This window comes from Pholis gunnellus, assembly GCF_910591455.1.
Source record: "Pholis gunnellus genome assembly, chromosome: 11".
NCBI lineage: Eukaryota > Metazoa > Chordata > Actinopteri > Perciformes > Pholidae > Pholis > Pholis gunnellus.
This window is the reverse complement of record NC_136538.1, coordinates 6,307,842-6,372,044: the sequence shown is the minus strand read 5'-3', so window position 1 is coordinate 6,372,044 and position 64,203 is coordinate 6,307,842. Positions and strand designations below refer to the sequence as shown.

The 64,203-nt window shown below is 45.1% G+C and overlaps 2 protein-coding genes and 1 pseudogene across 3 annotated transcripts in view; all 3 read right to left on the bottom strand.

Moving 5' to 3' along the window:
* The window catches only part of LOC306703534, a 4,717-nt pseudogene extending 3,171 nt beyond the window's left edge, over positions 1 to 1,546 (bottom strand). Inside the window, exons 1-3 of the transcript in view lie at positions 1,511 to 1,546; positions 163 to 768; positions 5 to 45 (exon numbers count right to left, since the gene is read on the bottom strand). The product of the transcript in view is annotated as an uncharacterized misc_RNA (transcript). The remainder of the gene's footprint in view (positions 1 to 4; positions 46 to 162; positions 769 to 1,510) is intronic.
* A 4,072-nt stretch (positions 1,547 to 5,618) lies between these two features.
* kndc1 (kinase non-catalytic C-lobe domain containing 1) lies at positions 5,619 to 38,045 on the bottom strand (the record flags this gene model as incomplete). Its single annotated transcript, XM_079168457.1, is given in 32 exon segments — positions 5,619 to 5,847; positions 8,476 to 8,633; positions 9,118 to 9,177; positions 9,518 to 9,640; positions 11,065 to 11,218; positions 12,150 to 12,232; positions 12,407 to 12,613; positions 12,785 to 12,940; positions 13,041 to 13,188; positions 13,375 to 13,485; positions 15,804 to 15,988; positions 16,091 to 16,185; position 16,266; positions 16,269 to 16,364; positions 17,290 to 17,648; positions 18,904 to 19,166; positions 20,398 to 20,536; positions 20,695 to 21,413; positions 22,345 to 22,540; positions 22,859 to 22,946; positions 23,128 to 23,205; positions 24,576 to 24,734; positions 24,833 to 24,894; positions 25,027 to 25,098; positions 25,238 to 25,352; positions 26,242 to 26,862; positions 27,677 to 27,810; positions 27,912 to 28,029; positions 29,596 to 29,742; positions 31,582 to 31,640; positions 34,453 to 34,651; positions 37,941 to 38,045. Coding segments are annotated over 32 exon segments (5,439 nt in total).
* Positions 38,046 to 56,662: 18,617 nt separating this feature from the next.
* adgra1b (adhesion G protein-coupled receptor A1b) overlaps positions 56,663 to 64,203 on the bottom strand; it is a gene marked incomplete at its 3' end in the record, with an annotated part of 137,689 nt that continues 130,148 nt past the window's right edge. Inside the window, exons 18-19 of the mRNA XM_079168841.1 lie at positions 58,220 to 58,315; positions 56,663 to 58,097 (exon numbers count right to left, since the gene is read on the bottom strand). Of these exons, the coding sequence (XP_079024967.1) occupies positions 56,663 to 58,097; positions 58,220 to 58,315 (1,531 nt within the window). The remainder of the gene's footprint in view (positions 58,098 to 58,219; positions 58,316 to 64,203) is intronic.

Below are 64,203 nucleotides of genomic sequence, written 5' to 3'. Positions count from 1 at the left end.
CCGCCTCGCTCTCGTACCCGGAGGAATAACCGTTCATTTCTGAAGCTGGAGAGATAAAAGAACTCTGGTTACGAACTGTGCTTGCGTGGTAAAAGACCTTTGGTTTAAAAGTTAGGAGTTGGTTTAAAAGTTAGGAGTTGTAGGCTGCTATTAAGTACTTACTCGGAGAGGCGCAGCTTGTCGGATGAAAAGGTGAGCAAAGGCTGGAGTCCTGCCCGCTGCTCTCCACTCGCTCCGCGTGCTCGACTGGCTTCAATGCTTTGGGTTTCGGCTGCAGGTAACCCTTGCCAAAAGTCGGCGGGCGCGGCTGCACCATGCAGGGCATGTGGGGCCTACAGGTCGGCGCGGTATCCACGCCAGCTCCGTGGTCCTCGGTCGGTGCGCTGTGGAGATGGCTCTGGGCCAGCCAGTCCACGGAAAAGTATTTCACCATGTTCGCAGTGCTGCTCAGTGACCTGCACAGTCACCAGATGTCAGAGGGAGTGTGTGTGGTTGCAAACCCACACTCGGCCGGGGGCCAGCTTTTATAGCGCCCTGGCCCCTTGGCTGTCAATTTGCATATGTAGAGGCCCTTGTTAACGCCCGATCGATCCCGATGATTAGGGGTTAATGGCTCGTTATTGAAGTCTTTACATATCCTGTGAGTGTGTGAAGACCTGGCGCCGCCGAGTCTGTGAGAACCCTCCTGAGCTCATACATTTGTCCGCCCCGACTGAAACCGGGGGGCTCTGCAGAAACAGCTGTATCTGCTGCAGAGGTGGAGACGCGCTTTCATGTTTTTCATACAGTAGCGCCGGAGCAAAGGTGTCAGAATAACCAGTCTTCTTAGTGGTCTCACTTCAGACAATACAGGTTAACTTGTCCATGACTGATCTAATGTCTCTGGTAATCTCCATGTGAGTGGACGGAAAGCATCCAGAGACGTCGGGTGGGAAGAAGTACAGGCCATGCCATTTCATTTCGAGGTGCTCTACTAGATTATCCATTTTATGCTCATGTACTTCTATTTTACCACATTTCAGGAGCTAATTTTGTACTCCACCATATTCATTTCACAACAATAATTAGTCAATTAGTCAAGATTTTAGACACAAGGACGTGAAATATTGTTCTCGCCAAGTACAACAAGTACAGCTTATTATTACAATTAGTACAAATGTTGTGACTTGTGATGAAGTATTTTACATAGTGTGGTTATTTCTAACAGAAATAATGAATACTTCTTCCACAGCTGACTTATCTATGTTGTGTGTGTGTGTGTGTGTGTGTGTGGGTGGGGGGGGGGGGGGGGGGGGGGGTATTTAAGGAGTGGCTCCAGATTGGAGCACTTAATCCTAATAATAGTGATCCCTGCATTACACAAGGGGACTTGATCTGTGGTAAATGATGCTCAGCTCTTCTGTTGTACTTCTGTACTATATCAAAATGGGGTGAAAGGGGGGCGAGTCCCTCTGGATGGTTTTCGTATTGACATGCCTTTGATACCCCGGTGAGCGCTGGCGCCGGCTACCCGCGAGCCAGCGTTTGGCACAGGCGCTTCAAACATTACGAATCAAAGGCATTACAGTAGCAACACAATTACGGCTGATTGTCGGACCGTTCACATGTAAATATGCCAAAACAAGCTGCGAGGAAGCTGGGGTGGTGGTGGTGGTGGTGGTGGGGGGGGGGTTTCAGTGAGCGCAAACAAGCCCGCAACAGGACGCGGTAATCCCTAAATTGGCTCACATACCAATGGCTGCAGACATTGAGAGATATTAACAATGCATTAGTTGAAATATACACTTTTTTCCATCGGCTTTGGGTGTGATCTGTGAAGTGTCACCACGCTGGCTGGCGGGATAACATCGTGTCTGTTCGGGGCCACATGAACCGGTGGGACGGCCCGTCCGATTTTGTGAGATCTCCGCGTGCGGCAGCTTCTGGGGACATTGGCGCTAAACTGATCGTTTAGTTGTGCGACAAAAGCAGATAAGAGGCAGGGGCCTGGTCGTCTCCTCTATCGGCGATCTGTCGCGGCTGAGGCTGGAGTCCCCTTGGCCCCTCTGGAGCTCTTTATCTCTGACGCTTTGAAGATGAGCCCCGATGCCGTTAGATAACAATACCAAAAACAACACAAAAAAAGCCACCCGGGACGTCGCCTTCACACTGCGCCGATTTCCTCGGCTCTGCCTGCGTGGGCTCTCTCTTTCTGTCCCCACAGGGGAAAGGGCCTGGCAGAAGAGACTGTATTCTAATTTCGACAGGGTCACTAAAGCCTGGATTAAAATAAATAATTAAATAAATCAATTAGTTGTATTTTATCTAACTAAATCAAATCAAATCATTTGGGAAGTTGTGGTGTCTTCACGGGACCCATTTCAGGTTATTCATGAACATTTCCTGGAGACCCCAGTGGTTGAGTCAGTCCTTTATTTAAAGTAAAAATACCGCCCTCCAGAAATATCCATTATAAGTCAAATTCCTGCATATGGTTTGATTTGCTTATACTTTTAAAAACACTCATTGGTCCCTGTCAGCTTTGTATTCTTATTTACTATATTATTGCATCATAATTACACTGTATAAAGGTGTAAGCAGCCTTTATTGCAGTGCTTCGCTTATGACGTGCTTGCAGGTTTTGTTAAGTAACTATACAGCCGTCAGATAAATGTAAATAGTACAATGTGGCCCTCTTGAATGATGTGAAACAGACAGTGTCATGGAATGGAAACCTTCAAGTGAAGTGCAAGCAGCTCAAAGTTGTACCTAAGTACAGCTGAGTAAATCTGCACGGTTACATTCCACCACTGACACTTGTTATTATGAGAACTGCATGTAAATATGATTTTGAGTTGATCATGTTTCAGAAGTCTTTACATACAGGAGACAATTCTGTTTGGGGCCTCAGAGACCTAAGCCAGTGTTAGAGTTTAGGCAGCCCCACCCATCCCAAATCACAAATAAGCCCGTTTTGATTTGTGTTATTGGAGTTTTATAACAGTGTGTTCCCAAGAGATCGAACTAATTGACCCCAAACACACGCAATATCACTATAGGATGAAATACTGTACATTTATTGACTGTTTGACACACAGCCTGTAACGTACATACTCCCCTTCATCAGATGTGCAAGCCCAAACATTAAGGAAGTAAAAGCCGAGGTCAGCACAATAAGGACGGTGATAAATTGTCCTTCTGGTCAGGTGGCTGAAAATAAAATGTAACCACTACGCCACAGCAAATCGTCCAGTGATAATTAAGAGGAGAAAAATGCCAGAAAGCACACTGAAAGTTCACTATATGCAGCTTTAACTCCCAACGTGAGGAGAGCTGCTCGCACCACATTTCACATCCCCAGACAGCTGTAACGGCGCTGTAACCGGCCACGCTTTGTCACGGATATTGTCCGACAGTAACGCGCTTTGGCAAGAGGTGGCTTATAAAATCTCATTTATTTGGCTGAATTAGGCAAATCTTCATGGCACGTCACATTCCATCTCCATGGTGTGCTTCAGGGAGGGAAGGGGGAGAGGGAGAGAGAGAGCGAGAGAGAGAGAGAGAGAGAGAGAATAAAAAAGTAGACAACATCATTCCTCAAATGACATTTTGCACACTGCCATCTCATTACGTTCCATCACTTTCTCTGTAACGGTACGGTGTTGTCATGACAGACGCATAGCTTTTGCCCTGCGCGACACGTTTATTGATAATAAATGCAATCACGTCACATTGTTTGAATGGGATTCATATTTAGATATTAATTTACCAATCTAGTCGTATAAATCTCATTTTTCTTATCAAAGAGAAACTACACTTTGTATTGTTACTAAAATATATGATCAATAAACACTTTAAATCAAATACATTCTGAATTGTTTTGTCTCGTTTCCTACAAGTCAGACACACACGTTGCAGCAACATCAAATATTTCATAGTTTGACATGGCTGGGTTCACCTGCTGGGGGGCCTCGGGTAAAAATTAGCTGCTGGGCCCCTATTTACCCCCAAATCTGTCACCTTTCTGTGAAATGTGCACACTATTTCCCTGCTGGAATGACACACTTTCCCAGGTTTGCTGTGTCATATGATTAAATATAATTTGATCTAGAAATGTGCACCTCTTAATAAGTACAGTATCATTTTGAAATAATAAACGTCCAGAAACTATATCTTGACACAAGATCATTGTTGAGGACAGGGCCTCGGGATTCGGTTACACGGCTGCTGTATTCTCTGTCAGAACTGGTTGTCGAATGGTTGAACAGCTTTGAGATTTTTTGGGGGGTGCTGCTTATTTCCATAACTCTGTCAAACATGCAAATCCGACATTCCACTCCTCACTTCACACAGTAATTGGCCAGGTGTGCAGAGTTGAGAGAAGGAGCCAGTGTTTGAACTCCTCTTTCTATATCTCTGTTTTTCATTATTTACACAACTGTCAAATCACACTTTCTGTGCGTATTTAAACGATTGCAACGCTACGAATGCAACAGTGTGAAAGTGTGTCGCAGTTATCCTCGCATTTAAACAATCATCGTGCCTTGCACGTTTCTGTGATGGCAGGCTTTTCAATCTGGTTCCAGTGTGGCAGCTTTAATATTTTTTTTTTCCTCCAATGTGGTCAGACAAAGTGCCGTAGGAACCAGTTCTTCTGTAGCATTACCCAGCCCTAAGGGTCTACAGCCGCGCTAGCAAAATGCTAACGACAGCATGCTAACAGGCTCACAATGACAATGCAAACACATACATACAGACATAATGTTCACCATCTTAGTTTAGCCTGTTAGCACGCTAATATTTGCTAACTAGCATTAAAAAGTAGGTACGGCCAAAGTCAAAATCAATAGCGGCCGAAAAGATCACCGGGGTTGTTACAATTCATCCTGTGTGAGACACCATTCAAATGTCATGGCAATCCATCCGATAGTTCTCGAGACATCTAACTGACAATCGCAAATGTGAACCTCCATTGTCACGCGAGAGGAAGAGTCCGGGGACGTCTTAGGGGGTCCGATGAATTTTCATACAAACTTTCATAGCAGCCCATGCAATAGTTGTTCAGATATTTCCGTCCGGGCCAAAGCGAAGACATTGCCGGCCCTAGACCGACAGCTAGAAAAGCAGGATTCTGTGCTTTAGAGTTACACAGTGGCCCTGTGAATATTGGGGGCCCGTGGATGGTCTCAGGCCGTGGTGCAGGTGCCCACTTTGCTATGTTGGTAATCCAGCCTTGATGTAGGACACACAGTCTGCATTGGTGCCATGTTCGGTCCACGTATGAGGCTTTAACAGTTCAATTACAGGATCAATCGTGAATAATGATTAAAAATGTCAGTATATATAAATGCTTTTTGTGGAAAGAAATCGCTAATATTAACCTAGGTAAACTATCTGTGTAATCTTAAGAGTGCGAGTTATACATTAAGTAAACTGATTCACTGACTTTAGTTAAGGGGCCTTTGACAGATAGCGAACATGAGACAAAGTTTTCCAGTTCACAAGCCTCTGCTGCCAGGACAACAGAGGCGTCGGCGGGTCGTGGCTTGGGCCTGGCGCCTCAGTCTGGGCTCAGACACGAGGTGATGACCCGGTGGTGGTGACTCGCTCTGGGCTCTGAGATGTCGTCGGGTCGGGGCTCATTGGAAAGTGGCCTTAACCCTCCTCAGCTTGTCCTGGATCCTCCGCGTTTGTCGCTCGCTGGTCTGCTGGAAGCTGGTGTCGTTGTCGGCAGCCAAGAGGTGGATGTCAGAGGTGGCGAGCCGGGCGATGCGGCGCCGAAGGTAGTCCTGCAGCTCCCGGTCCGGGCTGTAAGGGTACACGGCCTCCTGGAAGGCGTGGACCTGACTCACAACCTTTGCTATGCTCCTTTGGATCCGAGGACGGACGGGGCGAGAGCACGGGGCGGCACAAAATGGGAATAAAGAGCAGAAGGAAAAGTGAAAACATGAAAAGCTTTTCTATCTAGGTGCATATCATACCTATGTTTCCTTCCTGGCAGCGGCATGTTTTTTTTGTCTGTGACCTGATTTGGAGAGAGCGGGGATAACCCCGGGTCCACAGCAACCAGCTGCGGCTCTGCCTCCTCCTGCTAGATCTCCTGACCCCAGCATCTGGCTACAGCCAGTCGCCTCTCAGCATCTGGCCCGAAACCTCTTTTCCAATCAAACCGCATCCCACGGGCGCCATCTGGCGCAACACCGGCACCCCAACTAGCAACCCAAATCCAACAGCTGTGCCATTACCATCCAACCGCCACTTGTTGTGACCTCAGCATCTGGTCGGCCATATTGGACCGGAGGAGAAGGACACGGGGAAAATGTGTCCTCGTAGCGAGTTGGCCGACTTTGTCATAGACGGATTCTCGGAATGTGGTGGGAGAGTTAATGACACTAACTGTTAGTATATTGTGCCACTGGATGGGACAGGCAGCAGGCTAATTTCACTGGCTGTTTGTCCATTTCACCAATGTCACACCTCTGACGAAAACAAATGAGTGCAAATTGCAGCATGCGGTTAAATCATGGTGGTAATGTAAAGAGGACTGGGCTTTTTATAAAAAAAAATCGATTGCTACAAGCAGTAGGCAGCGGCGTTACCGCGAGTCATTTTATTAGATTTGCCTTAGTCCCCCGACTCTACAGTCTGTTCACATACGACCGTGTTGCCAAATATAATAACAGCAGAGGGAAACTCGCTGATGGCACCACAGGGAGCGGTGCGTTAAATGACAGAGAGGACACCCGTCATAGGAAGGAGGTGGGCGACATATGCACAGTGTGCGGCGTCAAGACAACAACCTCTCCCACAATGTTGAGAAAGCAAAAAGGAGATCATTGTTGATTGTTCAGCCACCAGTTTACATCAATGTGAAGTTGTAAATTAAATCAGATTTGTATGCATTCAGATCTCACACTCTCGCTCCTGGCGTTGATTCATAAAGCTTCCTCGTATAAAAGAGTTGCTCCTAGTGACGGAATTCTTAGACAATTCTTCGAATTATGATGTTTTTCTAATAGTTTCCCCTCATAGTTAATAAGACACGGTCCTGGTGAGCAGAGGAGAAAATGGTAGAAAGGCAAGAAAGGTAGGAGATATATTCTGCAAACGCTGAATATATTGCTGATAATTACGCCTATTGATTCGTCAGACCTAGTTAAGTGGTCAACCTCACCTCCTCACCAGGCCTAACGGTTTTTTTCTAACGTGTATTTACATATGATATAACAGAACATGTTATATTGTGTAGCAATAAAAGCACGTGGCCGTCCAATATTTCTCTCTCCAAAACATGGATTGCACTGTTGCGACTCATTTGATTTTCCACGTGGTTAAAATGTTGCACTGGGAAGACTTTTCATAACAAACGAATTGAACTTTATTAGGGAGAACGTTTTTTTTATGATCCAACCAAAATCTTTTGCACGTTCGTTTCATGGAAGGTTCATTTTCATACCATCAAATGTCTGCATGAGGTTCAATAAATCAGACAGAAACATCGGTCCAGTGTTCCCTGACACAAACGTATTTTTCCAATAACTGACTATACTATCAACAATATGTATGTTGAAGCGTAACAATTAGCTGTCTGCATGTGGAGCTGACACAGTTTATTCTCTCAGTATTAAGAAAGAAGTGATGTACAGTGAGCCGGTCATCGGGTCTTTAATCACTTTGAACAGGGTTCATTTCGCAATAACGTCCCGCTCGCTGTGCGTCTTCCCTCTTATTGCACGGCTCCTTACTCAATCAATCAATCATTTCACACACGTCAACCAATCATGTTGCCGTTTACATCCACGTCTGTCTTAAATGTCATCACCTCATCATTTTATCCTATTAGACATTTGTGTGGAATTGTCATAGGTGCCATATACTTTTTCGTATGTTATGGTCGAAAATGTCTTTTGTGAGGTCAACTAAGATCTAATCAGTTCATCCTTGAGTCCAAGTGAACGTTCGTGCAGAAGAAATTCCCTCAAGATATTCCTGAGACGGACGACAGACAACCCGAAAACATAACGCCTCAGGTCACAGCTATCGCTGGCGCCGAGGCAGGAAAATGATCTTATTGCTTCCTCTAAAAAAAATGAGTCCTCTTGCTGCTGCTTGCATAGCAACAGTCTGTTATTCATACAAACAGAGCCTAGACTGCAGTAATAGACTAATCACAATCAAGTATTCAACAAATCTGTGTTATAAATGGATGAAGTTGTTTACTGTAACCACGTGTCCCGTTAGCAGCCAGATCAGAGGGACTACAGTAAAAGTGAGTCATCACAGTGCCAAGTTAAGGATCAGTGCCGTCATCATTATTCTATCATTATTTGCGCTAGATTCGGTGGCGTAAGGCCGTACCAACACCTCATAAATGCGGATGCGTGTTCCCAACGATAGGATTTTGCAGTAGGCTGCGTGAACTGATCAGCAATGAAACTCTTTCAGTTCAACGGGCGACAGCAGCTTGTTACAGAGCGAGCGATGATTTCCCCTCACCTGAGCTTGGTCCACTTGTAAGCTCCGGTAGTGAGGGTGAAGGCTCCGATCTCCAGCTGCTGGACGTGCATGGCCAGGATGTGCGCCGACGGCAGCGTGGGCCTCCTCCTCGTGTGCTCTCCCCCCATCAGACACAGGTCGTCGCTCTTCAGAAACACCTGAGGAGAGAGCAATTCATCCGCACAGTAGATAAATGAGCTCTTACTGGGATGGAGCGTTTTGAAAGAAATGTCCAATTAAGTCTCAGGCGCTTGACATCGGTAACAAGCGTGGCCGGCGTAGCGGTGCGCTGCCATAGAAAGACTCAAGAGGGGTTTTTTCCGACAAATTCAACCGCTTTACATTTCAAAGCCGAGAGAGAGCATACGCAATTCTCTTTATTGCAGCTTGGCAGGAGAGTTGCCAAGCGAGTGATGCGTGTTGTTCGATGCATCAGGTTCTTTTGGCGGTAACTTTCAGATGCAGAGCCAGCTGTGAGCTCTCGGCACACAGGCGAGTAGCTCCAAGCTGTTTTTCTATTGATTTGTTTGCCCTGCAGCCCAGTTTCACAATATGTGACCAGCCTGGCATTCAGTTACAAACAACATGCGTGTGTGCTTGCTCAAAACGCACTTACACACACATACACACATACACACACACCTGCACAGCTCGTAGCTCCTCCAGGATCTCGCACACCTTGGAAGACAGATGTTTCCAAGCCTGTTGGCAAGAAGGGAGGACGTTTTATTTAGTACCGTAGCTCCAAAAGGAAGACTAATTATACCCTGGCTTCAATGCAACACAAGAGTCAATGAACATGACCCGGGGAAATATGAAAACGTGTTCTATATTCTTGACACTGGTGTCTCTTAATTGTGGGTTTTTAAAATTGCCACGTCTTATTTGAATGCGTCAAGGCAACTTTCTCATTTGTGAAACTAATTAAATACCACCCAATTCTATCACAAGCTGAAGAAAACATGTTAGCTGCAGGGCATGTGACTTACTACAGAAAACTCCCGAGCGTGTGTGAGGAGGAATTCATGAGACGCAGCCTTACTGGTAATTGCCTGACAATCACGTTCTCCAGACCTCCGAGGACCTGCATGGCGGTGGCAAAGTTCCTGGATTCGTAGCAGTGTTTTCCTATCCACAGATACTTGGTCAGCAAAGCAACTTGTGTCTGCAAAGGGAGGAGAGCTTGCAATGAGAAAGACAAAAATGCCGAACGAGGCAAAATGCAAAAATCGAGGAGGGTCTTCACAGCCAGTATGCTTAATGCCGCATAATGAAGCGTGTCCACTGTGGGAAAAGAAGAAAAATAGTGTGCACAGAACATCGCAAACAGGTTAAAATGTCTTCAAATGTCAATTGCATCGGAGATGTTAAATGGCGGATGCAGTTTAAGTTAAAACCCTGAAAGCATTCAACGCGTCTTCTGAAGTAACACGAGTGTCATCGCTAAAAGAATTTGAGCTTTTCATGGAAAGTTTAAGCCCTGTAAGCAGCTGAAATTGTCAGCCAGTGTGTGAGCGATTGAGGGTAGCTGAACGTTCAGTCAAAGTGTGAAAGATGAAAGCAGTTGAACTGTCATTCAAGGGGTCAAGGCCTTTGCTTAACACTGTATTTTTCCTCCTAAAATTGCCGCACGTTGAAAGAAATAAACGCGACTCACGTTGCGTCAATCAGTTTACACACAAACCTTCGTCCACCTTTAAAGTTTTGGGAACAGATTGGATTTTCGGGCACTTTTCTTTTTGCATCCGTCGAAAAGCTTTCAGAGAGTTGTTCGACCACTCGAAGCCACCGTGCATGCAAATCATCCAAAATGGCATCTGGTAAGCAGATTCACTTTGTGTATCGCTATACATACGGGTGACTGAAGAACAGCCTGGAATTGGGGATGACAGCAAAACAAAAGATGTGCGAAAGTTTAGACAGTAGTGGTCGTCCTCTAGGCAGCTAAACGATATATAGCTCCTTGCTAATGTCATTCAGTCATTAGCCCCATTTAGGACGAGCGCTTTCCGTTCTGTCTCCTGTTGCACATTTTTCGAAAACAAAGACAATAATAAAACCCATCGGACTCAGCGTGCAGGGTCTCGGAGCGTAACGATTGTTATCGGGTGACGGATTAAGAAACCATACCAGAACTACGGGCTTGGTGCGCAAAGGCCTTCAGAGGTGAAAGCAGTTGAATTATCAGCTTGTCAGTCAGCACTTCAAGTAGTTAAACTGTCCGTCGAAGCGTGAAAGATGAAAGCAGTTGGAATTGAAGGGAAGCTGAAGCACCAGAGATAAACGTTGAAGTACAATGTAAATAGTTGAAGTGTCAGCTGGAGTATCTGAGTTTCTCAGCTTTTTTGTGAGACAAAGGAAAGCCTATGACATCCTACATCTAATGAAGAACTGCTCCAGGGTTTATATGTTTGTGTTCCTCTATGAAGCCTTCAACCATGAGACTGGAGAAGCACCAGAAAGCACATAATGGGGGAAAAGTCTGTGGCTGACATGAGAGTCCGTGTCCCATGATGAGAAATCAAAGCAAGAGGCTGCCTTTCATTTTTTATGAACCCCGTTGCTTTCATGAGTTCTGTCTCCTCTCACCTTGACGGAGTCACAGATGACTATTTCAGCAGAGATCCAGTTCGCAACACTGTCAGCATATGTGAGCAGCTGCTGGAGGTAGCTGTCTGATGGCGTCGCCTCACATTCAAGTGGACTGCTGCCCTCTGCTGGCGGGATATGCTGAGACACGTTCCTGGTGGAGGGGGGGGGGAGGACAGTAATACATTGATGAGTTCATTAACTACCAGACACTTTTATAATTGATTAGTTGTTTTAGTCTAGCAAAAGTGGCAAATTCTGAAATGTGAGGTATGCTTCTTTTCTCTTTTTTATGTCTTTGGGTTTTGAATTGAGGGTTAAAAAAAAACAAAAACATATGGAGATGTCACCATAGGCTCTAGGAGAGAGTAAGGTTTTTTTTCACATTCCCTTTTTAACTTTTTAAAGTCCCAGAGGACGCCGGCATCTTTGTCCGACAGTGCTGAACTCTCAGAGGCTGGAGCGTGTTAAATGTGAATGTGAAGGAGGTTAACTAAAACAGCAGAATAAAAAACAACAATATTACTCACAAATTACTCTATTTGACTAACTACAAAGTGAAATACCTTTCACCAAATGTATTTCTTTAGATTGATTTAAGAATAAAATAGATTTTTAACTGTTTATTCTGTATATTTGAAGATTGCATCTGAGGGCAGAGGTCTTTTTTTAAGATAAAGATTATTTTGTCAGCTCCTGGCAACAGAACGAAGCACAGTAGCCTCACGTGGGGCATCTTCTTAAATGTTAATAAGTAATATTCATTACCAAGAGCCTTTAAACTGCTATCTACGGCTGCTATTTGCCTACCACTGTCTCCCATTCATTATACTGTGTATGCTCAGCAGACGCTGCCGCAGATACATGAGAACAGTTCACTGTCACACACGTTACCATGTCAACAGGACCTCGTCTACTGGGCAGAATGGGAGAAAAAAAAAGAGGAAGAAATCAGAGAAACATGAAGAATGTGAACGCTTCCACTCAGGACACGAGGGCTCGGGGAATAGAAAGGATGTGAATCAAATGCTGTGGCCTTCACAGTTTACTCTACTAAGTGTGTAATGCTGGAACATTGCACTCACTTGTTTGGGGTCGAGACCTTGTCCCCGACTCCTTGTATTCTGGACTTGAGAAAATGAACCGGATGACATCCTTGGAACATCCCCTACAAAACAAGATGTAGAACTCTTGTAGTAATAACGTAGTAATTGGGTCAGGAGTTGACTGTTTTCATCAGGGTCTCGCTATGCATTCCTAAAGGCATGCCTCCCTCTAGTGGGAAAAGAGAGACGGCAACGAATAGTGTGCCGGTTGTGGGGGTCGAACCCCGTGCACCGACCTGCTGCAGCAGGGTGAGCTGCTGGGTTACGTGCTGCGCCCCGTTTTCGTTCCGGCTGAAGGGGAGTCGCTCCTCACTTTGCAGGCAGACGCCGGGGAGGTCGTCCGCCGGGGAGCCGTAGCGAGGCACGGGCAGGGCGGCGGCGATGGAGAAGGCCCTGTCTTTGGGCAGGGACGCAGAGGACTCCACCGCTCTGGAGAACCTCCACTGCAGAGTTGGAAAAAAGAGATTTGACGAGACCGGACGCATGCTCTGACTCATGTAAACACATGAATATAAGGTTTCATACAGGGTGCTCTTGTTCAACAGTAGACATTCGTACTTAAAATACAGTTCCCAAACAAAGCATAGCGTAACTCGTCACCGTGTGAGACTGACCTTTCTCACAAGATCCTCAGTAGACGAATGCACACACATCGAATCCTCATCTTCCTCAAAGCTGACCAGGCTTCCTCGTCCTTGGATCCAAGTCGTACAAGGGAGGCTGCGGAGAGCGGCAAGAAGGGCCTCCCCTCGGCTGTCTACGGGAATCACCTGTGGGACACACACACACACACACACACACACACACAGTTTGTCACGGAACAAGTCGTCTCCGTAAAGTGCAGAGCAAACTGCATGCTTATGTGTCTACCTCAGCATTAAGGAAGTTTTCTAACGTATCCACAAGGCTGGACTTTGGTGTGAAGTCCACCTGTTTACAGTCTGTTATCCAGAACTGGAGCAGGTCCAAACTGCGATGGAGGATCTTTACACAGTCTCCCGACATGTCTGGACCTTGTCTGCCAGGGAAAACAAACATTATGCTCATGCAAGCGGTGCAAGACGTTACATACTGTGTGCTATTGGGCATTGCCGTTTGTAGTTTACAGGAGAGGCCTGACTGGAGATGCACCTGTTTTTTTGTTAGTATGCTGTACTGTGCATAGTCGTTTCTATGTGTTCGTGTGTTACTGGGTGTGCAGTACCTTGCAGCACAGATGAATTTATCCATTATGAACTGCAGCAACTCCTCGGGAGTGCAGAGGAAACGATAGGTGTACAGGAACTGCTGGATGAAGCCCTCCATGGCAGCGTTTCTGTGACGAAGGAGCACAGCGACACGGAATTAAGCTCAGAGAGCAACACGGCTCACAAGATTCAAAGATTTGAGACAGAATGTGAAGAGGTTACAGTGTTGACGTCATGTCAAAGACGTCTATGTATTTGCGTCGCAGAGATTCTACTGAAATGAGCGCGCTAAACAGCTAGCCCAGCTAGCACAAGTCCTAGATTTCACTCTTTAATCCAATAAACAGTGTGCACAAACTGTACAGTCCGGCTAGGGGCAGAGTAAACACACAGATGAATGAAAAAAATAGACTAAATAGATTACACTGATGGCTGTAAATTGAAATAGTATGGACCCAGCAGGTGAAATGCTGCCCTCTACTTGTTTTGGAGCATGTGGCCAGATCTTAGACGGTCACTTTTCAATAACATCTAGCATTGATCATTCCACTGTAAATCAAGGATTATAGTAACACAAGAATGAACAAGGAATTGTTTTTTCTATATAGTTCCTCATCCTAGTCAACCTAAATGTTTTTAGCATATTCCCTCAACTCCTTCCAGAGGAACCCTTCCAGCGCTCTCAGACCATGTGGGGAGATGTTACTCCTCCCCGGGGCTTCTTCACCAGGTGCCCTGATGCTCCCTCTTTCAGTTGCGTCATACCAAAAGCCCCCAACAATCCCAACATTAGTGTTGTAGCGGGTGTCATGTGAGCTGCCAGACAAATGGGTATTCATTCAAGATCCCAAAAAGTCAGCGCTTCCTCAACCACACACCCAAGTGTTCACAGAATAGAACTTATTATTTCCTACTTCATCCAGCCAAACATAAACTAGGACTCAATTGGTTATCATGCTTTCAATAATAATTACAATAATGTAAAAAACAAATCAAATATGTCGGAGAGGCACTTTCAAATGACCATGTCCAATGTGAAATTTAAAAAAAAACTTATTTCTGTCTTTACTACAAAGACCAGTGTCCTTTGCTACATTATCTTTGATCGATGATCACTTCTGTCCTCTTTTTAGGAGAATTATCTGTTAATTAAAAAAGGTGAGTTGGGGGGCTTTTATCAGCCCTGAGTAGTACCTGAAGTATTCCCTGTTGATGCAGTTTCCCGTGGCAACAGATACAAAGCAGATGCTCGGGAGCAGCAGTGATCGTGTTCGTTTCTTCCCACAGAAATTGAACTCCTGTCAGTTAAATGATTTGGTTATTGAAAGAGAAGCGCTTGTGCTAATCCTGGCCTTAAAACATGTTGATGTGGTACACCTGTGGTTGTTTGCACTGACCACAACCCACTGACCTTCCTGAACTCGTTGCAGTGTTGTAACCACAGGCCAATCAGGTGGTCACTCGTTTCTGCAGTCTTACCGTCTAGATATTCGTTATGTTATCGTGCAACATCTTTTTTCTCACGCCACACTCACTCAGCACTCATGCAGACACACACCTACGCCAACGGTTTTACCGGTAATCACATCCCAACGTTTTCCTAGTTGATTTGAGGTTTGTTACCATCGTCTTTATTTAAACAAATGACTTATTAGTCGCCTTCAGCCTGCGTCTCCCTCCCTTTTGTCTCCAGAGCCAAAGTCGTGACAACGAACCCTAACGTCAAGGATCTTCTTCAGTTTCTTGTTGTTAATTCGGCAGCTGTCTGAGCCAAGTCTTTGTGAAATCGCTTTGTTGGACAAATCAAAAGCAGTAGGGAAGATAGACAATGGAACATGGAAAAACGCTTTGAGAGACCCTAATGGGCGACTAGAGAAAAGCAACGGCTGGCACGTTTCAAATTAAAACCCCCATCATCATCATCATCATCATCATCATCATCATCATCATCATCGTGGTGGAAGCCTCACAGGTTTCCATAAATGGCGGTTCCAGCTGGACCGTGGTCGGGCCTCCTGCCATGGCCCTGATGACACCCACCGCTACTATCATTACTATTATCATCATTAGTCACATTACTATTACTGATACCATTACAGCCTTTCTTATCATTATTATTCTATCACATCCACTGCTGCTGTTATTATTAGTAGTCGTAATTTTCCCATCATTTTTCTGCTCACTACTCTCATTATGTCATATACAACGAATGTGTTGTAACTCTGTTATGCTGTTTATTCTGCACACTTGACATCTATTTCTGTCCATCCTGGGAGAGAGATCCCTCCTCTGTTGCTCTCCCTCAGCTTTATTCCTTTTTTTTTATCCCCGTTAACGGATTTCTTTGGTAGTTTTTTAGTAGTTTAAGGAGTTTCTCCTTTACCGATGTGAGGGTCCCGGGACAGAGGATGTCGCGCATATGTACAGATTGTAAAATCAATGATACCTGGCATAGAGGTAAGCCATGAGGCCCAGAGGAGACCCAGCTTGCAGAGTGCTCTTCCCTTTGCTGGTACCAAAGCTCAGGACAGACGAGTCCTCAGAGGACTGGTAGTCCAAAGATCCAGGTCCACAGACAGCCAAAGCAGACAGTAACGAAACCTCCAAACCCCACTGGTCCACACTCAGAATCTGCAGAAATGCAAGAAATGACATCAGAGGACAGGAGAGCCAAGTTGTTGTTGAAGTGAATGAGAAAGAGTCGTGTTGGGAACGGTAGTACTTTGTAAGTACCTCAAGGTATTTCTTCACACAATCTAAGAAGACCACTTTGGATCGGAGCTCCTCAAGCTGGGACTTGAGTTTGGACAGCATCAGTTTGTTGTCACCTTTGGGTGACACATACAGTGTTTTAGAGATCACACGCGTGCCATTTATCCGTACGCCGGCAGTGTCATGACATGGATACCCAACCTTTGTTTTTCCTCTCTTGTTGAATCAGCTTCTGGAAGAAATTTCTGGTCTTCTTCAGATTCCTTGTTTCGATCATCAGCTGCTGCTGCAGTTCCTGGAAATCACGCAAAAAAATCACACAAACAAAGCCTTAAAATAACCCCACAAGCCTTTCACTGGAAAAAGCCTTTTTCAGCGGTTTCCAGCGCAGCATTTCTGTTTTCCCTGTTTTTTCTTCTCTCTTGGCCGTGGCAACATCAGAACACAAAAGCTCTTTTGAAGTGAAATGAGTGGGAAGTCGCAGCAGCGCGACTCTTAATGTAGTGTTATTAGTCGTTACACAAAGCCTCTGAAGAAGCGGCGCTGCCATCAAAGTGTACACAACATTAATATTCTTATTCAACATTATTATACTACGGCAAGTTCCTTTGCCGAGGGGCTAAGTTCAGCACATTCATATTCAGATCCAGTGTGGAGAGAACAATATGCCAATTATCTTTAGGTCTCCCACGTGTCCCAGTCCCATTCACCCCGAAGCCTTGACCGTGCCCCACTTCATTACAGATAGGAACATAATTCCTGCACTTATTCATAAAAGCCGACCATGTGAAAGGGCTGAAGGAGTGTGAAGCTGCGCTCAATAAGCCCGAGGATGAAACGTGAAGGACAAAATGCACAAAGAACGGAAATGAAACCACTGAATCGCAGCGTAGCATTTTCAATCTGCAGTTCATAAACATAAAGTAATGAAACACAAAGACACAACGTCTTGATGGAAATATACCAATCATTTTCTCTCCTTTTTGCTGTTGTTGACAACCTGTTTTGTCTCTCCTTTTTAAAAAGCATCAATTGCATTAATACAAACAACTCTCCCACCTTTTACTGCATCATGCTTTAACAAGACTTAATGATATGCATTTCACTGTGTTGATGTAATAGAATCTGATGAATGAATAATGCAGGCTGCTGTTAGTTCAAACACACAGGGTTAAGGTCAGACATGACTCACTGGCAGTACGCTCCACAGGTCTACCCACCTGTGTTTTCACATCCAGACACGGCGCTCCCATGTGCTGCCCCAGAGTCACTGCGTACTGGATCACCTCCGGGCCAAAGCACTCTTCCCCAAAGAAGGCCAAGGCCCAGGCCGGGCCCAAGCTGAGGCCCGGCCCCTCCGCTCGGGATCCGGGCGAGACGAGTCGCTCCGACACCAGAGAGTCGCTGTCCTCCATGTCCTCCGAGCAGTCGGGGCTCATCTGCTCGTCGCGGGCCCCCGTGCGCCCTTCCTCCCTCCCCGACAGGAACTCCGCTTCAGAGGGGCTTTCATCGCTGCCCCCCGCTGATCCGTGCTCTCCTCCCTCCATGGCCGTCGCCTCCGAACTGTCGGTGCTCACGCCTCGACCCGTAAAACAAGGAGAGTGGAGAGAGAGGGAGAGGGAGGGAGGGGGAAGAGAAGAGAAAGAGACTGAATCACATGGAGATGAAAAAAAACAAATAAACTGGATGTGTGAAGAAAAAAAAAAGTCACAGATCCAGAGGTGGTGCTGGGGGCATTTGCTGCTAACCCTGTCATGGGTGCACAATGCGCCGCCTGTTTAAATGTTGAACTATCACCATCTCTTGATCTCGAGTATCGTGTAAGAGCCGCGATTGTGATCCAGACCACATGTCTACCTCAGTTCAATAGCCCAACAAAAGCAGATGTGAGGGTGTGTTTGCTGAATGTTGCCGGCCACCAAATGAGTCCCCGAGGAGGAAAAAGGAATCTGAAGAGTGAGCTCGCCTGCCTTGGACTCTCATGAATGCACTTCAATCTTAAGAACAGCATCCAACAGCCAGTCACAGCTCTCATTCAGTCTGCAGCCAAAATTAAGAGGAATGTAACAACACATCACAGATGGTCTGGGGTTCAATTGTATTTATTGAAATCTGGAACCAGTTTTCAATCGACTTATCACATGCAAACTCTCCGAAATCCCTTAATGAACCTATTTAGGTAGTTTGCTTCAGGAAGAGAGACTTTCTTAGTAAAACGTTTCTATTTAACTCAATCCAGCAGTAATTAAGTGTGTTAACCATAATCTGTGATCTGAGGGACTTGAGAAAGGAGAATGAAACCAGAGGAAGATATTGTAGTTTGTTTCCTATCTGACAGCTTTAGTTACCAAACATTGTACAGATAAAGATTTGTGGATTCAATTTACACATGGATGCTGTATAATTAGGTACTATATATTATGTTTTATTTGTTATATATGTTATATTTATATAACAGTAGAACACTCACAGGGACCATTTTTCTGCACTTTAAACACTTTTAATTGAAGTATATCTTACTAATAATACAGACAGTGGCGGACTTTTAGTCTTTTTGTATATAATACTGCAGTGCAGTTAAAAACCTGCTTTCAACAATTTAGTTTTACAAAGAATATAAACAAAGTCATCTTTAAGTGTTGAACTCAAGTCTTTCCACATAGATCTCATATTTCGTATTGCACTACTATTCACTGCTAGATGAACTAATCTGTGTATTTCATAAACTTGGAACTGGAAACAGATCCCGACAGATACACACTGGAACTTAAATAGACTTGCTCTTTTGCCAAAGCAACAACATATATATTGAGTGTCTAAGTCTATATCCATACCTTGAAAGATGCAGCGGTGACTCTCCTCCGATCTTAAATCGAAACCTTGGAGAGCAGCCTCCTCTCCTCCATGACGGGGCAGGGCCTCGGTTCCCTCCAGCCAACAGCCCACAGCAGCAGGACTGGACGCGTGAACGTTCCCATTCAGGTCGAGATGACCGCGCAGGCAGACCTCTCTCTCCCCTCCCCAGGCGGTGGCTGCCAAGGGTGGAGTGAGGGCTGCCCTTTTCACAGCCTTTGATGGAGGCTGCTCATTAGAGCTGCTGCAGGAGAGAGACAACACACACACACACACACACACACACAGCGAGTTCAAAGTAAGCCACGATTAGCACTTATGTAATGAACCATGGCAATCATATGCAATAGAGTGTGTGATTTTAAAAAGTTCACAGGTCAATCTGGAAGATGGCGCGCCAGCAGCGGTTCCTGACTTAAAGTGAAAACACAGCAGAACGCATCGCAACAACCCACCACACAAGGAGGCCGACCAAAGACTCATTTCAAACATCTCGCAGATCACATGCACTTTGCAGCAACCACAGCAATCGATCAGCGAAATGTAATTGCAGCGGGACAGGACGGCGTCCGCTCCGTCTCTCTCTCGACAAGAGAGAGGCTATACAGTCCTCCCTCCGTCCCCTCAGGGGGAAGTGGAGCGCTGGAAAGAACACCCGTCCACAGCAGAGCCCTGCGAGCGAGAGCGTCTATTTTCTAGGCTGTGATGTCTCCCGACCGCGGCGGATTAAAGGGGTCGCTCCGCATATTGCCCCGAGCGTAAGAGCATGGGCGACGGCTGGATGAAAAGACGTCTGTGTGAACTGACGTCCCCCCCCCCTAAGCATATCAGTAACAACGCAGAAGAGGCTTTACATTCATCTTCAATGTTTGCCACACATCCTCATCCTCCCCAGCACTAACAAACGCGCTTCATATCAGTTACCATAGCCACCGTTTAATAAGCTGCGGGCTTTAAGTTTATGTATGAAGTGCTGATTGTATAAACACTCATTTGAATGCAATGTATGGGTGTGCAGAGGAGGAGGAGGACAGGTCACTGTGAGCTGGGCCTGGATCATTCTATTCTTCAGAAACCACATAGGAATACTTTCTTTTATCTGACCACAAGCAGCCACATTTGGGCATTCCCCTGTTTGGACGGAAGCCCCGGCTAATTTATTGTTAACAAGATATCCTTTTTTTAATTTAGAGCGATTATTCTGACACCAAAAGATTGGATTCATTAGCCAACCCCTGAAGAACAGTCCTTCATTTTAAGGATTAAAAACTGATGCATGATAATAATAAAATGAATATATTCCAGAATCTGAACTGCTCTGTGGACGGTTGAGTCATTAAACTGAATGGAACTTTTCACATCGAGTGTTGATACTGGAACTATAGCAGAAGCAGTGCTGTTTTTATGATTCAAGGAGTAACGGTCTTGTCTTTAAGATGCCTAAATGTCAAATAAGTGTCTGAAGTCCTACTCACGGTGCGGACGGGCTGTAGTTAACCAGGCAGTGCAGCACACGCAGCAGGTCGTCTTCCCAGTACAGGTCGCTGAACCTCTCCTTCACAACACTGGCAAACGTGTGGTACTGGAAGTCCTTCAGAGAGAAGATGCACTCGCCTCAGAAAAAAAGAGAAAAAAAACGGATTTTCTAAATGATTACGTTCTCATAACTAAAGGCAAGGATGATGAAGTGGGTCATTGTTTTGTCGTTTCTTTGAAGAATGGCTGGAGTGAAGGATTGCGCAGACTTTTAAACTGCATTTAAAGATACATACCCATGGCTATGTCCTCGTGTCCATTGTCCAAATGCCCATCAAGTGAAAACTCTCCGCTGAGCAGCTCGATTACCTCCCGCAGGGCAGGGTGGACATTCGGGGAGATGGACGCTGAAGGAGGCTGGTTCTCACCCTGTGTCCCTGGATTAGTTTGTCCATTGCCAGCTCTGGGCACACTGCGCTCCAGGGGGCTGTCAGAAATGATGGAGCTGCCATTGAAATGGGATGATGGTGGGCCGCACTCCCGGGGTCCGGGCCTCACGGGCGCATTCAGACAGTTGATGAATGGGCCGTCAGCGCTCTCTGGACCTGTGATTAGTCCCTGCAAAGGCTGCGGCACGAGGGAGAGATTTATATCCAACCCGAGGAGAGACTCGGGAGCCCTGACCTGCACAGGCACTAAGGAAAGACGTCCCGTTGTGGGATCCTGACGGAAAAGGTAATTGTTGAAAACACCACGGCCACCGAGGTCAGCGGATAACGGCGGAGGAAGAGAGACTTCAAGACAGGAAAAGTCGGGGAGAGTGGAAATAGAGTTGACCGGCAACCTGTCGCCGGAGGTTGTAGTTATGACCGTCTGATGAACAGGCAACTCCTGAGCATGTAGATCAGGTTCGGTCTGTGCAGGGCATGGGTAGTCAGAGTGAACGTGTGGAGGGAAGTCGAGGCCCCTTTCCTCCATGTGTTCACTGCTTTTTGTCCTGTAAAATGAACAATCCCTAATAAGCTTCATCCTTTTAAAGCTGTGCAGTACTTTCTGAAGGTATCAGTGTTACTGCTCTTTCTTCTTTTAATTTCTTCTTTTTTAATCTTTTCAATTTTCTTTCCTATAAATTCTGCTTCAAAATTTGAAGAAACAGGCTTATTCCCTTTTTTTGCTGAGGTTTATGAGGAGCCTGATACCACTCTCAGAAGTTAGTCAGTAGCCAAATAGCTTAGCTTAGCATAAAGACGCCACCAATCTGCGTTTTTTATGGGGCATAATGTGCTGGATTATTTCTCGACACAGTGACTTGCTGGAGTCACGTCGTCACTGTGAGATTGTCAGGAAAAAGCAAACAAAGGCTAAAGGATGTCAGCGATGCTCCCAGGACCGAGTTTGGCGTTGTGGCAAAACTTAGAATTGCAGGATCACGTGACACACACACACTGGCCCACAAAGACAATAATGACATACGGAGCAGCTATACAACAATGAAAATGTTTTTTTCAGAGCATTACAAGCAGCACAAAGGTGCTCTTTGTAGAATCAGAATATAATACATTCAGTCGTATAATGAATTATTTCATGCTGTTCATGAGCGTGTGGAGCCAGCAGGAAGTCAGATGGCTCAGATATAGTCCATCAAATATGTCCTTGAAAAGACACAAGTTGTCTCTTTTTACATTTATGTTTTTTTTTATTTAAACCTTTGTACAGAGACAGGCTAGCTGTTTCCTCCCGTTTCCAGTCTTTGTGCTAAGCTAAGCTAACAGTCTTCTCGTTTAACTCTCAACAAGAAAGCAAAAGCATATAGCCAAAATGTCTATTGCATTGAATTTTTATTAAATTCATTTTAACTAGAAAATAGCTTTTTAAAACAGATACATCACTAATATAAAAACAAATTATAATAGTGATAATAGATGTCATTTTCTTGAACATCCTACCCTTCAATGGCAGCCCCACGGTCCTGGCTCTCCTCCTCCTCCGAGTCCCCTTCATTTGTCAGGATGATGGGGGTGAAGTGTGTGGCGGTGGAAGTGAAGGCCTCTGGGAGTTGGAGTTCCTTGCTGACTGGATAGCTGTGGGGAACAGGGCCAGTCACAGGAGCCAGTCGGCTCTCAGTGGCCATGGGCACAAAGCCTACACACAGTTACAACAACGCCAGATACAATATCAGTGATATTGTCTCATGCAGTGAGAATTACACAGAATGTGGAAATATTAAAAAGGAGAAAGAGCTGCTGGTTTGGCATGATTCCAGTTGAACCAATGCTCACTTATTTCCTGCATCTTCTTCTTCATCATTTGTAAAGACAGAAACAAATTGACGGTGCCTCTTGCCAGCAAGATTCAAAGGGTCTTCCTAATGTTTGGCACATATAGTGTGTGATATACTGCACATTTCAAGGTAAACTACATTGCATGAGGGTCATCCATACCAAAGTAAAGATGTCCTACCGCTGTTTCGTGCAGACTCTTCATCACATGAGCTTTGTTGAGTGTCAGTTGCACTGAAGTCATCTGCATCGCCGGATTTTGAGGCTGGCTGAAAGAAAATAAGACTCTGTTTCGTTACAATGTAGAGAGACCCCACGAGAAAGAAACGGGACGGACATCGAGAGGATGATCACGAAGAAACAGACTGACCCCGGCGTTGAGGTTTGAATACAATAAATAAACACAAAGGGTGTAAATTCATCTGTGGGGAGAAACAAAGGGACGTTTACCGGGTGAACTCTGCTGATGAGGTCGTTCCACACAGCCTCAGCATTTGTCCCTCGACATGATAAGTAGTCACGACAGCTCTGGAACCGCAGGAAAACAAATGTAGCATCAGTACGGGACACTTCCGCTCACAATCACACACACACACACACACACACACACACACACACACACACACACACACACCAACAATGCCAGAATTAATTTGTGCCCTAAAATACTGACAGCATATAAATTAAAGCTAAATCTGTTGTTTTTTTTAAGGAGTCCTTTGTTGACAAAATGGAAGAGCACTTTTACAAATTGGATTCTCTATATTTAAATCACTCCTGAGTTTCCTTCCAACAGGATGCGTCTCTTTAGAAAGGTGCTCCTCTCTGAAGTTGTGCACGTTGATATGCAGAGAAATCAAACCAGGCTTTCTTTACAGAGAACTTTTCCTTCAATGAAATGCAGTTCAAAGTGCTTTTCACTGCGAGACATAAAAGGCAGAACGGCAAAATAAAATAGGGCAGCATTACACAAGCAACCGGTAAAAGCAGAAAACAAATCAATAGAAATGAAAAGTAAAGTAAAAATGATTAAGAATCCAAATCAGTTTATTCTAAAATGTGCTTTTACTGGGTGCTAAAGCCCAATCACAGGAAATGATGAATAAACATGACATTCTCCGCACAGTTAACACGAGACTAAGGCTCTACAGCCATGCTAGCATGTTCAATGTCTCATACAATGTGAGCATGTCAACGTGCTGACATCTATGTATGAAGTCCTGCAATGGGCATCAACTAGTACGAGTAAATCTGACTCAGACAACCAGTGCTATACTGTAAAAGAGAACTGTAAAAATGTATTTCAAAAGAGTCAATATCCCTCTGCTTCCGCTTCCCTCTATAAATGTCAGCAGTTCCACGCACACCTCATACTCAAACACCGTTTGAGTATGAGGCACAACTGGGAGGAGATGCTTCTGTTTAAACTGTCAGCCTGTTTGTTCTCCACCAGGTTTTTGTATGTTTTGTAATAAAACCATGAATAAACAAGGCAGAAATGTTCATCGCAGCCAGAACTTAAACTTAAAGCAGATGACGGAGAGGTGCACGTATTACACTGCATGAACTGTATCTGAAAATTGTGTGTGTGTGTGTGTGTGTGTGTGTGTGAGACAGAAAACTCTTTTAATATTTAAATAAACTGTTAACATACAGTGGTGGATGAAGCACTCAGATATTTTACTTGAGTAAAAGTAGCAATACTACGGCGTAAAAATGATCTGTTATACATACATTCAATAACTGTCAGTAAATGTCGTAGCAGTTGTCAAGTATTCTGTTTCTACTCAATATGTATCAATATTGTTCAATGATTAAGACATTATTAATGTAAATAATGCATTAAAAAAACATCACAGCAGAAAGCATAATCACAGACTCAAAATAACAAAGAATACTTTTTGAGCCATGACGATGGTAGGCCTCTCGATGGGCGTCCTCTTTGCCATCTCCAGCAGCAGCCTCTTCAGTTTGCGAGGCATCGCCAGTTTTTGATGAGGCGATAAACTGAACTTGGCTGCAGCCCAGAGAATAGCAGCGACCCCGTAGACACACACCTGAGCAAGACAGAGAAGAACAGAGGAGGGCAAAACCTAAAAGCAGAGCACATGATTGGCGAGAGTTGGTTTTAAAAGATAAATTGAGGCACACGAACCTTCTCAGTCACAATTCCATGCTCTTGATATTCTGGAGCAAGATAAAAGGCATCTCGGGATCCTGCAGAGAACACAGAGCGTCAGTAAACACTGCTGCCTTATACATACTTGGGTAAAGAGTGCATTTTCTGACAAGATCTATTTTGCATGTAAACAGCTAAATACCAATACAAAGATATGAATATGAACATACCCATGTTTTTAGGTTTCAGGAAAAGCACTTCTCCCTCGCAGCCCACATGCAGTGTGTCCAGGCATAGATAGGCTAATAATACAGAGAGAAATCAGCTGCACGGCACAATTGCGGGGCACAAAATTCAAGCCACGCCACATATCATTTGCATAATTGTGTAACTCTCCTTCAGGCTAGCCCAAGGTTTAATGAACAAAGTGGTTCAAATCACCTGGAAAGTCGATGTAGGTCTGCAGTGAGGACAGGCAGGTGTAACACAGAGCCCAGAGCTCATTGACCGTCAGCCTCCGTCCACACCGAGACAGTAACTCTCTCAGAGAGATCCACTGGAGAGAAAACAAAGAACAAGTCTGAATTTAAAAGAGGAATATGTTAACACTTAGGAGCTTCAGCTGATCCCCAGGTCGGCCCAAGTAGCTGAAACTGCAGTAATCCCAAAATCTATTTTTGAGGGTTCAAATCTACATCGCCTTTTGAAGATTGTTTTGGTCTGTTACTGTGGTTTACCTACGTGAATACTCTGACTCTATGAGACTTCTGGAAAAAAACAATATATATATATATATATATATATATATATATATATACACATACATACATAATTCATTACTATATAGATCATAATTTTTGTAAATGTAAAGAAGCTAAGCAGACCTCAGCGTCATGTCTCATGGCAAACCTATTTAAGACGGCGTGAAGTATCTTGAATAAAATGTGTTGGGCTGACGTTAGCTAATTAGCAAAAAAAAGGTGTGTTTGAAAAGTTAAAGTTCATTCCTGACTTTGGAAATAGGTAGACAAATACAAGTAGTCATGTTAAAGGTGCTAACTTCCAAATTCAGAGCGTATCTATGATCGAGGGACTGCCTCCACACAGCTCTAAACATGGCGTCAGCTGAGCCAGTGGCTAGCAGCTAAGGGCGCTAACAGCGCTAACAGCACTAACAGCGCTAACCAAGGTAACAGTGCTGACTGAGCTAACAGCATTTACCTAAGGGGAAACCCTTAGCGCTACGCTAATTTAGCTTCTCAAGCTACTTCTCATAGCTTCGCTTTAGAGGAGATACCATGTTTAATAAAATCCAGTTCGGACCAACACCCCCACAGCAAGAACCTTTTCATGTTTCTATCGCCTCCTATTTACAGACAGACAACTCTTTAGTGGGCCTCCATAACCGCACCAAACATGACTGCGAGAAACAATCGCTGTCTAACCTCGTCCTGAGATTCTTCGTTGAGGCACAGCATGCTTTTGGTCATGTAGTTATTGGGAATATAGAGGCTGTGGTTCAATGAGCTCTGGTCCTCAGACGGGTCCTGTTCCATTTCCAGCTCCTGACAGGAAGCGCAGGAAGATGCTGAATCCTGTGTGCCGTCCTTAGATTCGCACTCTTGCCACCCTTGGATCTGTGTTTCCCCTCCGCACAACGTCTCTGCAGCGTCCTCGTACCCTCGTGACATTTGGTTCCCACAATCTTCGGTGCTGCTGTGTGGGTAAGACTCACAGGACCGGCCCCGGTCGAGTCTTTGAAGCCTGCTGCTCCACATGGACGTGCAGCCCAAGTGCTCGTCCGCTCCTATCTCCGTGAGATCGGACACGGGTATGCTGATATCTCCGTGGGTCGGCGGGGACAGACAAGGGGGGTTGTTGGAGTCTGGGACGGAGCAGGAGCGGTTCAGAGCCCCCCTCACCCTGTTCGGCCTCTGCTGGGCTCTCCTCCTCACTGGGGAGCTGTTGTGGGACCTGCAGTCCAAGTCGTCGGCCAAGATCATGCCGTCTCCTTCACAGCTGTCCATATCCTCCGCCCAGAGAGAGGAATCCCAGCCGCCGCACACCTGCAGATTGAGTTGGTATAATAAAGTCATTTGTTTGGGCTATTTGTGGGAATAATCCTGGTGATACTGCAAAAAGCATATATGCTCGGGGCTTTATCAAAACACTGTGAAAGCGGAGCACCACAAGAGCACAGTGCAGCACACACACAGGTATCTTGTCGTTCATCTTACTAATTAACTTTGCAGATACTTCACAAATACTTCGATAAAGTGAAGTATTTTGTGGATACTTGGTACCCCATCACCCGGAGACTAGATAAACTTTATTGATTCTTCACATTATGATCAATGGGTTTTTCTATTTGTCTGTAAATGTCTTTCTACTCCAACGCACAGACATTAATCCACTGATTGATATTATCTAATGTAGTCTAACAAACGAGACCGAGTTGACCAGCTCACACTACAGCACTTTACGAAACCCAGTCAGAAAGTGACCGCCCACGTGACCAGTTAGCTTGACTGCCAGTTATGTTTCACATTGCATTACAGTGAAGTAAGAGCCTGAAAATAGAGCAATCCGAGAATCGACTTTTGAATCGAGTATCGATTCGGAATCGAATCGTGAAACCAAGAATCGTGAAGCGAATCGTGGGATTCCCAAAGATTCCAAACATCTAGTGGCCCGGATGGCTTCAAATAGCAGATGCGTCATGTTGTCGTGCTTTTTTAAATTTATTTGACAATTTTTCAGAGAAAATGAAATATCACAAACAGGTGTGCGCTCTTGATAAATTCTGTCTGCTGCTGGCATCCTTAAATGATCTCTTCTTTGACAGCAGCAGTTTCCCTAAAGCCAGTGACTGTAACATACCTGCTGCCTGGACAGACCATTAACAGAGCTGCCAGCACACAGGTCTTTGGCATTTTCATCCGAGCTCGGTGTTTTAAGCAGACATCTGGGTTTGGGATGCTGCCATCTTGCCTCCCAGGAGCCGTCTTGTCCATCTGTGGATGACACAAAGACGGCAATTAGCACCGGGGGAAATCACAGCGGAGACGCGTACGTTGAGATGATAAAAAAAATGTAAATTTTTTTAAAAAAGGACCTTGAAAGGTTGATACTGATTCGATGGAGAGAACCCGTCGCCCAACAGAAGACAGTTTCCGGCACACAGCTGCAGGGGAGGTATGAGACAGCCTTGCTTCAGCCAGACAGAGGACGTCCTGTGGGAGTATTACACGTGTCGGTTTGTACTAGAAATGATTATGTTCTACACGCAGACAAATCTGTCTTGCTTTAAGAAAATGATGGGATGTCCACTGGATTATTCACCTATTTATTGCCATGATGAGTTATTATTTTCTATAGATATTGTGTTGGTCACAGTGCATTATTTCACAGTTTTTCACAGCATTTGTTACAGGATATTTCTGGATATGCATGCAGTTTTCTTTCTTTCTTTCTTTATTCTGCATACTGCATGAAACCCCTTAAACTTGTATGAGGTGCCTTTTGCTGATTCTGCGTGTGCGTATGAATATACCGTACATCCAGGCTTGTATTTCGTTCCACGAAATGCCTGACGAAGGTCGCTTGTCGAAAATGTTGCTATTCAACAACTCGATCACAAGTGTAATCAGTGTGCAAGAGCTGTCACGTATTCTCCTACACACATTTCAATAATAAAGAAAGACGAGTGCGCTCTGTGAAACCTGTAACGCGCTTCCCAAATGCACCACTCTGCTGACGTAAATGATGTCAGACGTTATGAACCACAAATATAATTTCCTTTTAAGTCACAACATTTCAAGTCACGTAACAATCTGGTGCTCTTAAATCTGTGCAAATGAGTTCATCTAATAGTCATAAATCAATGCTGCAGCCAGAATTACAGTAAACACACGTGTGATTCTACTTGTGACTGTAAAGGCGCGGTGATGCTGCCGTGCTGTACTGGGATATATTCTCTGGTCTTGTTGTGTAAGAACATTACCGTTCATCTCTTTGGGTCCTGAATCGGACTCTAAACGTAAATGAATTCCTTATATTTGCCAGACCTAAGCATCTGGGGAGTTCATGCGTTCTGTCGTGTGTGTGTCTGTCTGTCCACTGATCTCACTACTGGACCAATCTGCCTGATACTTTTTTCGCATATTTTTAACTGTATGCTCAAGGACCGCTCGTGGTTGCGGTGATTTACACTTTTTAAATAACATCTTTTTATTTGACTCTTTCATACCGTCATTGACTGCTGACTTCTCACTCTTTTTCAGCGGCAACGACTGCTTCAGTAGCAAAAGTCCCTTTTGTCGTGGCTCAAAAACTGACATCCACAGAAAAATGTGGTTTCATTGTGAACTGGAACATCTGCAGATTAATTCCATCCCCGGTATGTTATGATCCATTAAACTCAGGCGCGACGCAAGATGAAAAAAATCCCTGTTTGTTGTTATCTTGATTGTAAGGGAGCCAAGAGGGACACCTGACTGTGATTCAACTGTTCTTTGTTTTGGGACGGGAGAGGGAGACACCTGGTGGAGATCTGTTGTTTTTGTGTTCCACTAAATGTAAAAAAACAACAACCATGCAATCCCACTTGACATTAATCTAATTTAAAGCTTAACTACACACTCGCAATGACTTTATTTCAGACACTTTACTTCTTTTTCTTAACTGGATACCATGACAACACGACTGCTGGAGTGAGATCTGGGATTATCCGACCCCTTTTCACACCTTTCTATGAATCATTCTGGCAGTTAAGAACAGTCAGCAGGGTTGCCGGGTACCTGCAGGAGAGGCCTGTCCTCGGGCTTCTCCTCCTGCATCTGCTCCAGCAGCTTCTGGATTTCTTCCCCCAGCTCGGCCTCCAGCTCTGGCTCGATGACAAAGTTCAGTGCTGCAGAGAGCGTGGAGCCCAACGAGTAAACATGGCCCTGCAGCCGGGGATAAAAGGAGGAGAAAACACCATCATCATCATCATCATCATCATCATCATCATCAGGAAGCAGCTGCAGCTGTGATCTTACAGTAAGTACTATTTTCTATAGAAAACGTTGAGAAGATACAGGATCTTGTTGCCATGTTGGGCGGTAATGGTCCCGTGTTTGTCCATACTCGGGACAGAGCTTTTTGTTTTGCTTTGCTACACTGACAGTGGATATTATGGTCAGCTCTAAGGCGGCGGCGGATTTACACCAGGTGCTTCTGAGTTCACGTCTCGGACGTCGCCGTCACTCCCAACAATTGAAGCGGACTGCACCCGTACTTATGTGGTAAACACACATATGCAAGGGCGGATCCCAGTGTGGGTCCCCAAAAATAGAAGCGCAAATACTCGGCCGAAGGCCTTTCGCTCCTGTTTTTGCTTACATCGCTGCTTTGGCCGTGAGTAATATCTGCCTTCAGAAAAACACATTTGAGAAAAACGTGTGAAAGAAGAGGATGTTCCTGTGTTTCGACAGATGGCAAAATTAGAATGCACGATTTATTTTTAAAATGTTGTTGCATAAGTCAGCTGTGAATGTATTCATGTAACGGTGGGAACAGTGACGCCGCTTACTGATGCTGCATGCGCCACAGAATGCCGTCGCATCAGAAGCAGCAAAGAGACTTATTTCTAGACTGCTCCTTTCATCCAGCAGACACAGATGCATCGCAAAGCACCTAGAGATGAATGTAAAGGTGACCGTGGTCCACTCTGGACTACTGAAGGAGCATGAATTATAATTTTGAATTATAGTCCTCGATGAAGAATGCGTACTCATCCTACGAGTATATTTGATCGCCTCGCAGTTACATGCCTCCACCAACCAGTCATGTTGCCTGTTTACATCCATGTCTGTCCAAAATGTCATCCGTCCATCATGTTATCCTCTTAGAGAATTGTGTAACATTTTCATAATGTGTTTTGGATGTTTTGTGCCAAATTTTAAGATATATTCCCTCAGGTTGTCCCTGAGCTATCACTAGAATAGGACAGACGGACAAAAAGGACCCAGTGAGAGATTTGCAGCAGCAGAGACGATTTATACACATTGTACTACACAGGCACACTCACACATGGAGCTGAACGTATATTCCGCCTCATGATGTATGTCAATACACAGATCCACTAGAGGAATTCAGGTTTCAGTACCTCACTCACAAAAGTTACAACGAGGTCCTTTCTAGTCTCTCACAAGATACAAATGAGTGAGAATAATTCTGTTTATTTCAACTGAGGTCTTATTATTGCATCGTGGCCTAACGTTGGTATGTTCAGATACGTTGAACTGAAAACTCATCCGCTCAGACTGCTTCTTGACCCATAAAATAACATGGAAAAACGATTTCTTTATAACCTCTAAATGTAGCACTTGAAGCAGTTCAGCACAGCTGCTGAGGTTGAAAAGTTGTGCGTGCACAACTACAGTAGGTCAATTCTTCTGTAATTAAAATTCCCCCATGTAAAAACAAACCTGACAAGCATTAATTACAGAAAGAGAGAGAGAGAGAGAGTAATAATTAGACCTGATCTAAAATCAGAGGTGGAAGAAGTTACTGTTTTAAGTGGCAAACCGTGCATGATTGAGTGCTGCCTCCACCTTATTCCACATTACCAGACAGAGGTGAGCTCGTAGCTGAGTGTTTGCTGGCGTACGTGGTGAATTTCTCTCTCTCAGCTAAACATCGCCACGGTGCCTGTGACTGCGTGGTTGCATACTGTCCCATGGGGAGAATGTGTGCAGCTGTGACCGGGTTCAAATCTATGAGCAGATCTGGCCTCTCCTCACCTCGAACGTGCTGCCCGTGTTGTCGAATTCAGGAGGCACAAATGAGCCTTCTGGATCATCTGCAAGGATCAAAACATGGCAATTAATCAGCACCATTAAAGACGTCAGAAGAGCATGCAGCGTGTCATCGAAAAGGGTCCACGTCGGTTCTGTGCCGTGACCCGTTCTCGCTCAGCCTCCACCGCAGTGAGATGCAAATGCAGAGGGATGCGCTGAACCACAACAAGTCCAGTGAGCTGGTGCCGCAGTTTCCCCCTCATTTGACTAATTCACACGTCAGAGATAATCCCTGACGAACAAGATCCTCCTCAAATAGGCCACCGCTCAGACCGGCTACAGGGAGGACACACAGACGCACAAAAACACCACCACTGACATGCACCCCGTCGGCTGGACTTACAGGACGAGAGAGGAAGAGAAGCACGTGGAGACAGAGGGAGAGAGAGACAGAGTTAGAGGGAGACAGAGTTAGAGGAAGAGAAGGAGAGGAGGAAGGGGAGTAAAGTGGGTCATGACAGATCTGGGTTTGTATGCTGGAGGTATGATGTCTCCTCCCAGGTGTTGAGAGGCCGATCTCCTTTCCTCCTCTCCTCCGTAGCCTTTTTCTTCGTCTGTTTCTTTCCTCTCCAATCCTTACAATTCCTCTCCTCTTTTCTTCCCTTCTTCCCTCTACTCTCCTCTTTTCCTTACTTGCTTGTTTTATTTCCTCTCTCCTTCTCTTTCCCTTCTTGCTCTCTCACCTCCTATTTTCTTTCCTTTACTATTGCGTTCTCCCCTTTTTCATTTCCATTATTCGCCCCTCATTTTTAACTTCCTCCCCTACTTTGCCTTTTCATTTCGTCTCCTCTTTTTTTCTCTTTCCTTTTTTCCTTTACTCTCCTATCCTTCCCTGTCTATTGCTCTCCTCTCCTCTTCCCTTTCATTCCTCTCCTCTCTTTTCCTCTCCCCTTTTCCATTTCCTTTCACTAGCTGTCCCTACTTTTCCTTTCCTCTCGCTACCACCTTGGCACCTTCCTTCCATTCATTTTCTTTCCTTTGTCCTTCCCTTTCTCCTACTCTTTCCTGTCCATTATCTTTCCTATCCTCTTCTCTCCTCACCTCTTTCCTTTCCTCCCAACTTTTGTTTTCTTTCCCCTCCTTATCCATAACCTCTCCCCCGTCCATGCTCTTTCCATCTCCTCTCCTCTCCAAAAGGTCAACAGTTCAAACAAACAAGAAGGAGAAAAGGACAGACAGGAGGAGAAAAGGAGGACAAGATACTTCAACATGTAGTGAGGAAGCACTGTGACACGGTGAAATGAGCAGTGACTAAGCAAAGAAGAAGGAAAAGGACAGCCGTTATCAGTGACTCAGTTGCCTCCGGGGTGATGGAGAGAGCTCCGTGAGTCATGTTTGCCTACTAGCACAACAGGTAGCGTGAGCTGAGCAGTAATACTGATTCAACACACTTTCCTTAATGGGCTGATCACATTACCCACACGGCACAGAGACCGTTTTATCAAAGAAAGTGGAAGCTGCTCGCGATGCTAAACCTCCGCACTTTTTCTCGGTCATCATTGTGCGAAAATCATCGGAGGACGTTTTGTTACTTTGCTGCTGTGGCTGCAGTTTTAATTAGCTGAAATGAACCCTATTGATGAGTCGTTGTGGCAACGGCCCCGCTCACTGAGATTCATCACCACAGTCCCTCAAGGTCACTCTATTGTGCCCGTTTGTGTGCACGAACGCGCGGGATCGCGCGCGTTGGCTTGAAATGTCATGACTGATGCACAAAGAGCTCAATAAAGTGAAATTAATGAGGAAAACTGTGCTGGGCCACGGAAGGCGGAGAACGTGGTGTTTTGATTAATGATATCGAGATGCACCGTGTAACGTGGGCGCCGCATGTGGTTTCTCTTTCCATTCACAACGATGAGTCACAGTCCGCTCCGATAAAGCATGAACACAAATGAAGCTGCGAAGGGTTTTAGCCGACAGAGTCACCGAAGTACCTCTCCGAAGTGTCTCGATCACTAATGGAGATTTGTGTGGATGCAACATTTTAAAAGGGAAGTGTGTGTGTGAGCGCAGGTTGCCTGCTGATAGGCTAATCAAGCCGTTACCACAACAACGATCCCCCTGGCAACTCTGACACTGTTGATTTGATCAATGCTCATCAATTATTATTTGCCATCGGGGCATGGAATAAGTGTGTGCCACAGTGTGCTGGTGTTGGTGATGAGACACAGAGCGAATGAGAGGCGAAACGTGGAGATAGGAAGGATAAATGGAGAGGAGAGGAGAGGAGAGGAGAGGAGAGGAGAGGAGAGGAGAGGAGAGGAGAGGAGGGATTATAATTCATTGGATGTCGCGGGGCCTCACAGCACTGTGAAGCAGAACTACGTTGTCTGAGCAAATCAGAGCGGACCTCAGCAAAGCCCCCAGAGATCCAGTGAGACACTGATGTATTTTCAAGCAGGAATTTGCTCCTTGAAAGTGATACAGATCAGGGCATCAGATCTCTGAAGAGAAAAAAATAAATAAATAAAAAAGAGGCCTCCTCTTTGGGCTAAACAGAGCTGAAGCTGCAGTTAGGGGCCAACTTTGCATTAAAACTCTGCAATGCAGTTCTGATCGAATCTGTTCTGTCTTGTGGTTTCTAAATGTTCCGGCATGAGGAGATATCTGTGCCATGAAAATACGAATATTGAAAAAATCACACGTCACCAGTCAGCTTGATCAGTAGCATGACAGAAGTCATACCCAGAATATGATGATAAGCTAAATATCATGCAAAGAAAAGGTGCAAATCAAAGGGTATACAATGTCCGGAAAGTGGTTTCATTTTTGCACAAACACATAAATGACAGCGTGTCCGTGCTGACGACTCACCGCTGAGCTGCTCCATGAAGCACACATTCCCGTGGGCGTTGAAGGCCAGCGTGTCTGGTGTGATGCACAAGGTGTGGAAGAGGTGGGAGGGTCGGATGCTCTGCAGCGCCAGGACGCACTCTGCACACACCGCCCACACCTCCTCCTCAGACAGACAGCTGTCCCGCAGGGACAGGATGTCTGCCAGAGACACGTTCTCCTGAGGACAGAATACACACACAAGAATGTCCAGGTAAGCTCACAGAAACACGTGGTTCAATCATAGACTGTATACAAGAAGTGGATGTAGTCGCCGGGACGTCGCTCATTGGGTTGTGGACAGCCGTTTTTGAAGCCTTGAGTTTGGAATTTCGGCCGTCGCCATCTTGGTTTTTTGCAACCAGTAAACAGAAGTGACCATATTTGGACTGCAGAGGCGTGACGCTGTGGCAGAGACCTGTCAATCATAAGGTAGCCACGCCCTAAAGCATACCCTGCTTTATGGTCTATTTGACTCTAAATAGACCATAAAGCTAAACTAAATGAACATCATGCTGTATTGAAGAAGACTTGAAACTAGAGATTGAGACCATAAACTCATGTTTACAATGTTTACTGAGGTAATAAATCAAGAGAGAAGTAGAGTCATTTTCTCATAGACTTCTATACAATCAGACTTCTTCCTGCAACCAGAGGAGTCGCCCCCTGATGGACATTAGAAAGAATGCAGGTTTAAGGCCCTTAATTCATTCACCTCATGGACTTCACTTTTCAGAACCAGAGTTTGCCTTCAAGGTTCAATACTTGTGTGAGGGCAAATGTTAATGAGGATTTCTTTTCTATTAGCTTGTAGCTATTTAAGACAGAAGGAGGCAGACGGCACCACCTAATTAGGGCTTTACTTACAAACTAGAAACTTCCAAGTCATGTCTGGCCAGCCGCTTAAATATTGTACTACTTTAGAAGGTCATTCAATGTGGCGAGGTTTCTCTGCAGAGCATTTCATACTTTTTAATGCCCAGCAACAGAGACGAGAAGGCAGGCGGTTCCCGTTCCCCTCCACTCCATGAGCACCTCAAACACACCACCAAACAAGAGTTTTTCAAAACAGTCCCTGCTTTCTGCTGCGCTTCAGTCAGCCAACTCACATGGAACGGATTCATTAAAATGTAAATACAGTGTGTGCAGAGTTAAAGTTTGCCGTTAAGGCTCTGGCCTCATCACTCTCTGCAGCACAGAGGGGCGTTGGAGACAGATAACGGAGTCCCACCTAAAGCCCGGAGAAACTAGATCCTACACGTGGATGCTGGGGCGGAGATGGAGACTACAGTTAAAACGCAATGTTATCAGTAGTAGCAGCAGCAGCGTGCCGGCTTATACGGAGTGCCGTCTTGCAAAGATACAAATAGGGAGATAAGGAAGCCAAATGGGAATGTCTGTATTGGGCTAATCCTGTGAATTAAAGGTGCCCTGTGGAGACTTCATATCAACAAAAGTTATGTTTACATTCAATATTACTCATCACAAAAGCATTGTGCATATCCACGAGGTCTAACAAATGTGCTCAATGCATTTGCTCCGTCGCAAAACATTTGCAAAGCTAATCTTATTGTATTTTACCATGACACCCCATGGTTTGTGGACTGCCGTTTCGAAGTCTCAAAGTTAGTATTTTGGCCGTCGTCATCTGGAGCCATGTACGCAACAACCTGTTCACCCTGCTGACGTCCGCCAAGCGATACGGGGAAGATCTGCTGCTGCACCACCAGACATCAGAGCAGCTTCTGTCCTCAGGCTCAAGGAGACGCCTCAACTCATCCTCCACAAAAACATACTTTTTCCTCATGTGGCATAAAGGGACTTCAACTGCATTTCGTTATGCAACCCTGTTTTGTACAATGACAATAAATGAACCTTGAAAGGGTCTCAACAATAGTCCTGAAACAGTGCCGGCATTTTGATACTGAATTGCTACTTCAGTAGCAAGGGTATTTGATACACAAAGTACATGGCAACCTGTAACACACACACACACACACACACACACACACTTTTTAAGCCATGGAGTGAATCCACACACAACCCGCATGCCATGAACACACAGCATCGTCTGTGATCCACTATTACCAAGTGGCCCCATTTATCCTGGCAGACGCGGTGATCTCAGAGATTCCACGCGGCATCCGGCATAATGCCGCGGTCTGATCACGACAGGATCCTCTGTTCCGTTGAGCGAGTGAACACAAAAGCTGGCCTTGACGCAGACAGATGGCTGGAAGAAGGGAGTGTGGGGGGGGGGGGGCATCACAAAGACACAACTGTCAAACACTATAATCATAACCATGAACTTCTTTCTTCTTCCATGGCATTATTTATGTCCATCTCTCAACGGGGACTTATATCTGTACTCTTAGCTGTCTGTCCGTTTTGCTCTCTGGCTCTCTTGTGGCTGCAGGAGAGTTGTGAACAAAGCATATTGAGGTGATCTAGTGGGGTAAAGCACGATTACAGGGCAGAAAAGTGCCACTACAAGCAGCAGCAGCAGCCCCATAAATAGAAGTTTCCCTTGAGAACAGTGCAGAGGAAAGCTGGAAGTCTCCCCCCCCCCCCCCCCAAGTTAAATATGCTGTCCTATATAAGTTTGCGCCTGAGCTCCGGGGTTCTGAAGTCCCTTACACTTTCAAAAGTACATTTACTCCCGCACAGTTGAGTATACGTATAATTCGCTTGAGTAAATCCATTTTATGTTACTTAATGCTTCAACTTGTTTTTAGCTTGCGGCACTTTTCAAAAGATGCGATCTCTGGTTTGGGGCCCCTTGTCACATTTCAGATGTTAACGAGGGGTTGAGTGGTACGTGGTTCAATAGCTGTTCATGGCTAACATGGCTACAGCGATCCAATATTTCACCAACAGGCTAAGATTCAGTTCAAAGCCCAAAGAATGAATGCAATTGTACGCAGCAGAACTCTGTTTTTTCATCTTCTCTACTGCAATAATCATCTCAGGGGCCCCGTAGATTCATCTGGAGACCCTTCAGAGGGGTCCCACCCCTACAGGGAACAACAACACTAAACCACTTAACGGAATACAGTTACTAAAGTAGGCCTACTTTTACTAAATACATTTTTGCTTATACTTCTGTACTTTGACTCAGGTAGACTTTCAAAAACAGGACTTTTGCTTCATTTAAGGGTGTGAACACTTCTTCAGCCACATAGGAAGAAGTTACACATAAAATATGAAGAAGAATGCAGCATCGGTGTCATTGCCACCTGGTGAAGACACGGGGCATGGACTCACAACTTATAAGTCTTCAAGTGCTAATTTTATATAATTAAATAATGTTATTTAAACCCTCTGCAGTTTGAATACGTAGGCTGTCATTGTTTCTAAAGGGGGGGGGGGACCTCATCAGTGGGTCATTTATTAAAAATCATGTAATCTAATCAACCAATAAATCCCCAAAATGCGTTAAAACATTCATGTGAAAAAAAAATGTGCCTCACCTCATCCTCCAGCAGTGGAGGCAGATGCTCCAGGTCATAACACCCGTCTCTTTCCTCAGCTTTCCCCAAGTATGTGAGCCCCGCATCGCGCCCCGAAGTCTCCATTGCGGACACTTTGGGTTCCCTCACGCAGCAAAGCGAACGTCGGCCCAGACACCGTTGTCTCCAGTCGACCCAGATAGCATTTCCCTGAGCTCTCTGTGTACAGCGAGCTCACCGCAAACCGGGGTGCACTAGCCTACTTGCTTGCTGCAGTCGACGGTCAAACTGCGGGGACACTCAGGGTCCAAAAGCGACGCCGGAGAAAACGGGGGATGCACAGCAATGCGCCTGAGTCGACCGGGAGAAGGCGGTGGCGGTGGCGGTGGGTGCTGGTCGGCGTTTTGAGGCTGTCATCACTACTACACCTCCACGGAAACAGACGACAACACCGAAGGGGGGGATCACGAGCTGCAGCTCCGTGGATCCTCCCCTCCCCGTGGAGGAGCCCGGTGCTGGCAGAGCGGAGAGTGTTGCTGCCCGCATGCTACAGTTGGCTCCACGCCTCCGCGCACAGTGCAGTTTGAGTGAGTGACTCATATTCAACACTTGAGTCCTTTATTTTCGCTTTTTATTTATTGGTTTATTTGGTTAGGCACAGTGCACATGAATTAAACAGTCCTGTAAATGCGCCATGAGTTAGCCAAGAGGCTATTTTTTCATCTGTAGTTCCAAGGCAGATGTTACAAAGTCAACCTAAAAACAGAATATAAGATTACATTTACAAAGTTATGCATTATTTACACTTGCAGAAACAATACAAATAGAGAGAATATTAATATAAGTGGAAACATCATTCAGACTCACTCATACACTCACTACAAACATACAGAAGCACAGCACAATAAAGCATGCAGAGTATGTGAAATATATAAGTCAGTCTGACACAACAAAACAACTATAAGAGACGGGGGTTGGTTGAGGACAGCTGACAGGTTGAGGACAGTAAGGAGCAGGTCGTTCTAGTGTTGATAGAGCTGGGTACTAACTAACCATTTATTTGAATGAGCTTTAAATGAACTGGATGTGTCTAGTTCTCTAATGGTCACTGGGATGGAGTTCCAGTCTAGTGCAGCTTTGACAGAAAATGCAGACAGACTGACTGAAAGCACTTTCCCTGAGTGGGATCATTCAATCCCCTCATGCTGCACCTCTTGTGAGCCGATATGCATTTGTTCTTGTGACAACAAACTTTTTTAGCGGAGGAGAGGTCAAGCCATATATAATCTTGTACACATGAGACAGACATTCTCATATTTAATCATGTTTTACCAGCTAAACAAGTTCTATTTTTTTAAATATATATATTTTTTTGTGTTCCTTTATACTAGCGGTTTTAGACTAGTGGTGCTAGCCTGTGACCAGGTTGTTAAACAGTATTATCTCTTATCTGTGTGATCTGGCTATGACTGGATGTTAGTCCATTAATACATGTATGTGTGCTGTTTCATTAGGCTAGGGTCAGTCTGTAGCATGTTTGGTATCACTGGAAACTATGAATTCCGAGCTTTCTAAAGCCTACTTTATGGCTTACTTTATCGTGGATCGCGATCATAGCTTTTCAGATATGATTGTCACGAATGGTTCACTGATAAAAACCCTATTAACATGCCTGAGGACAGCTAATTCATTGTTTAATGCTTTAGAAACCAAAAGTCTTACAAATATTAATTAGAGTAAATATCTTGCAGCTAAATCAAAGTTACACGATATCCACCCGTTGTTTCTTTATAATGCATGTAATACTTGACTTCTTTCTTTATAGGCTCGTATAAAGGCGACAAAGTAGATACAAGTTTATAGTTGATGTAGTTAAATACAAATCCTCCTCGGCATGGTGGAGGTCGGTTGATGGCGTTTTGCCAGTTTCAGTCTTCTTGTGTCTTCACGGTACATTTTGTTAGTGCACCCTCTGGCGTGCACAAACAAAAGAATCATCTTTTGGCAAAGATAGTGACTTCTTCTCAAAATGTAGCCTGCGGGAGATTATTGCCAGCTGTAGTCTGATTGATGATCAATCCGTGGAATTGATTTGGATGTGTGTAATGATGTCTTGACTCTAAAACTCCCCAAAAGTCAACAACTCCAACAACATCAAAGCTACCTGCTAGCAAGCTAGATGCAGTTAATAAAGTAATTCCATTATTTATTTTGCAGTATGGATTAGAATGAACGCATCTTAGGTTAAATCTAACCATAAAAGTTATCATTTTGATATGTGTTGTTGAAATATTTGTTGGTTTTCAAATGAGGAAAACATCTATACATAAACACCCATTGTGACATATATGTAATATTTCAGATCTTTGGCACTAGGGGGCAGTATTTAGAAAATATTTTCATAAATGTGTCCCATGTGGTCCATTTCGTCTGTTTTATGTCTCCTATAATGTTCCCTTGAAGGAAAAATGGGTTTGGGTTGTTATGGGTTAAACCACTGCCCTCAATTCTCATGCACGGAAACCTAAGTTGGAGGCTTGAAACACAAACTAGTCCATAGCTGGAGAGACCATAGTAACTCTGACAACATAGCTGGTCGCATCCTGCAGAGTGAGTTCATTTTTACTGGTGCGGGGGAAAGCATGTCAAGTCTCTGGAGGAGTGCCAGCTCCTCGGCCATGCAACCCCTTCTTGCTTTTATATCACTAATACAGTCGCGCTCCTGCACACGCTTGTTCTGGATCAGTGCTATTTGTTCACACTTTCATCCACCTTAATTGCCCACTCGGTTTTGTATATCATCTTTGCCAGTGATGATGGAAAGCTTGTCTGGGTGCCAGCTGAGCCCAGGGTGGCAGGGAATGAGATTGATATTATACCGGCGGTGCCCCGTGGCTGCCGAGCAGTGATGGAGAGGCTTCGCTGGCCAGGCGGAGGGGAACCACTATTAGATTTGTTGACGGCCCAGCGCTCTGTCATGTTGAGATAATAGACTCAAATACTTTTACTTCAGCAGCCAGGCAATTAATGAGATTGTGCATATCCTGGCATGTCCCCTCAATGACTTATTACTCGAGAACAAGGAAGTCTATTTGATCCTTGTTGGCATTGTACAGCAACCAACTGAGAGATGCATTCAGAAAGTATTTCATCTTCAAAAGGATTAACTGTGGAAGTGTTGCACGGCTCCTCGCTGCTGGGAACAGCTGAATCATTAATGTGAGGAAGCGCTTGGCGGAGACGAGCTTGACATTGGTTATCTGATTCTATTATGACTGCTCAGTTTTGTCTGTTGTCATATATATTAGACATCCTCTTGTTCATTATTTGTACTTTTCACTTTCTTTCATTCTTTCATTCAGTGAGTTAACACTGAATGACAAATGGTTGATTTGCTTTTTTGGGTTAACACGTTCAAGCAATGTTGCACATTATGCCACGCCCCTATCAATGATGTCACAACAGGCCTGTTACAGCAGGTTTATCATGAAGTGGAGGGCGGCAGGTCCTTTAAGATCATTCCCAGAGTCTCCTGTTATATCATTCATTGCTTTCTCTTTCATTTTTAATTTGCCAGGCAGTCACTAACTCACCTGTCGCCCCCAATCAAACTTGCAGTTGACCTCAGTTTTTTCCCGCCAGTTCCAGTGACCTGATCCCAGGCGGCAACAGTCTACTCCTGATCCCCACACCCACCCGTGCACATGCTTCTCATCCCTCAGCTACAACACGCCATGACCACGGCCACTTTGGAGACAGGAAGTGTATACCCTTTCAAACCATTGGCAGAGCTTGTAATGCGTCATCTTTTTTATTAGAGCATTTTGTGTCCTCTAAGGGTGGAAGTGTCGGTGGATGGCTTTAACAAACACAGGACTTTCACCCAGGAGACCACTGTCTGTGTCCTATGCAAAACCAAAATAAATGAATTGTGAGCTTAAAATTTGTTACATAACATTTTTACGGTTGTTACATAATGTTACTTAAGAAAGTCCACTATGGGTGATGTTTTTTTATTTATGCCAGTTACATTGTTACGGTTACTTTAGGTTGATACATTATTATTTAAACACAAAACTCTTTTTTCTAACCTCATCCAATTCGCTTTGTTACCTAAACCCAACCAATCATTTCACAAACCACGGGACATTGTGTGTTTCTGCATGCGTGACACAAGGCTATTATGAAAGGTTTTCAGAAATGTACATTGCCAAAAAGATTTCTGCCAACTGGGTTGCATTTCCACCTACACTTTTTCAGATCGTCTCCTGAGGCATCCAAACCATTGCGATCCAGCCTTTCTGACAGCTAGTTTATGCCCCTTTGGAAAGGGTTTGCCTGTCACATCAAACAAGAACCCTTTTTTTAACTCCATCTGCCGTCTCATGCTTTTGGGTTCAAACCATGTTTGAACTGTGAGGAAAGTATGTGAAAACACAATGTGATATTGATGGATCAGAGTTGTTTGGGTATGATTGTGGATAACACTGCTTATCACTACAGTTCATCTCTGAGTCAAGGAATAATCTAGATGCATGTTATGAAATGTTACAAATTCTACTTCACTGTACAAAAAATGTAGGATACAATATTTTTACTAATTTTTTGTAACTCTTGTAGAAGAAATGGCTCAATTATGTGACTCAAATCAATGCAAAATAAGTCACTTGCTGATTCAATCAGAGTTGGTGATGTAAGTGAGACATGATGCAGCAGAAACTTCATCTAGGTAGTCCACAGTGACCTTATTACTGTACTTATGCGAAATCTATTGATGAAATACCTCCTAGGAGACTTTATAGTACACAGTGATCCAATATCAGTTTCAAAAACTGGTTCAAAGCTGGCGTTAGTGCTGATAGCTGGAGCTAATTATGAACCTGTCTCAACCACCAGAATTTTGGCCAAATCATAAAATACATGGATAAGAGCCAGCTAAAATTTCCAGAAAACAGATGGTTGTGTGCGACACCGAGTCTTCATTATCCATAGAGGCACAAACCTTTTAAAGAATAACTGCTCAGTAAAGCTTTGATGGGACCAGATCATTTCACTTTTTTTCTTGAAGGAGCTGGATCTAACATTCTGGTCATTAATACAGTATCAAAAAAAAACTATTCTCTTTGTAAAGATGTAGTGGAGTAATGTCTACCTGAGCAGAGAATGAAGTCATTATCCCTCTCTGTGTGTTGTTATCAGGGCTTCTCCTTGCTTTGTTAAAATAAGCAGGGCCACGCATGCTTTTAGTTTGTGCATGCGAGCGTTCCCCATTAGCTCATGGCTGCCGCTCTGCGCTGCTTTAATACGGCGTTTACAGCTGATGAAGCCGTCCCAACCAACAGCGTCGTAATGGAAGCGTAGCACCCACCCTCAGGTAAACACTATTAGCTCTGCCAGCACTTTTGCTGTAGTTTGCACTGTTAGCGCTGTTAGAATCAATAGCACTGTTAGCACTATGTGCGCTGTTAGCAACGTAAGCTATGCGTCGGCGGCTCGCCATCGACATATTAAGAGTCGTTCAGAGGCAATCAAAATGCTCCCCATCTCTGATCATCTTGCACCTTTAATAGATTTTGGATGTCAGGAACAGAAGCTTGGTTTTAAAATATATATCTGACAATACATGTCCAGAATAAAGGAGCAAAACAAACATTGTGTAAAATATACCCTGCTTGCTAGACTTGTAAAAGTCTTATTCCTCCTTTAAATATTCATATGAAACAAAATGTAGTATATAAAAAAGACATACAGAAATGGAAAAAGAGCGCTGCGACCCATAATTGGGATCCTGTGTGTATATCCCGGACTGGCTGACCTATGCAGTCTGGACAGTATTGGTACAGAGCAGAACCGTGATGAAGCTGGAAGGTCAAGCGTGTGGACAGTCGTAAAACCCTTTGGGAATGGCGAATACTGGCAGATGTGCCCCAGAAAAATAAACCTGAGGTGTCAAAAGTTCCTAGAGTCGACAGTTCCGGTATGATGCTTTAAAAGTGAAGCTCGGGGTTGTGTCTCAGCGGGGAAGCTCCTGTGAGAATATCTGACTTAGCAAAGCTGCCTGAAAGGATTTGGGATGCCGGAGGTACCCAGCCGTTGAGGCGTTTTCTTTAAATGAGCAAGAGCAGTGTGTGGAACCACGTTTAGCAGCATATTGTATTGATTTTATGCCAGGAATATGCTAATTTGAATCCCCCATGGTGCTTTTAAACTCATAGAAGGTCAAAGAGCTGGACTGTCATCAGACCTCACCTGCTGAAATCCAAAGAGCAGCTGGGGGTTGATATACATTTGTAATGTTTGCTGATTCACCCAAGTTTCAAAAAAGATCTCACCTTCCTCTAACGTCAGGCTTCCACTGAAGAGACGAAAACATCAGATCTGTGGAGACAAAGGAGGAGACTGTAACAACATGGGTCACCAACTAATACGATTTCATATATTGGCAGTTTCACAAAAATTTATATTATTACTATTATTGATAAGAATAATTATTATCATTATTATGTTACCTCTAATAAATACCAAAAATAGAAAAATGGGAATATGTAAAATAATAAAAACAATACTTACTGTTATTAAAACTGTGTCTGATAGAAGAACTCTTCATGTTTTGTTTGTAAAACTCTGGAGAGGCAGTCTAGTGGGTGAGAGGAGAGCCAGGGCCAGCAGAGCATGTTGGAGGCTGCACATCCAGGGGTACGTATTGGAGGACAGCCGATAGAGGGCACGGACTCCGCAGACCTCCCGCCCTCCCTCCGGTTCTCCAACATGCTCTGCGGGCCCTCCCTTTACTCTCAGTCGCCTGGCTTTATCCCACAGTCCCTAAGCAGCCTCCAGCAAGCCCCACTGTGCTCTGCTCCCCCGCCAGAGACCCAGAGGGAGGCAGCCTTGTGTAGCGTCTCATGAGAGAGCTCTTGCCAGCTCACAGTGGGGTCTCTGAGCCTGACTGGCCAGCTGGCTAGCTAGCGATCCCCGCTGCTGCTAGCAACTCTGAAAACATTGAGACAAATGTTCTATTTGTTACCAGTTTTCTTAAAACTGTCAATATTCCAGGTCCATCAATAAATATCTGAAGTGTCTAATTCAAAAGATTTGGTTAGCATCATCACTAGGCTAACGTTAGCGATTAGCAGCCAGTAGCTAATGAGAGGCAGAGTTGTAAGTGCCCGCCCTTTTCCAAACATTTTCCAATGCCTCTCAGATGTGTCTATGTAACAAACCAACCGACAGGTCAGGTTATCAAAACAAGTTTTTCATAGAATTGGTGTTGTGCTGGGCAGCTTCCACGTTAGAAATATGTTCAAATATGATTTCAGCTTCAGCACAACGTCCTGGCGCTCCCAAAGGCCTGTCCTGCTCTCACCTTCACTCTCACGTCCTCTCCTTGAAAATACTTTGTGTTCAGCGTGTTGACGCCCACAAAGAGAGATGTATCTGACAAAAACAAGGGTGACATCTTTTTTTACCCAGGACCTTGTTATAAAAGTAGGGGGGGGGGGGGTAACCTTTTTGTCCCCTTTGGCCACAGGGGGAACCATATAAATCTTGTGAACAGGACACATGCACAAACACACACACACACACACACACACACACACACACACACACACACACACACACACACACACACACACACACACACACACACACACACACACACACACACACGTAGAGTAAAACCCTTGCTCCAAGGCAACTCTTCCAATTTCATTTAGCGTGACAAGCTTTCAGTGGGTGGACCTTCAGTAATATCAAGGTGATTATACATAATCATCATTAAAGAACATGAATGGAAACATGACAGTCTTGATTGCTGTAGTTACTACATGAGGTTAAAAAGCTATATATTCCCATGGAGCAGGACTGAGACCTGTGAAGGAGATGCTTTAGGTCTATATGTGACCTGAGGGGAAGCACAATGTGTTCACAGTTTCAAGCTAAATTGTAAAGCACACATTTTACACACGATACAAGTAATATCTTTGCAATATTAATTTGTTTCCAATCACTTATTCATGCCTAAACTTGTCATTTTCAGAACTTAACTTAACCTTAAACATACCCCAAGATTTTATTATTGACATTTAGGCAAGACCTATGCATACAAGCTGTTAAAATCATTGAAGGCTACAGTCGCTGTTCATTGAGTGGCACTTACCAAACACAAACTAGTGAGAACAGTAAAAAAAAAACAAATCCGTGAAAAGAGACAGCTGCATGCAAAACAAAGGGAAGCCAGTTATTGTATTGTGGCCCGCAGTGTGCATCAAACACGCCACTCTTCCTCAGAGTCACCAGTCAGATCTGACAAATATATTTAGATGCCGTGTGACTTAAGATGTGGTGCGTTGATGTCAACGCTATACTTCCTGTATAGTCCACAATGGGGTATCTCATGACAAACTTGTTAAAGAGCAAATTAATTAGTTCATCAGCCATAACGATACTACTGCGATGCAGAGCAATAAATGTAATGAAGAACATGTTTCGCAGTGAAGTGGATTACTGAATGCACAACGACTGTGACATATGGCTGTGTGCAAACAGCACCGTGGGTTGGTGTTTTGGTGCCCAAATGTGTGTGTGTGTGTGTGTGTGTGTGCCTGTGTGTGTGTGTGTGTGAGGGTGAGGAAGCACTCGGGCATAAACGTTGCAGAAGGGGAAAAAAATATGCATATTCATCAGGCCTTACAGACAGAATAACGTAGAGGCATAATCTTAAATAGCTGCAGTAAGACTTGATATGTTACAGCAAGACAAACATTTATGAACTCAGCCCGAGGACTTGCCACCTGATAATGATTCACAGGGAGAGAGAGGGAGGAGGAGTTGGAGTGTATCCCTGCATACATTTGCATTTAGCTGGAGGAGGAGGAGGAGGAGGAGGAGGAGGAGGAGGGGGGTGTTGAGTTCAGCAGGGCCCTCCATTTCTCACCTCCATCCGAACACTTAATTACTTCAGCTGGTTAATCTTTCACTTAATATAAATCTATTAAATAGGCATGTCTGGGTGAAAGCAGGCCGTGATTTAGAGATACCCCCAGTGCTTCTGCTGCTACACTTGGCCAAGACAATATTTTGTGCCGAGCAGAATCGCTAATTACACAACCGCACATGTGGAAATTCCAAATTGGCTATGTATTGCCCTATATCATTTGCATAACCACTCTTTTAGTTCTTTCTGTATGGGCGGCTCAGCGGCTATCATCTTTAATCTGGTTTAGTACGAGTTGCTCTATCCGTCGCTCTGTAGCAAATCCTTCTCCAAGCAAAAAAGAAAAAAAGGAACCCAGCTCCTGCATTAACCTGCCTGCTGACCTCTGTCTCAAACTCACACACACACACACACTGTAAATAAAGGCTGTTCACTGACACCCACTTGTGTCCCTCCACACCCGGAGTTACCAACTCTGACCACGAGATGGCACTACTGTACAGCGGACAGAACAGACTACAACTCTGAAACCAAAGACAGGCCTTGCAGTCAGATGTTTCTATGGGTTTGCCTTGTTGACGAGAAGCAGCGAGCAGCTACATTACATCCCGCATTTACATCCGCGTCCGTCTGTACATGGTGGGTGGCCGTCAGTAAAGTGAGGACTAGACTTCTGTCACACCGAGAGAGGAAACCCAGAGGAGCTCGTCTGACCCCGCCTGCTCCAAGCCTTTCAGAGTCCAGTGCACATCTGCAATCTGAGATTCCCAGAGCTCATGAAAACAAATGAAAGCTGAAGACGGATTGCCTTTCTGGAGCACACAGTCGGTGCCATGAATCCTTAATGAGGGAACGCAGAGTCTAAAATGAAAAATTGCACCCTGGGTCGTAGCCAGGATTTTAGAAATGCAGAGGACCACTCAAAGAAAATCAGGACTCTAAACCGTTTGTTTTCAATTCCTTTATTAGACAGTAACTGCAGAGGGAATGAGATGAGAGAGAGATGGAGAATGGCGCGCTATGAAGGCCCCGGCTGGAGGTTGCACTTCATGGCTGGTGCCTTAACTGCTTCAGTGTTCAATGATACTGTCTGTAAATTAGATTTTTGCAAAATGTTTTTTCTGGAGGTTGCACTTCATGGCTGGTGCCTTAACTGCTTCAGTGTTCAATGATACTGTCTGTAAATTAGATTTTTGCAAAATGTTTTTTCTATATGGAGCCCTGAAAGCGCCAAAAGGCAGTAAAAGCTTTCACACTGGCTATAACCACAGACCTGCGTTGTGTGAGGAAAGCTAGCTGGGTGTTGAAAGAATACTCGCTTTTAATGCATTAACGGAGGCGGAGTTAACGTTCTTTTCAATTCCTCTCATCAGTAAAACAGAATGCACTGTAGCCTCTAATAATACATTTATGTTATGAGTAGATAACGAACTTTCAGGCTTTTCCTCATGCGGCCCAACTGTGTACTGCATATTTAAATGTTAAATAAAGGACAATGGAAGAAATTCTGCGAATTTGTTCGGCGATCCAGCCCTTGTGCTGGATGGACACGCCCATCTCACCGTCACGCAAGAATAAGGGAAATTGGAAATGTGGGGAAAATATGAAATGGAAAATGATTAAATGTGTGCTAAGACCAGAAACTAAATGTGATGGTCTGGCGACCTGACCACGCCCGATCGGATCCAGCCCCCCCCCCCCCCCCCCCGCGACCCTGAATAAGATAAGAGGTCATAGATCGAAGGATGGATGGACAAAATGTTAAAATTTCTAAGCGTGTATTTACAACAGACCTCATTTCAGGCATCGAACCAAAACACACATTCAATAATCCATTGACTTTGAGACATGGGAAACCGGAAAGTGCAAAGATGCTGACTCATTTCCTGCAGAGCTCTATTCAAATAATATCTACATTTTTAAAAACTTTTTTTTAAAATAGAAAGTCTTGCCAAAACACCCAAACTTCAAAAAAGTGAAGTATATGTCATGTTAAAAAACCTCCATGTTCTGGTTATAGAGGAGGTGAACTCCGGGTATATTGGCAGCTGTGTAGGATTCAACACACACGTAACAAACCGCTACTGTAGCCTCACTCCATCCTCTCCATCCTCTCAACTCCCCTCCTCGCTCCCTGGTCTCTTGCCCACCATGCCGTCCCCAGCTGTCTCTCCTCTGAAGGAGGGAGGACGAGAAGGGGGGCGGGTGGGAGGGGGGGGAGCTTGCCTGTTGTGTTCGCCCCCTTGATGTTACAGGCCGCGGTGGCAGCCTCTTAGGCCTCTATAATCCAGGGGATTGTTGCATTAAAACCGTCACATGATTCTATGCTCCCTTCCAGTTGTAGTCGCGTTGCGTCACCATTTGAGGAAGCTATAAATAACGGGGAGAGAGAGAGAGAGAGAGAGAGAGAGAGAAAGAGAGAGGGTCGCGGGGGAGGGAGGGGAGACACAGGACCGTCACACACTCACACACATGGAACAACACAGATTGGCAGCTACTGGCTCCCTCAGCACCCATCACACAGCTTTGAGGTTTAGAGAGCACAGTAATAATCACACTTACCTGACTCAGTCTTTGGCTTGCATGACAATGCTCTCACAGAAGGATTTGATGCATAAAAAAAAAGAAAACGGCAGCGCAGCGGGGGCCACCGGCTGTGACAAGAAAACAAGTTAACGGAAATATTCAGACGTGTCACTCACCGAGACGTCAAACTCTGTTTTTTTTTTTCTCTTCCAGAATGAGAAGCTACCTCGGATTGTCACATCATAGACTCAAAATCAGTTGCGGCTGTGTTGACAGTAAGCCACTGTGAAATAGCAGAATGGGGTTGAGCTTGGGAAAATAGGTTGGGGTTTTTGTTCATCACTTTCATGTGCTTTGACAGGCGATGTACGTCTTCAGAGGTCTTCTTGAGGGAAGCTGAGAGACTGCAGCTTGGCTGCAAGGCAACCACTGCAGAGGGAGAGACACATACTGAGGCGAAACACAAGTATGACAAACCCAAGAAAACCAATGGAGCTGTTTTTGTCCCCCCCCCCCCCCCCCCCCCCCTGTCTGGAGCCCCTGTGCGCTGCATTAGCATCCGGCCCATCCTCTGCCCGCCAGGCAAACAGCTACAGCACGAGCATGTTTTAAGGAAGAGCAGGCTTCCAAGTGAATATGTAGGGTGACAGAGCAGCAGGCTTCGTAGGCGAATACGTCGCTATCCATTACTGCGTCACTGTGACTGCGTCATCGCTAATCTCCGAAAAACTGATTCTGCATTCACCAGGCAGAAAAAGCGCAATAATTCCCTCGGAAATGTAGTGAGGTGGAAGTATAAATTAGCATGACATAGAAAATAGTGTCTAAAAATGATGCCGGGAGTTAGCATGGTAATTTAGCTAAATTTAAAAGGAGCTGAATTTGATATTCAGATCATTGACATAGCAGTAAAGACCTAGTGGAGTACCTGAGCAGAGTCACTCTCCCTCTGTGTGTGTTGTAATCCGAGCATCTCTGTGCTTTGTTTACAAAGCCGGACCGGCAGCGTGTGCACGTTAATGCACGATCCTGTGAGCGTGCCCCACTGGCTAGCTTGCGGCCGCCGCTCTACACCGCACCTACACCGCACCTACACCACCCCTCCCCCTCACGGAAACACTGTTAGCTCTGTCAGCACTGTTACTGCTGTTAGCACTGTTAGCTTCTATCCTCCGGCTCAGCCGTCGCCATGTTGGGAGTTGTGTGGATCCAATCCCTCAATTCTCTGAATTTAGCACCTCCTTGAAATTAGTCAAAATCCTACATTTCCCATAATGCAACAGTGATTTTCACTAGACCCTCCCTGCCATGTAAATGCCCATGTCTTTTATGCCCTTAGTCTCTAAAACAGGCTTGACATTAAAAACACGTGAGCCTCCGAGTCCAAGCCGAAATAACCCCCGATGACATCATTATGACATCATCAGGGTTATTTTCTCAGAAGACATTTTTACAACCATTCTTAAAGGCTAAGTACACCCAAAGATCAGTGAATTCACGCGTGAAATATGTTTCTTATGTACGTGAGATTGTACTGAGTTACTTTCCACCACTGCAGTAGCCTTTCAGTCACACACACACACACACACACACACACACACACACACAGCCCCCATTAGAACCATAGCTTCTAAGAACCCAAGTGATGATATCTAATAAGAAGTTTTGCCCACCTCTTTCTCTCTCCTCTTCCTCTTTGATCTCTCCACCTCACTCCTTCTGTTCCCCCTCTTCCCGTAAGCCTCAAACTATCCACCCAAATCCCCCCTCTGTCTCCCTGCGTTCACCCGGCAGCTCACTCTCTCTCTCTCTGCCTCTCTTCCCCCCCCTGCCCCTGCGAGTCTACCAGCAGCATGTTATTTAAGTCAAGGACGGCATTAGCATGACGATCACAGCCTTCCATCAAAAGTCTTGTCTGCCAAGGCTGGAGCTGGAGGAGCGAGGCTTCGTTATCGGGGTGGAGGGAGAACGACTAAACATGCCAAATGTAAGGAGAGAGAAAAAGAGAGAGATGGGGAGCCGAAGGCATATAGAGAGAGGATAACACGGGCCTATAAGGAATTGAAGATGATTCCTGGCTACGCGAGACAAAGCATACATGTGTCTGCATTAAAGAAAAACATAATCCGTCGGGTTGATCTACGCACTTGAAGAATGAACCCTCTCTGTCAATGAGAGACAAAAGCGTTGTTTTTTTTTTGCAAGTCTCAAGAGATGGGCCTACAAAGAGACTCTGCAACCGCAGCCCCCAGATCACGTGCACAGCTCCGACGTCACCACACGTAAATCAGATCCGACTGTGTGCATGAATCCCTGCTTGTTATTCCACATCCTGTTCTTCATGTTTCACCCCACAGGTAAAAGAAACGCATGCAACTCGTCGTCTCCTCATGGAGCACACTCTCACTTACTCCCCCCCCCTCTCTCGCCACATGCTCTCTATTTACAAACCTATTTATTACAACAGGAAATTAAAATACAGTTAATTGTATCATAAACACACATCTGTGTTACTAAAACCAGATTAATTCTTAATGAAACAGATGCCATCATGGGCCAATTTCTCCCTTTGCCAACCTACCGCGGCCTGCAGTCTTACAGCCACATGGTGAGGCAACCCTTTCTCTTTTGAAAGGCGTCTGTCGTTGAGCTGAAAGCGACGGCACTTTCTAGAAGAACAAAAACACACACTCATCGGTTCAAAGATACCCTCGGTGATTAAAGCCTTGAACTCGTTATCGATAAAACCACCACTGCAGCTCATTTGGCGTTGCAGCACATGAATTAAAACATTTTTTTTGGGGGGGGTTACTGGCTTCAGACGTCCATGACCCACCTCTAATGGACGCCATGCAGTACTCATGTTTGGTCTGCGTCTACACAGCAGACAGAGAAGGAGAGATGGGGGTCTGACATTTCACATGGCTTTCAGTCAGACGAATAATCTGATGGGAGGGAGGGAGGGAGGGAGGGAGGGAGGGAGGGAGGGAGGGAGGGAGGGAGGAAGGAGACGCGTAGCCTCGGAAAGGAAAAGAAAAAACTAAAGAATCCAGCTGCATTTGAAATGTGCTCAGGCGTTTCATGGCCCGTCAGACCTGGCTGTGATTTGCGATGCACGGGAGACACACCGTCTTATTTCCTGGGCGATGCGTGCACATGTGGACACCTGTGCATGTATGTGTACAAGGTCTGGGCATGCATCACACACACACACACACACACACACACACACACACACACACACACACACAGAGTGGCAGTCAAGCCTGCTATCATTTGAATTCCTCCCCTGTGGTGGCTCCGTCAGCCATCTCAATCTCCATCACGCTGTCAGAAGAAATAAACACGTTACGGCGAGAATCGAGACAAAAATAAATAAATAAATAAAAATAAAACAACCTCGCATTCATCGTCGTGTACGTTAAACGCACTCTCTCTGCTCAAGCACACAAACACAAGGCCAAAGATGCTCTCATCCGTTGCATGGTGAAAAAATACATTTATTGGAATCTGTGTCAATGTAGAAAAAAGTGAAAACTGGCTTTCGGTTTCTGTCACAGTACCACAGGTGAATATTCCAGCAGCCGTCTGGTGAGTCAGCAAAGCTCGTTTTAGGGCAGTACATCTGCGACTGATGACAACACAGGAGTCGGCCTACGGTGGCCTCATGACACCAAAACACATCGTCTCAGGCTGCTACTGAGACACCACCAGCAGCAGGTGCAGCGATTAACCTAGCCCACTGTTCTCTCAGTCTAATGTGGGTTTAGCGGGGGGAGGCTGATTTCAAAATGTTTTGTTGTGATACTGTTACAAATCCCTTTCCAGCGACTACAAAGCCGGGGGCCACTGACTGCCAGCATCTACGGCGGCTCATAGGAGCCCGTATCCTGTGATCAAGTGCGGGCCACTGTTTAATAACTCACAAGTTGGCCACTGTAATATCCAATTTTGTCCCGGACCCAGGAGATAACTGTGCAAAGCTATGAGGCTCATGCATCATCTCTGATGTGGGGCCTCCTTTCACTATTCAAAGCCTGCCATCCAAATAAAGGGAGTATCACATTAATATTTCTCTTTTCTCCTGTCACTTTTTTTTGACGTTTCCATAATAAACATACTGTAAGTGACAGATTCTATCCTGGCAGGCCAAGCGTTGTTATGGGTAGTGCATTTTCTATTTCTGATATGACAGGATAAACTCACAACACATGGCGAGTCTGCATACTTTATGAATTCAACTAAAATTGCAACAGAAAAAAAAGGCATTAGAAAACAACAAACAAAAGGACATTTCTAAACTCAGATACTGAGTAGTAACATTGAGAGGTCAGTTTTTTTTTCCCCACACAAACTTTCTTTACATATAGACTTATTTTATTCTTAAATATCTTAAATCTCATATAAAATAATTCATCAGAAACTGATTCTATATACACAGACAAGAGTGCACAAGATGGATAAAGAGATGGTGTGCATGCCGAGGTGGTTTCGCGAGAGCAGGGTTTGCTGTGAGACTATATGCGCTGCTTGTTTTTTCGTTTTTTTTTTTTTAAAGCTTAGCTTTTCTGACGAGATGTATGAGTGGTTTTGTCTGGAGCATCATATTCAATATCATCATTCATAAAACAAACAAGTGCTTCTAAAGCAATACAAAGCCTCTTTTGCCTTCTCTTTTGAGTGGCAATCCTTCAAAGAGAATGTGACCTTCATGGTAACAAATAAAATAAAGAAAACGATCTATTTCTTCAACCTTGGCCTCTCCTGACACAAGTCTTCCAAAGCAGAACCAAGAGCATCGTGATTTTCTGGACTGGGTTCTAGGATAAAAGGGCGAGTTCACACCAGTCTTTAGCCTGGCAGCGTTAACGCTGTAGTCCCGGACCGCTGTCACGGTAACTCTGGAGCGGTTCACAGGAAGTGTACCATTAATACTCACGTTGTTAAACGCAAACGGGTTAAAAAAACCTAGTTGCCTATTTGCTTCTAGTGAATTTTAGGAATTTAGTGTTTATCACACCTCAAATGAGATAACTAGCTAGCTAGCGCTTTTGCCTCCACCCCCTCTCCTACCGATAGGAGACTAGTTTGCCATTAGGAGACTAGTTTGCCATTAGGAGACTAGTTTGCAGTTGGGAGAGGTTCGCCAGCTCCGTGGTCATTTAACAGCGGGGAGTGATGGACACCTGCTGTTTGACACGTTTTCTGTAAACAGTGCTGCATGAAAGCATGGCGGAATTAGCCAGCTAGCTAGCTAACTAGCCAGCCCCTAAATGAATAACAGTTAACAACTTTGTTTCATCCCCACATTGTTGTCACGGCGTAGGAAAGCACATTACAAGCGCCGAGGAACCAGCGCTATGACCGCCACATGACTTCTGTTTACAATTTCTGGAACGTTTGAGTTTTGCGTTGGCGAAACACAAACCGGACCAGTTGAAAAATGTAAACAATGTATCATCCTGGCATTGGTTTGATTCAGGCACTGGACCTTAAGGTGTGAACCCGCCCTCGGTCGTGTTAAATGGAGATCTCTAGTGGGAAACAATACAATATTTTTTAAGAACTAGGCTTAATCCAAGAGTGTGACAAAAAAACTAACTATATATACGGCAAGCTGCAGCACTCGAGGCAAATAATATGTTCATGGATGGGCATTCATTTACACTTTAAAAAAACATTGCTACATACAACAAGGCATGCTTCGGGACTGTAGTAAGACAAAAGAAAAAAATAAATAAAAAACTTAAAGGGATTGCATTTGCACTTATTTCTGCCATGTGTGCTTTTGTGGCTTTAGCTAATAGTGGGTGAGATTGGCCTTGTTTAATTCGTTTATAGTACGAGGGAAAATAATAGGACTAGGGCTGGGTATCGTTTAGAATTGACCTATAACAATACTAATACCAGTACCTTTAAAGTGATAGCGATGGCAATCAGGTACTTCATTTGATACCCATCATGTGAATGGAACCCCCCCCCCCCCCACCTCAAGGTTAACACTGTTAGCTCTGTCAGCACTGTTGCTGCTGTTAGCGGTGTACGCGCCGTTAGCACCGCTAACTAGCTGCTAACTGTAATGGAAATGGGTTGGCTGTGAGCAAACTATTCAATTTTTCTTTTTCCTGATCTGGGCGCAATAAAGATCAAATGCAGGTAGCGTTTGACTGGAGAAGTTTCAATACTACCAGTTACTGGGTTATTTACATACCCAGCCCTGTGTTGGTCACAAGCAGGTTTCCCAGAGCAGCTTGTTGTTTCGTCTATAATCACATTCACTCTTCTTTCCGAAAACGTTTTGAGTGTTGATTTTTACAAAGAACCATATGCTGGTGCCTGATAGTGTGGGCGAGCTGAGCTGAATGGAATAAAAAACCTGCACACTAGCAGTGAACTGGCTGTGGGGGCCGGGCTCTATGTGGCACAGTGTCAACAGAAAACGCACTGGATCCAATGACTCAATGACACCAACTCTCTATTCACAATGGCCAAAGCTGTTGCTGTTGAAGCTGCCGTTATTTACTTCTCTCCAGAAAAAAAGAAACACAACAGTGAAGACATCATACAGACAGCACGATCAATACCAACCTGGAAGAGGATGCTTAAATTCACTTCTCTTTTTCTGTTGCGTTGAATTTTCACAACTTAACTGGCATCCACACTGGAAAGAGACGGTATCTTTGTATATATTGTTTAGAAAATCTCTAATAGATGTTCACAGTTGCTTGACTGGATGGCGAAAATACCCATGAAGTCTAAAATTGCTGGTTTAGTCGTCTAAAACATGGATGTCAAGAGTTCTTTAAAGTACTGGAGGTTCACTGTCATCGTGGGCTAATTGATGGGTTCAGATTCAAGTAAAAAAATCTTGCAGCGTGTTGCCTTTGAGCACTGACACACATATTCATACATACAACCATTCATGTTCTTGTATATATATATATATATAGAGAGAGAGATCTGTAGTAATATGGAACAGTGGAAATACCTTCAATTACATCTGATGGTTTGGTGTGACATACGTTTCATAAATTCTTCTTGTGGAGGAGATTCTGTTCTGTGTGTGGATGCTCTGCGGGGAGCATTTACGTGAGATCGGATTTCTGTACAGTAAAACAGCACACATAAAAACATGAGGACATGAAAATCAAAACATCCCACGCTGATTATGATGTTTAAAATGTTGTTCAATTCATTTTTTTCTAGAAAGGGAGGCAAGGGTTTCATTTTTTTTGGCGGGATGATGAACAGGGGTGCTGCCCATCTCCCCTGTTTCCCCACACTACACAGTAGTTTCATTCTTCCAGGGTCCAGTGCGTATATTCCCCGTGCTGTCCGAAGTGTACAGTAGTCCTTCGTGCAGGCCCCCCTTAAGAATCCCATTCTGATTGGGCGGGTTCTGGGGGTAGGATTGTCTGCGCGGGGCGTGCATCTCCAGGTGGTGATGTGTCGCCAGCGGGTCCTGCTCGGCCACTTTGCCGCAGCCACACAGGAAGACGCCTGTGTCGCCGGCCTCTGCCGGGCACAGGGAAGGGAAAAGGTCTGCCTTGGTGCAGCAGATGTGCCTGTGGCAGGGGTTATGGCACGCCAGGGCCTCGTGCGCGGTGGCTGCGGCGGCGTGGCATGTGTGATGCCCATCGTGGTGGCCTTCGTGGGCCAGATGTGGACAGATGTGGGCGTGGCGCTCGTGCGTGCTGTGGGGGCTGTCAGTGTGTGAGCTGTGCACGCTGCCTCCATCCACGCTGGAGGGGATGTGATAGGCGTACTCCCTCTCGCTCCCAGCCCCGCAAGCACCGGCCCCGGCCCGCCGGCTGAAGTGTCGGCCTTTAGTCCTGGTGCCGCTCTTTAGGCAGGGGTGCAACTGGATCCCCGGCCGGTAACCCTCCGGGTCGGCATGTAGCAGCACGTGCGTGGCCGACGGCTCCTCTTCCATCAGCTGCTGGCTATGCAGGGCGGCGCAGCACGGCGTCACCGGTGCCAGACACGTCACGTGATTCTGCGAGGACGGAAGGGCGGCGTGCTTGCAGTGACTTAAGCTGCAATGGCTGCAGCTCGTCAGTGCTTTGCCCTGACACGGTGAGTCGTGGTGGCAGTGGCTGTGGCCGTGGCCGTGGCCGTGCCCGGCGGTGTCTCCGTTCACGTTGACCTTGGGCCGCGCTTGGGCGGACCCGTGGGCGCCGGAGCAGGCGTCGGCGCGTCGCCCGGGGCAACAGGAGCACCAGCAGTGCCAGACATCGTCGCGCTTGGCGCAGTGGTGGATGAGGATGAAGAGGCCGAGGGTGACGGAGAAGGCACCGTAAAGGCAGCTGAAGATCATGTCCAGGAAGTGGCCCTGTGACACGGCCAGCGCCCCGAAGGTCCAGGTGGCCAGGAACAGGAAGAGGGTGAAGGCCGCCGTCCGGAGCTGAGCCTTGAAGGAGTGCTCGTTGGCTAGCAGCGCGGGGTTGATGGGGACGCCCGGGCAGCCAGCGGGGCAGTGGCCCCCACCTGACGGGGCTGCCAGGGCTCCGGGCTCGGCTCCCTGGTGGCAGTGCGTCGGCACGTCGACGGCGGCCAGCCTCTGGTGCTCCTCCGTCAGCTGCTTGAGCTCGTACTTCTTTTCGGGGTGTCGCCGCAGCTGGACGAAGGTGCAGATGAAGTAGATGCATGTCACCAGGATGATGAAGGCCACGGGGCCAAAGAAGGCTCCCAGGCTGGGCTCCCACGCCATCCAGCAGCTGCAACACACACACACACATACACACAAACGTATTACTGTGATTTATGAATGACAGACTGTAGACTGCATGCATCAGTGTGTAATTTAACCTTGAGAGCACAAAACAAATGAAGGACTTACTACGGCGCTTGCTCCCCGCTGCCATAGTTGTCTATATTGACGGCTGCCGTGACCCCGCAGATGATGAGGGGCACTCCACCACTGACTAAATAAAATCTGTGAGGTGATAGAGGGACAAACAGAGGCAGAGACAAGAAGAAAATGTAGGAATCCTGTTTCTCACATTTGGATTACATCAGCACACTGTCAAAATGTGACTGGGAAATAGTTTTAGGCACAAGAGAAAGATAATAAAAGAAAGATCCAAACAGACAAATAAGATGTTAAGACTGGTGCAGCGAGTGGAGCTCACAACAAACAAGCAGTGACGCTGAGGAGAAGGCACAAGAACGTCTTTGCCAGCTGTCCTTCCCCCTCTTTCCTCAAATAAGACTTTTTGAGCTTGTCAGTGTGTTTGTGATCACACCTACTGTTTGTTTTCTTTGCTGCAAACCAAAAGTGTGAAACAAATCTGTTTCCCATCGACGTGGGCATGATTGACTTGTCAAGCCGCAATTTATGGCATCTGCTGTTTGTAACAGCTCAGCAGACGTGAAGAGAAACCTGGATTCGAGCAGAAGGAGACACTGAATTTTAATTCAGTTTTTGCCTGCAAAGCAACAGAAGCCGGTGCGATTAACTTACGCTGGTGGAAACTTTCATCTTAAAGGATGAACCTTCAGTTTGGAATATTTTGCAACTCTCTTGAGTGCCAAACATTTTCAAGCGAGTGGGTGTAGTTTCAATAGCAACGTTCTCCTCTTCACATACAAACCACACGAAGGACTTCATAAACTGTTGCAATAGTGCCTGTTGTGAACATGTGACTTCACATGACACCAGGCGGCAACCTCTGGTTCTGAAAAGGTGAAGCCAACGCTGAAGGGCCTTAAACCTGCATTCTTTCTAATGGCCATCAGGGGGCGACTCCTCTGGTTACAATAGGAAGTCAGCTTGTATAGGAAGTCTATGAGAAAATGACTCTCACTTGATTTATTACCTCAGTAAACATTGTAAACATGAGTTTATGATCTCAATCGCTAGTCTTCTTCGATACAGCATGATGTTCACTTAGTAAATGATGGTCCCATTTGGTTTTATGTTTGCTGTGTAGTAATACATCCAAAGGCGTTTATTGGCTGAAGACGGGGAAAAAAGAAAACCGTTTGAGTTTTTACAAGATAGAAACAGCTGCACAGAGCGTCTGCCCTCCACCAGGCTGGACATCTCTGGGATTCAGTGTGGATTGTTACATTTGATAAATTGGAAGCTTATCTGTTCTGTAGAGCAAGCGAGTGGCCGACATCTAAAGTGCTTCAAGAAACGCAGTGGATTGCTTTTACTAAACACGGTGCAAGGTTTTGTTTTTATGTCTCGGTTCGGCTTCTGTAGTCTCTAATCAGTTTCTATTTTGCAAATTTTACAAAAAAAACAACCCTCTCCACTTGTTTGAGAGTGAACATGCAGAGTCACTCTCGAGTTATTATACTTTATTATACTTTAACCTCACATTTGGATCATTGCTGCTCAGCATTAGGGTTTTGGATGGTACAATAATCGTCACGGCATACGGTATTACACAATCATCATTATTGTTATTATTATTATTATCATTATTAGGTACATTGACCCTTAAAGGAATGAAACAATGTTTTTCCTTGGTTGAACAAAGCGTTAGCCCATTATTCTGAAACAACTAAGCCGTCGTCACCTGTATCTCTGACAATAGTTTTATTGTATTGCATAAACAGATCAATGAGCACAAAAAAAACAAACATGATTCAACAATCAGTTGATGATAGGTGAGTCTTGACCAATCAGATTCGACTATGTAAATACTATGTGAATTCTTAGAAGGGGGCACCCCTCCCGTAAGTGCATGGCATGATAACCGTCAATTTTCATACCATAGTAGACCGTGAAACCAGTTCATACCTCTGCAACCCTACTCGGCACACTATACGTTGGTTTTGGAGCCTCCTCAGACAACGATGCTCGACTGCGAGATGCAATTAAACACATTAAGAGCAAAGGCGGCGCATCCGAATGTGAAGTAACGTCAGCAGCAGACTGTGAACAAATGAGGAAATAACAATGGAAAGAAGAAAGAAAATGTATATGTTTGCTATTTTTCTGCGATGCTGTTAAAATGGACTCTATTGTACTGTAACCGCCTCGAGTATCGCCATGATTAGTTCTACCTACGGAGTGCAAAAGCAGAAGGTATTCTCATCAAGCTTGGTATGATCAGGCCCTCATCTGCCTCCCAGTGAATACACCTTCGTCATTATTCAGGTACACGGGCGATACTCTGAACAATGCACTTGCGTCACAATATCGCACATGTCATGAGCTTTAAGAATCCCGGGCAGGAACAAAGCTGATCCCCAGCAGCCCATTTTCTCTGCACTGTCCCCCCCCCCCCCCCCCCCCCCCCCCCCCCCCTCTCTGCACTGTCATCCACTTTCCTATACAACACTATGCTATTTCCTCTTCCTTCCAGTTCAATCTCAACCTCTGTCACCGCTCTAACCTTTCCACCACTCCGTCTTCCTCCATCTTCGTCGCTCGGTTTCCGTCCCTTCTCTCCCTCAGTCTCTCCCTCCCCAATCTGTCCTCCGTCACAGAGCACCCGTCCCCCCAAAAAATTCAATTACAATCAAGATGTTTGTCTGGGCTGGTTTGGGCGAGGGGTGTTTCGGTGGATGGATGAAGAAGGGGGGGGGGGGGGCATTACCGGCCTGTCAGTGGAACGGCTCCCCCGGGGGGACTCTCCTCTCCAACAGAAAGCCATTTACACAGCCGTCAGCCAGAAAAGCATAAACGAGAAGAACTAGGATGTTAAAGCGCCCTGTGTTTTATAAGCCTCATTCCCCTTTATCCCCTCTAGGAAAGCCTGCTTGTGTTACATGGAGCATACGTGCAAAAAACACATACGTACATGTGTGATCAAACGACTTCTGCTTTTATGCAGAAAAGGTGCTCCTTCACATCGACATGCTTTGCAATGCACAAACACTTTGATGGATGCATTTTTGTTGGCCATTCTATTAAAAAGAAAAAGGCTGTGTATGCAGAGTTGTGTTTATGAGTGAGTTTAGGAACCGCAATCATTTGATATAAATAAACCCTGAAGTGCCTTTTAGCCGGCAGCTACACAGTGACTCCGCAGCCGTCCTCGCTCCTCTGCTCATGCACCGTCCTCTGTCTTGTGACTGCGAGCTGTCCTCTCTCTGGACCCGGTCCAGGATCCACATAGCACAGCCGGGGTTAGCTTAGCTTAGCATAAAGACTGGAAACAAGGGGAAACAACTCTGTCCAAAGGTAACAGCACTTCTAAAGCTCCCTAATTAACGCATTATAATGCATTTAATGCGTACACACTTCAGATTGTGGTTTAATGAGAAGTTGTGTGCCACAGTATTTCTTGGTCGGGCAGATATTGTTAACCCGTCGACGGAGCCGAGCCAGCTTTTTCCCCTTTGTTTCCAGTAACTGAGCTAAGCTAGGCTAATTGGATGCTAGCTGTAGCCTTATATTTAAAGGGGAGCACCACGTAAATGAATAATTCCAATAGGTTATTTCCATGGCTCGAGGAAAGATCAGTCAATATCTGTGAACATGAGCTACTCAGAGGAAAGTCTCAAACTTGTGATGTCATCGGGTGTATAAGAAATGAATGGGAGAATCGATGCTTGTTGTCTTTTTTTACACCCGAATGAGCTTTATTCTATTGTGGCGCTCTTAGTTGAAAATGTACCCGGATACTCGGAACATTCCCCCGGATGCTCCCAGCTTCATCTATAATCAGTCAATCCCAAAGACTGGGTCGCTTGATTGATTTTATCAGGGTCATCAAATCATTTTGCAGAATTCCACTGAATGTCTTCCGTTGTCGTTTATATCTACAGTACACCTTTGAGCCATATGAGGGTGCCTGAATGTTTGCATTGTTCCGATAATTGTAGCCTACTAATAACATTGAGTGTTATATGAAAGGCTAGCATACGAAAAAAAAATGGATGAAAGGCATACGAAAAGCGTACGTACGTAGCGTACGTACGTAGCGCTAACTCCGCCTTAAAGCATTTATTTGGTCTCATGTATAACGTATTTAACGTGTGTAAATGTTTTCAATAACAAAGTTGTGCTTTATCAAACATATATCTCTTCAAAATGGCTAGATTACCCATTAAAAAGGTAATATAAGGTAAAAAATGGTCTGGAACTTTCAGTTGCGCACACATTCGATGTGCTATAACAATTTAGAGATAAGCTCTGTCGTGAATTGGTTCGCAATGGTTTTTCATTTTAGAAAAGTGGTTTCTGAAAATGCAGAACTATTGCTAACAGCATTGTGCAACCGTCCAGTATATTCATTTCATATTCTTCTTTCCACTGGTGTTAAGTCACTTAGTGATTTTAGAGCGATACTCTACCTCACAAGACCATTTCATTTTTTAATACTCATATCTCATAGTTAATGCATCACCACTCACTGAAAAAGCAGATCTGTGTAGTATAACTTTACACTGTGTCTTTTAAGAAGTGCATTAGCCTGTTTGCAATCCTTAATAATATTGACAGCTGGGGACAAATGCTGCTGGTGACATTGAACAGATGTTGGGAGATTCTATACTAGGAGGCAAGTCTTGCTTTAGAGGAATGATCTGCGCCCATCGCGCCAGATTGACTGTCAGTTAGCAGCATGAGCAGGGACGTTTAATGTGTGTGTGGTCCAACGCGTTGCAGCAGGCTCTCTGACAAAGGTCAGTGCGGCGGCGTGCTGGATACGCCGTCAGACACTGTCAGGAGCGGAGGGACAGCGAGAGGTAGATGAGGAGGAAGAGGCCGGTTGCTGCGAGGGGGAGGGAGGAGGAGAAATTGATTTGTCTCCAGCTGCTAAGTCTCATTGCCTGAGCCTGTCTGACGGGGAGCATTACAGTCAATCACTGTGGATCAACTCGACTGCCGCGCCACACGACCTGCCCCCCCACCGCCGCCTGGCCCCAGACAAATTATCTCATTCACAAGCGGTGCATGATGGGAGAGCCTTAAGAACGTTCCACACTAAAACCCCTAATCACGCAGGTGTCTGAGGATCTGCTTTGCGAGCAAAGTGCTGCCGGTGGCGTTGAGGGGGATCCTTATCTGGTGGGGTCCTTATCCTAAGTGACTTTCAGCGAGTCTTCAAGAGTACATTATTGAGCAGATATCAGTTTTTAATAATGTCAGACATAAGATGCTGCTCATTTATAGATTTTTTTATAGATATTAGTTCCAGGTGTATGGGTGATAAAGGTCCATGTGAGTGATACATGTGTCACAAAAAAACTCTAAAACACCCCATAGAAAGCAAACAGTAAGTTGTTCCACTAGGGTTCACATCCAGTGCAGCTCCACATGTTTAAATCATTTTCTTGTGCGGGGGTCATTCGCTGTATCGTCTGGAAAATATTTCGCAAAATTCATGGAAATTCAAGCGACTGAAACGGCACTTGATATTTTCCAACGGCTTTAAGGCAAAAAAAAGAATACGATTAGATGACAAACAGGCATTTGTTACGGTGCGCCCTCTGTTTGCCTCCGTATCTGCACTCTCGAAACCTTCCCTTAAAAGGATTTCTCGTCGAAGCGTCTTGGAGTTCAGCTCCAGCTGCAATGTGCAGAAGAGCTCACGCAGCACCTTCTCACCGCGGAGGAAGAGAGCCGCATGTGTCCACAAGCTGATCCTCTTAAACACACCAAACGTCGTGAGTAAGCAGAAAAGGAATGAAGTGGAGAATGAGTGAAAAAAAGTCAAATCATAATCATAAAAAGTAGAAATTCAATCTTATGTGTATGTCTTAGGGAATAGGAATTTAATGGGTCAAAGGGCTAAATGCATTTAGATTTGTGATAACGCTCCTGGCTCAGCAGCCTCCTGGGTGATTGAGGTAATTAGTTATAGCACGGGGTGATGCCGTAGTATCAGCTTCACAGTCGTTCACTTCTTCGTCCTTCCT